General features: G+C 43.8%; 1 protein-coding gene across 2 annotated transcripts; it reads left to right on the top strand.

Moving 5' to 3' along the window:
- The first annotated feature begins 11,155 nt into the window (after positions 1 to 11,155).
- Positions 11,156 to 55,631, top strand: SHISA7 (shisa family member 7). 2 transcript variants are annotated; one of them, XM_060256340.1, is made up of 6 exons: positions 11,156 to 11,387; positions 36,449 to 37,092; positions 38,150 to 38,304; positions 48,682 to 48,747; positions 51,131 to 51,283; positions 52,394 to 55,631. In XM_060256340.1, the coding sequence occupies exons 1-6, from the start codon at positions 11,364 to 11,366 to the stop codon at positions 53,011 to 53,013; spliced, it is 1,662 nt and encodes a 553-aa protein (XP_060112323.1). In that variant the 5' UTR covers positions 11,156 to 11,363; the 3' UTR covers positions 53,014 to 55,631. The 2 variants fall into 2 exon arrangements, with proteins under 2 accessions (XP_060112323.1, XP_060112324.1); XM_060256341.1 differs by having other exon boundaries at positions 52,397 to 53,292.
- Positions 55,632 to 63,320: the final 7,689 nt, after the last annotated feature.

The following is a 63,320-nucleotide window of genomic DNA, read 5'->3' as shown; positions in this document are numbered from 1 at the left end:
TGGGGACTGTGCACTATACTGTGGTGTGCTCTCTGCTGCTGTAAGTATGCTCCTACTATGTAATTTCCGCATCGGTTAACATGTCATGTTTAAATGGGTATGCTTTGCTTCAGTTCTGTTTCAGATTTCTCCTTGTTTTCAGGCTTCTGCAGTCCAAGATAACCTATCCTGTTGATCATAGTGACTTACACCATGTAATCTGCCTTGAGTTTCAATGAGAAAAGGTGTCTGTAAATAATTTTAAATAAATAAAATTGGGACACAATGCATCGATTCTACGCATGAATACATGTGTGTGTGCGTGTGCATGCATGCGTGCAGCTCTCTCTGATCAGAAAACCTGAGGCTAGGATCCCAGCTGTGTGGAGAGAGAGCTCTGCACATATACACATCCACAAACTCCATGCATATTTTCCAGTAGGTCAGGGGAGAGCAATCCTGCCCCCTCCAGCACTCTCATTCTATCTGCTTAGTATATCTGAAATGGGCAAAGGAGAAGACCAATAATGCTGAAGAAACTTCCTCGAAAGGCAGTTTGTCCACCACTACTAATCTTCTAATACAATGTGAAGCCACAGGGGACTGTCAGTTGTGTTCTAGCATGTGCTCCATGAGGCAGCAGTGAAGCTCGATAAATCTATGACCTGGCCTTTTGTTTTGGAGCAGATTGTCAGAAAAGCTAAGTCTAAAGCCTCTCTCTCTCTCTCTCTCCCCCCCCCCCCACATTCTATCCCTTGTCTTTACAAATGTTATGCTGGGCTCCAACTTAGACCCATCAAAACCCCACAGGGCTACATCTCCAGGCACCAGATTCTTTTTTAAAATTCCAGAATTGGCATCTGTAATGTGAAGTGACTATATGCCCTAGAACATGCCCCAGAATTCTCTGCAATACACAGGGGCTTTGTGGGAAATGTGCAGAGTTTTCTCAGCAGACATGCTGCTATGGACAGAGGGGCCCTGAAGGAAAAAGTGTGTTCACTGCCTTTCAGGCCTGTTTCCTTGCTAGCGAGGTAGAAGACAGAAGTCCATATGTGTGGCCCATTCCCAAGAAAGGAAGAAATTATTAAATTGGGCTCTGACTTCAAAGCCTGGAGTGGATGAAGGTAAAATGCAAAACTTTCTGGGAAGCTAGATCTTAAAAACCTGAGTACTAAGAGGAAACAAATCATTACACCCTAAGGCAAAACAGCAACTGACTCCAGGCAGGTACAACTTGTTTCTTGAAATCTGATCCTACTATTGTTCCTTCCTGAAAGTTCCCAGAATATCCATTGTTGTGGTAGTTGTGTTTTCACTTGACTGGCTCCCTTCCATCTTGCTAGACTGTGGTCCACTCCCAGGGCACTCAAAGATGGAGATATTTTAAAGTGAATTTTTATTTCCCAGTAAGATAAAAAAACAAACAAATAGAAAATTATTAAGTTGCTTTACACTGCAGTTTTAAAAGTTGGTATCAGTGATGAATTCTGCTGTAAACAAAAGTTGGCTGGCAAAAGAAGTAAAACAACAAGACCTTAGACCTGAGCTACCTGGCAACTCAAGTTAGCAAACTTGCATTGTTCACTTGGAAAGGAGCCAGACTTGCAAGCTGCTATGCTATGCTTTGATTCAGCACAAGTCAGGCAGGACTTCAAATTGGCAGCAAGTATCTCCCTTATGAATGGGGGCCCTGCCTCTCATTGCAAAATTGGGGCATAATCTAGGGGTAGCAAATTTTGCCCCAACGATGTCTCTTCTGGATCCTAAATGCACCAACTCCTGTGGCAGGAGCAGCGCTGCCAACTCTGCGTTGGGAACTTGTTAGAAATTTGGGGGGAGAAGACTGGAGAGAGTGCAATTTGCATAGGGGAGGGAGGGTAGGATGCCATAGAGTTCACCTTCCAAAGCAGCCATTTTTCTCCAGGGGAACTGATCAGAGTCACCTGGAAATGAATTGTAATTCCAAAGATCTCTGGGGCCTGAATGGTGTTGGCAGCCCTAGGCAGGAGGGCAGCATGGAGCACCTGCTCAAAAGCATGGGGTCTGTGTATCGCTCACAGGTATCCTAAGGTGGTGAGGCTTGTTCCAAATGCCAGTCCCATAAGCAACTGAAATTGGCTTAAGCAGCAGTGTGAGGGGAGGTGAAAGGCAAAAGAGGCTGGTTCAGGATGAAGTGATAGGGTTGCCAACTCTGGATTGGAAAATTCCTGGAGATTTGGGGAGTAGAACCTGGGATGGGTGGGGTTGGGGGAGGGAAGGAACTTCTGCAGAGTAAAAGGCCAGACAGGCTACCCTCCAAAGCAGCCATTTTCTCCAGGGGATCTCTGTAATGGAGATCAGTTGTAGATCTGGGAGGTCTCCATGCCCCCCCTGGAGGTTGCCAGCCCTGGAGAGAGAAAGTGTCAGGGCTGGGCCAAAGCAGGTGGAGGCTGTGCTTTACTCTAAATTTGGATGAGGGGCAGCAAGCTCTCTTGATGAGGAAACAAATGCTTTGTTTTAGCCACCACCAGTCACCAAGGTCCGATATGGCACATCTTGCTTTCCTGCACATGACAAAGGGTTCTGAGTCTACAGCTGATTCATGTCCCAGAATTTCAGTTCAAGCCCAACCTGGACCCATCTAGATGTTACTGGAGCAGTTTGACATGGGCATCAAGGATAGCTACCAGCATACATTGCCATTGCAAATAAAATACAGGTCCACATTTGCGCAGAAGCAGTCAGTGGACCTAGGGTTGCCAGGTCTATGTTGGAAAATACCTGGAGACTTTGAGGGTGGGTCTGGGAGAGGATGGGGTTTGAGAAGGGGAGGGGCCTCAGCATGGTACAAAGTCATTGAGTCCATCCTTTAAAGCTGGCATTTTCTCCAGGGGAGTTGATCTCTGCCAGCTGGAGAACAGTTGTAAAAAGTGGGAGATCTCCAGGCCCCACCTGGAGGCTGGCAACCTTAGGTGGACCACACCTCTGGTTGAATGGCAAAAAGCATGAAGCTAGCTCTGGTTTGTAGCATACCTCATCCATTGCTTTGTACATTTACCATAGCTATCAATTACTCTGAGCTGAGGTGTCCTGCTCAAAGTGTCTCGTGGTAGGGGGAATTGGCAGGCTTAATGAAAAGAAGTCAATGGTTTGCTGGATCCACCAACCTCCTTGAGTCCTTTAATATCCTAGCAATGTGTTTTGATGCGAAACAGGAGCATTTTGTGAGGGCATGATGCAAAACGAACGTAACCAGGGGGAAAGGTTGGCTCCTTTGGGTCTGCAAAGAGTTGCTAACCGGAGGAGGAAGAGGAAGTGGAGGAAGAACTGGCACTAAATTCAGGGCAGGCGTTACCTAGGTGTCAAACGCCCACATGCCCATAAGGATGGCAAGAAAATTGTCCTTTCAATGGAACTGCCTGCTAAGCCCTGCCTAATTTACTGCTCGCTATAGGATCTGAAGACGTGTGCTGAAATTTCTTGAGATGAAAGGGAAAGGGGGAAAATTGATTTCCCCTGCAGAGGCAAAATAGCTAGGCCCAACCCCATCCCTGGGGCCTCTACCCACTCGTGTCCTTGTGTAACTCCTCATGCCATCGTGGCATGGGGAGAAGTAGGTAGCAAACAAGAAAAGGGGCCCTGTTGGTTACCGTGGCACTCCCATTGCCATGGAAACTGGATGATATTCTACACACTGGGAAACATCAGCTAACTGAGCTAAATTGCTGATTCCCTTCCTCTTCCCCCCCCTCCCCGACCCTGTTCCAGGCCTGATAAAGTCATGGTGGGAGTGAGGAATAAAATATGGAACTTGCAAAAGCAGGGATCCCTCTCCTGGCATCGCAATGTGGCTGCCTCTGGGGTGGAGGCGGCTGTTTATATGCAGGAAGAGTGTCATGAAATGCGATCTGGGGCCTTTCCTGTCTCGGAGAGATGGCTGCAGTCCAGGAGTGGCTGAGAGAGGGAGCTGACTAAAGCTGGGAGAAAGAAGAGGGATAAGAGATCAGAGGGGGAAGAGGGTGCTGAAATAGGGCAGGCATGCTCTACCAAGCTGCTGCCCCGGCACCTCAATAGATGAACCCCATGAGCCCTTGACCAGAAGCACAGCTGTTGCCCTGGAGCTGACCAGATCATCTCATCACATTTGGAAAGGTTACCCAAGTCCTGCAGGTGTGAGCTGTCTCTGTGCAAGCAGCCCCCCTGTAGCTCCCATTCAAGAGAGAAGTTTTGGGGAAGGGAGGGCTTATAGGAGGTAGGTTTCTGGGAAACCACTCTAATGTAGGGCTGCCAGCTCCAGCTTGTGAAATTCCTGGAGACTGGGGTGTGGTGCCTGAAGGGGGCAGAGTTTGGAGGAGGGGAAGCTTAGCAATGATGTGACACCAAACAGTCCACTCTCTGAAGTTGGCATTTCCTCCAGGGGAACTGAGCTTTGAAGCCTGGAAATCAGTTGTTATTACAGGAGAACTCCAGGCCCCACCTGGAGACTGGCAACCGTATGGGGTGTATTTGTAAAAACCCAGAACACAATCCTGCTAATACCCTTTTATTCAGACCACCTTAATGACACATAACAAGGTGCAAGCTTTCAAGTTCTCCAGTTCTTTTCTTCAAGCTGGATGTTACAAAAAATGTTTTTAAAAAGTCAAGGAAGATGCTAAGCCATGCTGCAAAAGCCTGTTGCCGGCAGCTTCTGCGTTGCGCTCAGAGGATAGATGCTGGTATTCAGAGACTTCCAGGTGTCCATCTAAAAATGTAAATCCAGGAGTCACTGGATACCAGCAACAGTTTTGCATCTAACACCTGTGCACAACACAGAAATGGACTGCCACAGGCCTTTACATCATTTCCTAGCATCTTCTCCCCAAAAATTTTTTTTTGTAACATCCAGTCTGACAAAGAGTTCTGGAGAACTCAAAAGCTTGCACACTGTTCTGTGTCATGTGGTTGGTTGTAATAAAAGGCGTCTTGTGGATTGTGTTCTGGGCTTTTGGATTTTGGGGGGGGTCAGCACAGCGGACAACTTTTGTGTACTTCTATGTGCCCTTAGTCCCTGGTTGAAAGGATGCTCCCCCACAGATATACGGTAAGCATTTCCTCCTCCCTCCTGGGAACAGAAACGAACCTGCAGGACCTCAAAGCAAAGAGCCAGCAATATTTTATTTATTTTTCTTTAATTTTAGTATATTTCCATTCCGCCCATTCCCTGTAGGGCTCAGGGAAGAGTACAACATATGATAAAACAATAAAATACAATAAAACATTTTTAAAACAGACAACTCAACAGCACTAAGAGAAGTTTGCTGTATCATCACATATTGCCCAGCCTGGCTGTCTCACATCATGAGATCTCATAGAGATGGCAGATGATAATCTATTTTTTAGCACAGGTGACAGTACTGATAGGGGAGGCCAACCAGATCAGGAATAGATATTTAGGAGCGTCAGAAGCCATTTTGCCCTCTGGCCTGGCATCCCTCTGCCAAGCTGGTACCATGATGTCAAATGACTTGTCCCCAATCTCCCATAGAATGGCATTAAGGGTGGGCATATAAAATCCCAGGGAGATCATTTAATGTGGAGTAGATATCCCTCATCACCTTTTGGGTTCATCATCAGGGTGGGATTATTCCCGCATACTCTAAGCGTGTGCTTATGAGTAGAAATAAGGATTCTCAGCCATGTTATAAGCTGTGGTGTCTTGTAATCAAAAATTCTACTTTGTGAGCTACTGGGCTGGAGAGCCAGTTTGGTGTAGTGGTTAAGTGTGTATACTCTTATTTGGGAGAAATGGGTTTGATTCCCCACTCCTCCACTTGCAGCTGCTGGAATGGCCTTGGGTCAGCCATCGCTCTTGTAGGAGTTGTCCTTGAAAGGGCAGCTGCTGTAAGAGCTCTCTCAGCCCCACCTACCTCACAGGGTGTCTGTTGTGGGGGGGAAGGTAAAGGAGATTGTGACCGCTCTGAGACTCGGAGATTCAGAGAATAGGGTGGGATATAAATCCAATATCATCATCATCTTCTTCTTCTTCTTCTTTCTTCTTCTTTTGTTGTGAGTTGGTGCATCAGTTAGTTTACTCTGGGGCCATTTTTCCTGAGCTAAGACAAAAATGTGTGAGCCGAAGGCTAAAAAACTGAGCTAGCTCACACTAACTCAGCTTAAAGGGAACACTGGTTATAAATCATGGTTCCCCCCCCTGGGCTCTTTAGTACCTTGTTCATGGGCTGTGCATTTGGTTTGTGTCCAAGTGTCCTTCCTCCCTTCAGCCCAGGATTGTTTTTACCCTCATCCTGGTTTCAGTTTTCTGCCAGAGGAGGGAAACAAAGATCATCTGTTTCCCCTACCAAGCTGTGTCCCAGTAACTTCCTCAGCTCAGCCTGGCATCATGCCTCTGAGTTCAGCTGTAGCTGGCCATGGTGGTGGTGGTGGGGGGCTATGCTGCAGGCTATTTCTGCTGCATCCCTCCTCCCCAAAAAGTAACCCTACTGTTCTACCTACCTGCTCTAGAGCCAAGTGTATTTTAAATCTTGAGACTACCCTCATATTTGTGAGAGTAACTAATAACACTTTCAGGGATTTTCTTTTATAGCTTATCTGTGGCATTTCCCCCATCCCCAGTCATAGTCAAGATTTCTAATCCTGTAGTTTTGGCAGCTGGCTGACTGCAAACCTAATATAATCCAGGTAATTGCTAGCACACTAGGAACGTGTTTTATATATATATATATCCTGTATAATCTTTTTTTAGGGAAATCAGTTGTGGGTAATTACTCCAATCAGCTCCTGCTCCTTGGAAAGCCATTTTAAAAGCAGAGGCCTTGCTTTTAGGAGGCACAGCATGGTATATAATTTCTTTTCACATGCTATTCTGGAAGTTGTCATAAACCCTGTGCACAAGTTGCAGTGAATGCACGTACAGTCTGTGTAGCGTACACTTGATTTTTCCTTATAGGTTGCACTGAGTAATTCTCATTTTACATTCAATGCTCATACAGCTCAATGTGTCATACAGTGTGCATATGTATGTGCAACCAAGTCACAACCTATTTATGGTGTTCCCAGGAAGGGTCTTTCAAGGCAAGTGAGAAGCAGAGGTGGTTTACCATTGTCTTCCTCTGCAGAGCCTGCCTTGGTTGGTCTCCCGTCCAAGTACTTTCCAGAGTCGACCCTGGTTAGCTTCCAAGATCTGATGAGACTGGGCCTCCTCCCCTCCCCATTTGATACAAACCCCATATTTATCCAGGTACTGGTCGCCAGTTTTATTTGTAAAGTGAATGCATGTTGCGTCTTTGCAGGGCTGGCCCTAGACCGTCAGGCACCCTAGGCAAGGCTAACTTCTGGTGCCCCCCTCCGCACTGATTACATCACTGAGCCACATGGAGGTGGCCAATTTGGCGCCCCCAGAAGGCCGACCCCCTAGGCAATCATCTAGTTTGCCTTGTGGCAGGGCCAGCCCTGCCTCTTTGTTACAAACGAATGTATTCACTTACATTCAAGATGTCTGTGCGTTCACTGCACCAGTCCCATGCAGTGACATCTTTTCCTTTTCCAGCTAGCGATGCTACCATTTTTCTGACAGTGCACCTTTGCTTTTTTACAACTAAATAATTGGCAGAAACACTGTCCAAAGCTTCCCCCGTTATCGCAGCAGCTCATGTTGCACCTGGCACTAGGAGTGTCCCCGGGGCTCAGTCTCTTAACCTGTTTTTCAGTGCCCAGAGAAGTAATCTTAAAGGCAGAATGCCTCTGAGTACATATAGCATTCCTTTCCTTCAGCAGTGGGTACTCCATCCAACAACTTCCATACATTTAGGGGTGGGACTTGCGTGGAAGGCGTAAACCCCAGCCCCTCTCTAAAACCATTGGCTGAGAAAAATAAACCATTGGTTGACCCCTGCATTCTGTAGCATTTTGATTCTCGCTCTAGGGAGCTCTGGTGCCCTCCTGCCAGATTTCCCTAATTACAAAAAAAGCCAACATCAAATGGCAGATCTACTGATTTGGTGCCAACCGGGAAATGGAGGGAGCCAAGAGATATTTCTGCCAGGCATGGAACTGGCATGAAGATGTAGAAAAAGACACACAGAGAGTGCACATATACAAGGAGCACATGGGGACAACGAAGAACTGGGATCTACCAAAGTTCTCTCCCCAACTGTATATGAGACAGCCTCCATTGACAGGGACTCCATGGGCAGTATGAACGTGTATAATGTCCTGCAGATTCCACAGAGACAAATCCCCTCTGTGCCATTGGATCCCTGCAATATGCAGGTCCTCGTTCCACACATACACCTGTTGTAGTAATAGGAATCTCACTGGTATTACTTTATAGAGCACTGTTAACTCACAATTAGAGTTAACTCACTTAGCTCACATTTAGAGAGATACTGTGGTATAATAGAGTATCAGAGTAGGATTTGGCAGACCTGGGTTCGAATCCCCATACTGCCATGGGAGCATGCTTGGTGACTTTGATTAGTCATACACTCTCAGCCTAATCCGTCTCAGAGGGTTGTCATGAAGCTAAAACGGAGGAGAGGAGAAGGATGTAAGCTGCTTCAGGTCCATGTTTGTGAGAAAGGTGGGATATGAATAAAGTAAATGTGATGTAGTGATTAAGAGTGTCAGGGCAGAATCTGGAAACTCAGGTTCAAATCCCCACTCATGCCATCAAAGTTCATTGGGGACCTTGGGCCAGCCTCAGTCTTTCAGCCTGACCTACATCACAGGGTTGTTAGGATAAAATGGAGGAGAGGAGAATGACGTAAGCTGCTTTGGATTCCCATAGGTGAGCAAGGTGGGATATACATGAAATTAAATAAATAATAGTGTTGAATTAGATCATTACCCAATGTTCTCTACTTTTTCCTTTACAGTTAATAATTATTGGGTTACTATAAAAAAAATCCCAAACAGAGGCATCTAATTCTTTTTGCTTCCAACCTCTGAATATATAGGATGGCTTAAAGGTGTTCCCTAGACTGAAAGAAATTGTTCTTTTGCGTCTGGAGCAATAGAGACCATCTCACATGTGCTGTTATACTGTCCTTCCTTTATTGAAGCTAGGCGTGATAGATTGGGATCTCTTGTCAACTCTGATGTTCAGTGCTCTACTAATTGTGAAGCTGTTGTTTTCAAATGATGTGGGCTGGCTGGAAACTGTTGGTAGATTTCTTGCATACATTTTTAAATGACCGTAGTATTTTTTTTAAAAATGATTTGCTCTATTTTTGTTTTTGGTTGAAGGGATCGAAAATGAAATAAAGATTGTGTGGCATTACCCAATGCTTCTGTGACTGAGCTGGGTAGGAATTTGAAGCACACCTCTTGGATCTAAGACCTAACCAAACAGCCTTTAAAGCACTGAGAGGGACTGCTTCTTGGGGCTCAAACTAGGTGTGAGAGCGTCCTGATGTCAGCCACGGGGATACTGCTGCCATTTTAAAGTGATTTAAAAATGTGTTGCAGTGTGGTAGGCTGAGGCACTCTTCTCTCTTGTGCTAAATAGCTGTTTTGGCACAGGGACACCAGGCACTGGAGATTTGTGGGGGAGGCCTCATGGCATTTTAAAATATCTTTAAAATGGCAGCAGTATCCCCGTGGCTGACATCAGGACGCTCTCACACCTAGTTTGAGCCCCAAGAAGCAGTCCCTCTCAGTAGTCTCCCTGTGGTGAACAAGCAGATGCCACCACATCTCATTGGGCCCTTCCAGCAGGCATGGTTGAGGGCTCATCTACAAAGTAGCTTTTTTTTAAAAAAAGTAGTGTGTGTGTGTACCTGGAAGTCATGGTGACCCCTTCTGGTGACTCCTAGTGGAGCTTGGACATTCAGAGAAGTGGCTTGATATTACCTGGCTCTGTGTCCCATCCCTGGAGGTCTCCCATCCAAGAACTTGCCAGGGTTGGCCCTGCTTAGCTTCTGAGATCTGATGAGGTCAGGCTTGCCTAGGCTATCCAGGTCAGGGCTACAAAGTAGTTTTTTTAATTCACAGAATTATCCCCCAGAAAAGGTAGTATCTTTCCCCTGCCTCAACATACCAATCTCCATCACTTTCAGCTTTTCACGGAGGTAATGAGAAACTGACTATTGATACTCCCCCTTTATGGGGGTGGGGGGTGGGGAGGCAAGGAAATCTCCATGTTCTCATCTTCTGCAATAAAGCAGCTCATTCTCCAGGACAAGGTCTTTTCAGTGGTGTCTCCTTGCTTGTAAACTTCACCATCCACAGAAGATCATACAACCTCTTTTCTATCCTCCTTGAGAAACGATTGTTCTTTCTGAAAAGCTGGCAAGCGCTCTGTTTTGTGCTATATTGCTAGCTGGGTAGTAATTGCTTAAACCTATAACCTACTGACATCCTTCAGGATAGGGTGACCTATTCTTCCACCTGTGAATAAAGCTGAGTGCCTCTCAATACGTTACTGAATTGGGGGCCACCCACAGACAAGGGGTTTCTGCATATTTAGAGGAACTCAAAAATCCTATTTTGGGAAGTAAAATGAAAAAAATTGTTTAGCTCCCCAGGATTCCTTGAGGGCCGTCAACATTTAAATTAATTGTTAAAGGATGAAGCCATTGTGCACACTGAGTCAGCTGCCGAAGTTCTGGTAGCAGCCAGTGTGAATTAGTAGAAGCCCCTGTCTGTGTGCATAGGGATAAGATACCATGCAAATATCCTATTCAGTCTTCCACATCGGATCAGGGTAAATGGACCCTTCCTAAGAGGAAGAATTCTTGAAATTGCAGAAGGCTGGGACAATGAGTTCTGTCAGCTGGGAGCCCTCAGTTTTCCGGAAAAGATTGTTTAGGATCTACCAGACAGCACTGGGTAATTAACAGAGTTTGCTGTTTCCCCTCCCTTCTCAAATCAGAAAGGAGGGGAGAGAGGGGAAGGTGCATTATCCTCTTTGATTGACAGCCTTCCCTGTCCAATCACATGCCCCTGCATCCCACTTTCTTTGCCCCGTCTTGTGCTGGATGCTCACTCCTTTTTTTTTTCTTAATGAAAGCTCTTCCCACCCACCTTCTCCACTCCTTTGGGTCTTGAAGGCAGTTTGAAGGGAGGGATCCAGGTTTTGGTAAGGGACATAGTTATCTGCTGAGTGCATTTTCTCCACCAATCAGAGCAGCCTTTTGCTGGCCAACCAACCAATGGAATTCCTCAAGCATCATGTCTAATTCATTCGTTGTCTTGTCTTTACCAGAGTGGAATTCCATTTTTTAATAGAAAGTACCCACTTTTGGTGTGGGATTTTTTTTCTATTAAGGAAAATTAAAATATTTCCTTACTGAGGGTGGAACATCTGGAATTTCAGGTGCTCCTATTTTTTTTTTTTAAGTAAATGTTGCTGCTGATGGGCTGCAGCAAAAAAATCTACACCGACAGGGGAAGTGTTTTGTATGGGATTTTTTAAACAGATCAAGGTAAGCAGTGAATTTTTGTACATGTTCCTGTTGGTAATCTTGGATGGGTGGGACAGGGCAGGCTAAAGGGGTTGCAGTTTTCTACTCAGAGCATAAGAACTGGCAGGTGACAGAAGGAAGAGAAATTTAAAAAGGGAAGACCTCTTAAAGGATTTGGTTATGTCTGTGTGCCTACTGCATACATGTGCACACATCTAAGTTATGACTGCATGGTTTTTCCCCTCACAGACTTATGAGAATGTGTGTGCATGTGTTTGGGAATGTGTATTTTTGCCTCAGAGTCTACTACGTTTGAAGATCTGTGCCACTTACACAAAAATCTGAACATTTCTGTTGTTAATTTTACAAACAGTTTCTCAAGGAGGGTGGGATGGCACTTAGTGCTGCCCAATTGCTGGCTGTTGCTTTGTAGATAGTATTCTGGCTCAAATGTACCCCAGTCTGAGTCTCCCAGGAACAGAATTGTCTTGACATTCAAAGGAGATGTGGCATCACTCTCAGGATGGTTTGGCAGAATGCAGGTCCCTACTGTAGTGTGAGTGGTGACAATTTTGTAATTGATTTTAGTGGTGCAGACAATTGTGCTTGTGTAGGTGGCTGGTGAAAAGAGTGGCTAGTTTCCCTTGGCTCATTTGTAAGGCTGTACTTGAGAGTGTGTTTGTATGTGTCTGTGCTTCTGACAGCTTTGATGCTGTCACTTGGTCTGGGTAGTTGTCTGCTAGCTGGACTATGTGTGAGCATGAGATGGAGGCTTTTGTGTGTTTCTGTCAAATGCTGGAGATGGTGCGCTTTTGCTAGGTGTGAGTGTGTGTATCAGTGCTGTGGGTCTGAACATGTGACATTTCCTTTGTGTATATGTGCGTGCCCCATCATGAGTTGTCCTTTATAGTTCTTGCTGCTTTGTGTGTGTGTGTATGAGGGTCTGAGTATGCTACTTTGGGGGCTGTTTTGTCTCTGTGTGTATCTCTGTGGAGGCTGAGATTATATTTTAGCAGCTTCGACATGAGCCCGTGGCATTTACACATGAGGGTTACTTGCTTCTTCTACCCTTTCTCCTTAAGCATACGCTCGCAGATGCACACGCACACACACACATTGAATGAAGATGACAAAACTGACTCTTCTGAGATTTCACCGGCTGGTGGAGCCTGCACGAATTAACCATAACACACCCCCTCTCACCCATCCCCTGGGGCAGCCTTACTGCTCTTCTGCCTGAATGTGACAAAGGGACAGATCCGTAGAAAACCGGTGCTGGCAATAAGTGTGTGTGATACGCCTGTGACAGAATCCATGTCAGCATGCCCTTGTGTGTCTGCATTTCTGTTTCCCTGTGTGGAAGTGAATGGTTTTGTGTATCCCTTGGGGCATTCAGAACATATGCTTCAGGCCAGGTACACCCAATTGAGTCCCTGTATGTGAATGAGCATAGACAGGAATTAATGTCTGCGCGTGTGAATAGGGACTGATTGCACAGGATATGTGTCATCCTAGAGTGTCGTTGAGAGAAGTTTATGCATGTCATTGCAGATTGTGCGTGAAGCACTTGCATATGCATACCTAGGTGTATAACTCAGCAAAGGAATGCACACCCTTGAGAGTGCATGCTAAGACAGGTTTGGTGCACTTGTGAGGGAGGGAGGTGGTTGTGTGAATGCAAGAGGCAAAACCTAAAGAAATGACACCTTTCTCACCAGGTGCCAAGGTACACTATCAGTGAGAGTGTTCAGGCCATGCAAACCCACAGGTGCCTTGCTGGTGGAATCTCCTACTGTCAAAGGAAAGGATTGGAACAGAAGAGACATGAATGGGGGCATCTCAGGTAGTCAGGGATGGGAGGGTGGAGATCAGGATAGATGGAAGGAAAGAGACAGGGAGAATTGCACAAAATGGTTATGTGAAAAGGAAAAGGTGGGGGATGGAAAATTTATAAAATAAGAGAGATTAAGAAAGAAACAGGGAGCTTGGCCAAACCAAATAAATGGTGAAAGGGAGAAAGCTGACAGAGCGTTAGCTGAATCTTAGATGTATGTCTGCCTTCTCTGCCCTTAAACATGGGTGCCAGCAGAGCTATAGAGTCATCTCCACCCTGCCCCCCCCCCCCAAAAAAAATCTTTTTAAGCCTTTCTGGCACTATTGCCCCCAGGGCTTCTTTTTTCCAGGCAGGCTGAACCAGTGAATCCCAGTTATGGTTCTCTTTGAAGGAAGAGAGAAGTAAGGATAGAAGGGAAGGGTGGTGATAAGGGGGAGGAGATAATGGGTTCTGCAGTTTCCATGGCAATGTTGTCATGGAAACAGCAAGGCTGCATGGATCTGTCAGATGAATGGAGACCAGTCATTGGGGGGAAGAAGGGAAGAAAAGGGATGGGGGGATTCATTTGGGACCTGGACTTGGAGCTGGGTCACCATATGCTGCCATGGGTGTTAGGATTACCTGTCACAAATATGTGTTCTCTATTTAGGATTAAACAGGAATTACTGAGGGAATTTCTGGGAAGAAAGGATCTTGGGGTCTTCTGGGTTTGCATGACTGCTAGCCTAGGACTCATGGGTATGGACTGGGGGGAGCACTTTGACTGTTTGGATAGACAGACATGAGTACAACATTGGCCAGAGTTGGAAGCAGGGAGGTGTCATCATGTTAGTGCCTTATGAGCTACTGGTCAGTTTTTCATGCATTCCACATCAGCCATCTCCCTATCAGCTGTGTCAGCAGTGAAGAAATGCAGCTTTGCATTGGCAGTCCTGAGAGAACACATTCCCTCCAGGTCAGCCATTTTGGGAACAGATATTTTGTGGGTCGTATGGCCAATATGATATGTGGTGTTATATTTTTAAAACAGACAATGTCATAACACTTATTTGATTTGAAACACTCCCTCTTCTCCTCAGGTAATACGATCAGTACACACCAAGTTCAGACTTGTGGGTAAATTCCTGACAAGCAATTCCCAGTCTTTTCAAACCCCCATCCATTTCAGAGGCGCATGCCTTTGTGTGATTGGCTGCTGTTCACCACTGGCCATGCTAGAGCAGAGCGTTGTACATTTGTGCGGCATATGTGCAATGTCAGCCATGATGGGAGAAAAGACTTCTGGGTAGCTAGTTGAGCTGACAATAAGTGGCTTCCCTCCAGTGGCCACACTGGAAGTAATTTATAGGTCCTTTCTTCTTTTTTGACAGTCACTGCAAAATCGTGAACAAAAGCTGCAGAGCAGGACTGCAGGATATTGCTCAGCTAAGTTTTATTTGAGTAATTAACAGGAGCCTATTTTTGATTGGCAAACTAAAGGCATGCTTTTTGATTTTGCTTTTTGAATTTTACCATAACCGGGGACAACAAAGGAAATACTCAAGCTGGCCTCCAGTGAATGTTCAGCTTTATTGTTAATTCACTGGGTTGGTCCAGACCACTTTTCTGCTTATGCAAGGCACTTATGTCACTGGAATACAAATTTCTTGCTTACTCCCTTTCTACTGCAGCTCACTGATTCCCCACAAATGTTGCTCTTGGTTGATAAGGACCCTCAGGAACTGCATAAATGGAAACTTTGAGGTCTGTAGCAGGAAGGAGGAATTGGTGGACATAAGCTAAGCAGGGCTGGCCCTGGCTAGTACTTGGATGGGAGAACACAAGAAAGTCCAGCGTTGCTATACAAAGGCTAGGGTTGCCAGGTCTGTGCTGGAAAACACCTGGAGACTTTTGGGGTGGATCTGGGAGAGGGTGGGGTTTGGGGAGGGGAGGGGAGGGGCCTCAGCATGGTACAGTTCCATACAGCACCGTAGCCAGGGGGCCACGGGGGAGGGGTCATGAGGAGCCATGGGGGAGGGGGCCCTTTAAATCATGCAGGAGACTGGTGACTGCTCCTGCCGCCCCTCCTGTGTGATTTGTTCCCCACCAATCAGCTGATTTGTGGACCCTTTGGATGGCATGGGAGGGGCAGCGGCTGCTTCTGGGTGCCCCTCCCATGTGATAAAAATCATGCAGGAGGGAGAGGGGCAGTCGGGGGGTGAGGGGCCCCTGGTTAGCTACGGGCCTGGTTCCGTAGAGTCCACCTTTCAATGCAGCCATTTTCTCCAGGGAAGCTGATCTCTCTTCCAGCAGGAGATCAGATGTAAAAGTGGGAGATCTCCAGACCCCACCTAGGGACTGGCACCCCTACCAAAGGCAGGCAATGGTAAGCTACCTCTGAACATCTCTTATCTTGAAAACTCTACAGGGGTTGCCATAAAACAGCTGCATCTTGAAAGCACTTTCCATCATCTCCACCCTCCCCTTCCATTAGTGGAAAATTCAATTTGAATCCAACCTACCATCTCTTCCTTCCTCATAAAAAAAAGTCAACTATGCCAAAATGTTCATAGTACACATATGTATTTAAATTAATTAAGAATTGCTTGTGAGGCAGATAAAATTTTGAGTCTTGCAACATTCTTGAATACTGGTGGTAATTAGTCATTTTTAATTTACGTGTCAAATGTCATCCCCTAATCCCCAAAAGTGTAACACTTCATTGGGGCACTACTGGAAGGGTTGCCAATCTCCGGCTGGGGGCAGGGGATCCCCTGATTTGGAGACCCTCCCCCTTCTTCAGGGTCATCAAAAAGCAGGGGGGTGACTGGGGAGAGAAGTGTCTGCTGAGCACTCCATGATACTCTATGGAGCCTGATTCCCATAATGATGGAGAATTGATCCATGGGTATCTGGGTCTCGGAGGGCCTGTTTTTTGAGGCAGAGGCACCAAATTTTCAGCATAGCATCCAGTGCCTCACCTCAAAACACCCCCTGAGTTTCAAAAAGATTGGACCAGGGGGTCCAATTCTGTGAGCCCCCAAAGAAGATGCCCCTATCCTTCATTATTTCCAAATAGAGAGAAGGCATTCAAAAGGCTTATGGTCCCTTTAAATGTAATTGCCAGAACTCCCTTTGGAGTTCTTTCATGCTTGTCACACCCTTGCTCCTGGCTTCACCCCCAAAGTCTCCTGATATTTCTTGAGTCAGACCTGGCAACCCTAACTACTGGCCTCATGGTGGACGTATTAGTAGTGGCAGCTGAGGCACCCTGTCATTCTAGGTCAGGGGTTCTCAACCTTTTTTGAGCCTGTGGGTCTGTTGGTATTCCAATACAGGTTGCTGAGCACAACTACAAAATGGCTGCCACAGGAGGTGCGCTAACCACAAAATGGCTGCTGCGGGAGGCGGATTCACATACATAGATGAAGTCCAAGTGCAGTAGAGAAGGGGGATAATTTAAAAAACACACACTGGGAAAGAGGAATAAAATAATAAAAGCAATACTGTGGTGGCAGCTGTCTCTGAAACTATTGGGATAGTTGGTTAATATAGCAGAGTTTGCCTAGTCATAGAAGTGTGATACTGAGTGCAGTAAATAAACCTCCCAAGAAGTACCGTATATTGCAAAAAAGGTAACCTTACATTTATTCATGTAGATCCAGTTCACATTCAGGTTGCAGTCAAAAGAAGAGAAAAGAAGCCTAATGTAATCTACTTTCCCTATCACAAATGGACAGCTGGGGGGCAAGGGATCCCCTGGTTTGGAGGCCCTTGCCCTGCTTCAGGGTTATCAGAAAGCGGGGGATGGGGTGTTGAATGTCCATTGGGCACTCCGTTATACCCCATGGAGACTGGTCTCCATAGGGTATAATGGAGAATCGATCCATGGTATCTGGGGCTATGGGGGGGCTGGTTTTTGTTTTAAAGTAGAGGCACCAAATTTTCAGCATAGCATCTGGAGCCCGTCCTAAAAAAAAACAACAACCCAAATTTTAAAAAGATTGGACCAGGGAGTTCAATTCTATGAGCCCCAAAAGAAAGTGTCCCCACCCTCCTTTATTTCCAGTGAAGGGAAGGCAATTAAAAGGAGCACAGCCCCTTTAAATGTGATGGCCAGAACTCCCTTCAGAGTTCAATCCTGAGCTGGACCTGGCAACTCTATATATGGGGGAGTATCTACAGGAGAGACCTGCAGAGGAATGTGTCTCCATGGAAGGCCATGTAAAGAGAGTGAGAGGACAAAGCAAGAGACAGGGGAGGAGTCAGAATACAGCTCACAGGTTAAAACAAAGGGAGGCATTCTATTCAAGGAGATAATGCCTATATGCCAGGGGTGGCTAACAGTAGCTCTCCAGATGTTTTTGCCTACAACTCACATCAGCCCCAGCCAGCATGGCCAATGGCTGGGACTGATGGGAGTTGTAGGCAACAAACATCTGGAGAGCTACCGTTGGCCACCCCTTCTATATGTACTTAGAGTGATGTAGTGCCCCCCAATGTCCATACTGAGTTGCTCCAACAGAAATAATGTTACTTTAACTTGTGCAGCCAATCAGATCTCCAGTGGCCAATCAGAAATCCTGCTGGGCAAGTGCCACACCTGGCCTCACCTCGCAGGCACTGTGGCACCCGTGGGCACCATGCTGAGGGCCTGAGTGATTCTGGTCAGCCTCTTGTCTGAGTAACTTCTTGCCATGGTACCTTGGTGTAAGGGGCATCTCAGAATGATCTTATTAACCTTGCTTCTTCTGAAAGTTGGCCTAATAATTCACACACAGTGGCATACTGAGAATGCAAGTCCACTCCCTTTTGTACATGTCTAGTGAGCTTTGCTACATCCCTACGACTTCTCTTTCCCCTCTGTTTTTCATCTTCTTTTGTGGCTCAGCTGTAAAGCAGGCATCACAACATTGTTTGCATGTGTAATTCAGATCTAAATCCACCACAGGGGGTGAATGGGTGTAGAGATTGGCCACTATGTGAAAACCAAGAACCAAGCGTCAATTTTTGCAGGGGTTTGCATGTATAAATAGTGCAGGTGTGAGGATTTCATTTAGAAATTGAGATATTCTAAACATCATCTCAGGTTACATAATACAGGTTAGAAACCTTTTACTGCCTTTAAGCATCCTCCTGTGTTAAAGGTGGTTCAAGGATAGATATATTAGCATAGGTTTTCAGCCTCATTTTTCAAAGACCACTTCTGTGAGGAACAGGGTAAAGCTGCAGTACTGCAGTCTGAGCTCTCTGCTCATAACTGAGTTCAATCCTGGCGGAAGCTGGGTTTCAGGTAACCAGCTCAAGGTTGACTCAGCCTTCCATCCTTCCGAGGTCAGTAAAATGAGTACCCAGCTTGCTGGGGGCAAATGTAGATGACTGGGGAAGGCAATGGTAAACCACCCCGTTAAGTCTGCTGTAAAAATGTTGTGATGCGACGTCACCCCAGAGTTGGAAACAACTGGTGCTTGCACAGGGGGGTCTACCTTTACCTTTACTAAAACTAGAGCCCTGACTTGGATAGCCCAGGCTAGCCTGATCTTATCAGATCTTGAAAGCTAAGGGTAAGTCCTGGTTAGTATTTGGAAGGGAGACCACCAAGGAAGTCCAGGGTCTGTCAATGGCAAATTTCCTTGGAACATTTCTTGCCTTGAAAACTCCATCCGGTTGTCATAAGTCAGCTGTGACTTGAGGGCACAACAAAGACAGACAACAAAATACAACTAGTTTTGGTAATTAACCTGGTTGTTCACATGGCATGGAAGATGAGTATGAATCTGCATACATATCCCCTGTCTAAGCTAGGCCAGTTACAGAACAATCTTCGGTGGGTCTACTCAGACTCTTACTCGGGTTTATTCAGTAGGGCTTACTCCCAGGAAAGTCTTCTTAGGATTGCAGTGTCAATCACTTTCATTCCTCATCAGATTTACCCTGTGCAAAATTCTTGCTAAAGTGGCTCTTTTCAACCAGGAAGTTATAGTTAAACTAGCCTGGTTAATAAACCCACCAAAGTATCTCACCCATACATTTGTTCACTGGCCTGCCTTTTAGCATGCATACATTTTTCTATAAGAAAAATAAATCTTTTGTAACTCCCCCCAAAAAACACCCAAACAAACAAACTAAAACCTCCACCTCCACTGGTTAAGATCTTCTCTGCCTCAATCCTCGGTCCTCAGAACACTGCCTGCAGAGATGAGGAGGGTGGCCACTGGAGAGGTGGTTTTTTAGTGGTGGTGCTTCACATTTGGAATGCCTTCCCCTTTGACAGTGGTTAAGTGCATGGACTCTAATCTGGGAGAACTGGGTTTGCTTTCCCGCTCCTCCACATGCAGCTGCTGGAGTGACTTTGGGTCAGTCATAACTCTGTCAGAGCTGTTCTCTCAAGAGCAGTTTCTGTCAGAGATCTCTCAGCCCCACCTACCTCATAGGGCGTCTGTTGTGAGGGGAGAGGAAGGGAAGGAGATTGTAAGCCTCACTGATATTCTGAGTGAACATTGGGATATAAATCCAATTATTTCTTCTTCTTCTTCTTCTTCTTCTTCTTCTTCTTCTTCTTCTTCTTCTTCTTCTTCTTCTTCTTCTTCTTCTTCTTCTTCTTCTTCTTCTTCTTCTTCTTCTTCTTCTTCTTCTTCTTTGTGGCACCTGCCTTACTCTCCTTTAGGTGCCAGCCCAAAACATTTGTTGTTATCCAGGCTTTTTAAACAAAGGGCTTCCATCTTTTTTAACTGTACTATGAGCTGCTCTTGACCCAACGCCTGTTTTATTTATTTCGTTCCATTTATGTCCCGCCCTTCCCGCTGAAGCAGGCTCAGGGCGGCTTACATGCTCATGCATATGCATAGGTTGACAATAGGACATAAAAACCATAAAACAATTTAAAAACATAGAAGATTAACATTTCGATGCTATGATCTTACATTCAGATTTATGTTCTCTATAGGCAAATCTTTTATTCTATGTTTTTTTTTGGCAAAAAGAAAAATAAGAAGTTGCCAGTACTGATATAGAAGCTTGTGCTGATTTCCACCATTTCTCCCCTCAGGACATGAGAGAGAGTTGAAAAAAGGTGCCGGTACTCAGTACCGGTGAGTACAATCACAACAATATAATGTTAGATAGTATGGTTTGTTTTATGGGCTTTTAAGCCATGGCTTATTTTAATTGGCATAACCTATTTTTATTGACCTTTATTTATTCATTCATTGCCTTAGCTTGTTTCATTGATTTGGTTGCATTGACTTGTTTTTCCTGTCTTGGTGGGCTTTCTTTTAGTTGGGAGCTGCCTCAAACAGGCCAGGAGAAGCATTGTGCAAATGCACTACATGAATTAAAAACAAATTAAAAGTAAATAAATAAAACTGACTGGTTATCTTCAGGCAATCCACCGAACAGCTAAGCTACCTCTTCACACACACATAACCCAGTAGTTCCTTATATAAAAATAAAAGGTTGTATGGGCAGGTCTATCTTTTTTTCCTATTTGAATAACTCTGACTTTCAACCAGATGGAGAGGAAAAGATAGGCACCTGCTCTGTTGAGGCAAAGGCACACAGTGAACCACACAAAGGCTGACACATGTTCCTGTGGACACACACACAGAGCTTAAGTGTACAGGCAGCGTGGCGGGGGAGAATGAAAGATGGGAACAGGGTGGGTGACCAAAGTGTGTGGCTGATGGAAAGGCAGGAAAGAATGAAAACTAAGATCACCTGTTGGGATGGATGAGAAATTAGTGTGTTATTATGGATGGAAATCTTAGGAACGGAATAGAACCTTTGCACGCTTGCAAAATGCACTGAGGAAAAATTTTTGTTTGTGTGTCGCATGCTCATAGGAATCTGCAGAGCCAGCATGTTATGCAATACTCATTTCACTCCTTTATACATATATATGCATAAAATGTCTGGGATCATTCATAGATATGCAAAGCGATCTCCTTGCTTTGCTTGCATACACACGCAGACTTTTATCCTCACAGGCACTGAACAGACTGTTACAAACATGAGCTACTCTCCCCCCGCCACACACACAGTCTAGCTCAGTGGGCTTAGAAATCTGCATGGCTGTCATCACACTGCAGGCTGCAAAATGTGAGTGGTTGGAAGGGGAGAAAAAACACAAGTAATCGTTTATGTAGAATCCTGCAAAAAGAATGTGGCTTTTATGTCTTCTCCCCACTTTTAAAAAAAGGTTTAAACTTCATAATTGTTGTGGGGAGAGGTCTTAAAAATATAGATAATTTTCTGTTAAAGAAACTGGAGTAAGGCTGGGGAAAGAGTAGACAGGAGCAGAGTGGCCTCTCGGATTGTTTTGTGGTTGCCCCGCTCTCACCACCTGAACGGGGACCCCAGGGTCTTCTTGGGTTTGGGGAGCCAGCCTTCCTACTCAGCACATTTTATCTTCATTCCTCTATCCTTTCCTTCAGTCCTCTGCAGGACAGACTGGATTTTGACACATTTTAGTCCAACTACACAAGGAGGCAAGAAGCAGTGAGATTGTGCGGTTTTCTCCCAGATAAGAAAATCTGGACTTTCTTGGTATCATATTAGAACAGTTTTTCTGCACACACCAATGCACACACAGAGATTTTGTTGTATTGTATCCAAACTGCATTAGCAAACCCTTGGTTGCACACAAAATACTCTTAAGCACACGATTTTGGAACACGTCTGACCTGTGGAATTCACACCCTCATCAGTTACAAACTCCCCCCCACACAAACACACTTGTGTATTTTTATTTATTTATCTGAGATTTATATCCCGCCCTTCCCACTAGGTGGCTCAGGGCGGCTTACAACATGTAAAACTAACATAAAATATAAAATTAAGCATTAAAATTAACATTTCATAATTTATAGTTAAAAATCTAAGCAATTATTATATACTTAAACATTGTGTAGACAAAAGATGAAAGGTTAGATCCTCTGATTCCATTTTGCTAATGTTAGAGCTTTGCACCATCAGAACACACTTCTTGCGCTAAATAGTGCAAGACTCTTTGCACTAGGGTTGCCAACCTGCAATTGGGGATGCCAGAATAGATGTGATTCTCATCTATTTCATAACCTGCAATTAGGGTCTGGTGATCTCCCAGAATTGCAACTGACCTCCAGGCTATAAAGGTCAGTTCCCCTAGAGGAAAGGACTGCTTCGGAAAGTGGAATCTATGGCATTATACCCTCCTGAAGTCTCTCCGCTGCATAAACCCCTCCCTCCCCAGCCTTCATCCCCAAATCTACAGGAATTTCCCAACCCAGAGCCCACAATATTATAATCATGGCTATGCATAACCAGAAGGAAATGTGGGATTCAACTCAACGCAAAGAAGTAGCTCCGGACTCTAATTGCTTGCATGCATGTACACAGAGAGACACAGCTTAATTTATTTACAGAACAACCACACACATATTTAGGCAGTCATTTATGCCCCCTAAACTAAAAAATGTGGCACCCTTCCACACACATGCTGCTATGAGAAATTCCAGCCAGAGCTCGAGAAATAATAATTTGGGCTGTTACATGAATCAAAACATTTTAGTTGATTATTGTATTCGATTAATTGATCTGCATTCATGTGCATATAAAATTGATTGGACCCTGTTAACCTCATCCACGAAGTCTTCCTCCAGTAGAGAAAGTCTTTCTGTTAACAGAAGTCTTTCTCCAACAAATAAGAGAGTAATTAGATTCTAGTTGAACAGAGGGGAGGCATTAGATCTAACCTACTACTACTAAATAAAAATGTCTTTGCTTTAGTTTTAGGTGCTGTTTGTCCAGACCCAAATAGCTCAAACTATCCTGATCTTGTCAGAAGCAGGGTTGTCCCTAGTAAATATTTGAGTGGGGAATACCCAAGGAATATCAGGGCTACTGTGCAGAATGAGGCAATGGTAAACCACCTCTGAATGTCTCTTGCTTTAAAAACCCATGGAGTTGCCATGTGACCTTTGACAGTAAAAAATAAATAAACAGAAAGCTTCTGGCACAGCCAGCAGCTTCTTAGAAGATGCATTCCCTGTGATCTCTTACCCAGGAGGCAATAGAACAAAGCTGGAGTCCAGTAGCACCTTTAAGATCAACAAAGTTTTATTCAGAATGTAAGCTTTCATATGCATGCATCAGATGAGGGAATGGGGTACAGTGAGCAGAGCTACTCATAGCTGGTGGACAGTGGTTAAGAATGCAAAGTGGTACAAAGTTAGAATCCAATGGCAAAATAGTGGAATTAACAAATTGAAAGAACATTTGGTCTGGCTAGCATTTGCATGGGAAACCAATACAACAGTAACATGTCAGCATGGGAGAATGATGGTGAGAGTGTCGTAAGGCAATAAATGCTGTCTGTTAATTGCTCTATTGCTTACAAGTCTGGGTTAAACTGATTCTTTTTGAGGTGGCATTACAAAGATGTAAAGCTGAAGCCCTTTCACATGGCACTGTGTATAGAATAGCCAGGAGATCCTAAGATTGTCTGACAGCCTGAAGCTCTAGCTCTTTTAAAGTTACACAGCACTAGGTGGCGAGCTAGACTTGTTTTTAAGACCAGAGACATTTCAGAGGGGGTTTGCCATTGTGTGCCTTTGCATCATGACCCTGGTAGTTCTTGGAGGTCGCCCTTCCAGATACTAGCCAAGGCCAATCTAGCTTAGTTTCTAAGATATGATGAGATTGGGCTAGCCTGGGCTATGCAAGTCAGGTCCTCTTTCATATGTAAAAACAGGACAGAGGAAACACAAGAAGCAGACAATAACATAAAACACAGATTTGACCAGCTGGGAAGCAGGAGTTCAATTTTGTTTTTTAGAATTGTACAAACATGACTTCATGACTTGATCTAATTGACACACTGCACCTTCTTTGTCTCATCTTTCTTTCCTTAATTCTTTCGTCTTCTTTCTCTTGTGATTGTCGGAATGATGGGAAGTAGCCTTGAAGGGCATGGGGCAACTTTGTTTTGCATTTTAAAATAAGATGGCACTTTCCAGGTTTTTATAAGTATCTGTGTCAAAAATTAGTTTACAAATTAAAAACTGTAGACTGATTAATCAGAAGAAGAGATTTTATACCCTGCTTTTCTCTACCTTAAGGAGTCTCAGAGCAGCTTATGATCATCTTCCCTTCCTCTCCCCACAACTGGCATCTTGTGAGGCGGTTAGGGCTGAGAGAGTTTTGAGAGAACTGTGACTGACCCAAGTTCACCAGCTGGCTTCATGTGGAAGAGGGGGAAATCAAACCCAGTTTTCCAGCTTAGAGTCTACTGCTTTTAACCACTACACCAGGCTGGCTCAAGAACAACTTTTTCGTCTATCAAAAGGGTTAATCAGTTAGTCAACTGAATGTCAAGGCCATGTTGATAAATAGGCACAATCCATTGTTTCCCCAAAGAGACATTTGTTGTGAACCCTCAGCTGGTAGGAACGGAATTAAATTACAGGGAAATGAACAGGTATTTTATCTGTTTCCTTTACATATTTTGTTACTGTTTTTCAGTCATACACTTAAAGCAGTTTCCATATATGCAGCATATGATAGACATTGTGATATGTTTGTGTGCAAGGTGCCTTCAAGTCACAGCCACCTTCTGGTGACCCCTCCTGAGGTTTTCAAGACAAGAGATGGACAGAGGTGATGCCATTGCTTGCCTCTGTGCAGCAGCCCAGGACTTCCTGGGCCTTGGGGCGGGGGTCTCCTATCCCAGTACTAACCACAGTCAGCCCTGCTTAGCTTCTGAGATCTGATGAGACTGACCAGTCTCCCTCTGCATAGTAACCCTGGACTTCCTTAGGGGTCTCCCTAGCTTAGCTTCCAAGATATGATGAAATTGTTCAGCCTGGGCTACCATAAAGATTAGAACTAGGGGTGCCAGCCTCCAGATGGGGCCTAGAGATCTCTCACTTTCCAGCTGGCAAAGATCAGCTCCCCTGGAGAAAATGGCTGCTTCGAAGGGTGGACTCTATGGCATTGTACTCTCCCCTCCCCAAACCCACCCTCTCCCAGATCCACCCCCAAAGTCTCCAGGGATTTTCCAACACAGACCTGGCAACCCTCATTAGAGCATTAAACTGTCAGTAACAGACTAGCAAACGAATTGGCACAAAAAAGAGTTCATTTCCGAAGGTCCTTTTAAACAGTTTGGCTTTACATCTCCCCCCTACCCCAGTCTCCAAAGATGACATTTCCTGCACTTTTCGGCGCAGCACATTTCCAAGGACTGGGGCTGCCACTGAAAAAGCCCACGTACAAGCTGAAACCCTCCTAACTTCTCTTGGCACTGGCACTTGTAAGCAGCCTCTGTTGTGACAAGCGTAGCGTTCTCAGTGGCTCGTAACAGGAATTATGCAAATGCTCTTAATTTAATTAAGAATTCAGTTTTTCTCACTCCAGACTGTGTGTTTCACATGATCCCATGAAGCTGCCTCATACTGAGTCAGACCCTTGGTCTAGCAAGGTCAGTCTTGTCTACTCTGACTGGCAGCAGCTCTCCCAAGTCTCAAGCAGAGGTCTTTCCTATCACCTGTTGCCTGATCCTTTTAAGAGGAGATTCTGGGGGTTGAACCTCGGACCACTGAGCCACAGCTTCTTCCAGTTTCATTAGATCACTTAAAAATTAAAAAAAAAGTCCCAATCAAGTCATAAGAACATAAGAGAAGCCATGTTGGATCAGACCAATGGCCCATCCATTCCAACACTCTGTGTCACTAGGGTTGCCAATCCCCAGGTGGGGGCAGGGGATCGCCTGATTTGGAGGCCCTCCCCCCGCTTCAGGGTCATCAGAGGGGAGGGAAATGTCTTCTGGGAACTCTATTATTCCCTATGGAGATTTATTCCCATAGAAAATCATGGAGAATTGATCCGTGGGTATCTGGGGCTCTGGGGGGGCTGTTTTTCGGAGTAGAGGAACCAATTTTTCAGTATAGCATCTAGTGCCTCTCCCCAAAATACCCCCTGAAGACCCCTTCCAACCCTCCCAGCAATTAACACAGAACAATGGTCACATTCAACAGCCAGTTTCCTTATCACTACCCTTCCAGGAAGCCCCACCAAACAATGGGCACATCCACAAACCTATTGCCCTTTCACCACACCCCCTCCAGCCTAGAAATAGCAGCTCTCCAGCAGCCCTGGCCTCACTCAATGCACAGCAGCCAAGAAGGTCAGAGCGCCTGCTCCGGCTGCAACGCCACTGAGGATGTTCTCCACAGCCGAGAACGAAACGTCTGGAAGAAAAACTTTCTCCAGTAGAAAACGGCACTTGAGCCCAAAAGATTCTACAAACCCTAACGATGTTACCAGCCGTGAAAACCTGAAATCTTTGATATTTCATAACCCAGAGCTGGCAACACGACCTGCCCTGCAAAATTGTTCTGCAGCTAAATACATATTTAGATACTTAGTTGCAATATTTATAACACAGATATTCAAGGCAAAGTATCAGAAGTTTGCCAAGAACCAAAATACAAGCTAAGCAATGACAAACACCACAAGAAAGCCCAATAGGGAGGGCAGGATATAAACAAACAAATAAATAAATAAGAAAGCAGCAGACAGTCAAGGCAGCACTGTCTTTGAGGAGGGGAAAGTCTTTGAGGAGGGGAAAACATCTAAATGCTAGGAGGGCAGGGACAAGTGGCACTCCTTTGGGAGGACATTCCCCAGTTTCAGCACCACTGCAGAAAAGGCCCTGGCTTGGATCCTATGACCTCATTCCGCACGCACTTTGCTTTGGCCAAAACCCATTCACTTCCTCTTCAGCTAGCACTGCTGTTTGCACAAAGTTTCGTTGAAGGAGGCAACTAGCTCTTCAGTTAGTGCAGGGGTGGCCAAACTGTGGCTCAGGAACCACATGTGGTTCTTTCGCACATATTGTGCGGTTCCCAGAGGTCAAGGAGGAACTTAATGTAGGCTTACTGTCAAGTAAGCGTGCTTAGCATTGGGACCTCAGTCATCCTTTGAGTGCTGATCCATAAGTAGGTGACTATTTCCACCGTGTGTGAAGTGGTGAAGGAGGGGGAAATAGGCAGGCTTGCAAGTTCTTTTCCTCCACCACAAAGGTCACCCAGAGACCTAAAGAAGGGAAAGAGAGTGCAAAAGCTGACGGAGCCACTGGACGGAGGGGCAGAAAGGTTCCCCCTTTGTTTCATAGTTCTTGTAGGAGCTGTATTTACTAATCTTGTTGTCAACGCAAAGAGAGATGCATAATGACGCAAATGGTGGTCATTGATTTATATAATACATGTGTGTTTCCTACTTCAACTATATATAATACATGTGTGTTTCCTACTTCAACTAGTGCTAAAAAAAGTTCCCTATGCTTTCCCTATGCTGGTCTTATGGGAACTGTTATTCCCAGCTTTTGTTTTTAAAAAAGTCTCCTTCTAGCATGGTCGTGTTGTAAAGTGCATACATCTGCATTTTATATTTCTTTGCGAAGAAAGTATTCAGAGTTTTAATAAAAACTTGTGTGTAATATTTGCTCATGTCTTGTGGCTCTCAAACATCTGAAGTTTATTCTATGTGGCTCTTATGTTAAGCAACTCTGGCCACTCCTGAGTTAGAGCAATGTGCATGCAAGCAAGATTATAGGATTGAAGCCATTGTCCTAAGTAGCCACCTACTCAGATAGTGGGGCTACAGACAGCAAAGGCCTCTGACTAGGGTTGCCAGCCTCCAGCCCCATATGTTCCCCAGAGAGCACTGAGATCTAGCTCTCAAAATCTTTTACAAATCCCTGGGCCAAGAGAGGCTAGACTGAAGACAACCAGGGAGCAAGCCTTTTCAGCAATGGCCCCTCGATGGTGGAACCAACTTCCAGAGATGGTGCGAACCCTGCGGGACCTGAATCAGTTCCGCAGGGCTTGCAAAACCTTTCTCTTTCAGCTTGCCTTTAAGACAGAACCTGGCTAAACTGACCTGTAGCCATCTAGCCATCTTATGCATGATTGTGTACCTTATAGCACCTGTTTTATCTATTTTAAATAATTTATGTAACTGAATTGTATTTTAAAATTGTTTGCTTACATTGTATTTTATTCAAATCATGGTATTCCATGTCTGTGAGCCGCCCTGAGCCCGCCTTTGGCGGGGGAGGGCGGGATATAAAAATAAATTTACTTTACTTTACTTTACAGGTGGTACCTAAAGATTTCCTGCTATTACAGTTGATTTCCAGATGACCAAGATCAGTTCATCTCGAGAAAATGGCTGCTTTGTAGGGTGGATCTTGTGACATTATATCTTGCTGAGATCCCTCTCCAAACCTTGTCCTCCCCAGACTCCACTCCCAAAATGTCCAGGTTTTTTCCAACCTGGAGCTTTAACCCTACCTCAGACAGAGATGGAAAGGCCCCAGGGGGGAAAAACGGGAACATTTTTTTCCATCTCCAAGATCTTTTTTTTTCCCAATGAAAAAACTGGAAAATTTGAGAATCACTGAAATATTTCCTCTTTTGGGATGATTGAAATGCTTTTAAAGACAAGGTTTTACTCATTCAAAATACGTAGCACAAAAAATTTTATATAAGAAAATCTGCAGTCTTAGATAGTGGTAATTCCTGCATATAATATAGGCATATAACAGTATTTTAAATAACTTATTTATTGTTTAAATGGGTCTGATTTTGTCCACACTCAGTATGCTGTAATGCGTATGATGATAATACCCTGTTGTTTCAATGGTTTTAATATTATAAAGTACAACTCGGTAGCCAGATATGCTGCTTAGTCCTACCATGGCTTTTTGAGACTGTTTCTGTTCAAATTGTATACTTTCATTTCTTTACTATAACATAAATGTTTTATACTTTCAATATTTATTTTTGTTCCTAACACTCAGATGGCAAAAATGAAGGTACATGTATGAAGGTAGCATATGGTGCCACAGGTGTCTCTCACACTAGGAATATTTGTAATTGTAGAAAATGAAAGCATGTGTGCTTTTAAATATGTAAGAGAATACAATTTATATGCTAACTAAATTACAAATTATGCATGTTATTAGCAGTAAAATAACTTTAATCAGAAGCAAGTATTTTGCATTTATTTCAATCTTTCAAAAAAACCCCAACACTATTTTCCACTCTCCCCACCCGTGTTTTTCTTTACCCATATTCCCAGGTAAACATGAACAGATATATGGTACTTCAAATGGGAATGAAATTTCAGTAGATTTTATTTTATTTTACTTTTCAACTGTTTTGGCATGTTTCAAAGTACAGGCGTGCTCAGCTGAGCTCAAAGCTGAGATGGATCAAATATGAATAAAATATCAGGATTCCTGTGGGGCACTAAAAAGCCAAACTGAAAATGGACAAAATATCCCTGGTGACATGTGCTATGTGACAGCAGGCAACATCAGGTTGTGTTTCAGTCTCAGTTCTTCCGCTTTCGCCTTGCTATTTGCGCTGATAGGTACTTGGCAGCTGAGACAAATTCTCTTGAACCATGTCATATCATGTTGGCTTCAGGAAGTGAGATAGCAAGCTCCATTTTCCTCCTCTCCATACACACAACGCACACTCCTTGCCGCAGGCCCTTCACGGGCCTGTTACCTTGATGAATTCAGTACATCCACATGTTCTAACCACCCCACAGTATGTCACTGCCCTTGGGGAGATTCCTCATGCTCTGATGGGGAGGTGGACAGGTCATAAGGTTGCCAGTCTCCAGATGGGGCCTGGAGATCTCCCGCTTTTATAACTGATCTTCAGCTGGCAGAGATCAGCTCCCCTGGAGAAAACAGATGCTTTGCCGGGTGGATTTTATGGCATTGTACCATGCCGAGGCCCCTCCCCTCTCCAAACCCCACCCTCTCGTGGATCTACCACCAAAGTCTCCAGGTATTTTCCAAGTTTCCAACACAGACCTGACAACCCTAGGATAGGAAAGCAGAAAGCAACAGCACAAGGAAGGCCCCCAGGATCAAGAGAAATCGAGATGTTCCAAAGCACAAAGCAGTTATGTACACAGGAATGGCTGTATAAGGAGTTCTCTGTCTAGGGCCTGTCAAACATTAGGAAGGGGAACTGGACTTATACCTCGTGAATGCTCTAATTTGGCACAGAATTCCTCTCAGCAAACCAGCATATTCTGGGAGTATCTCTGCAAAAACAGGCTGATAAAGTACCATCCCATCACAAGCTCTTTCATATCCTTCCTCAAAATCTGCCTTTCCCCTCAGAGTTTTTGGCACAACCATTTAATTCCCACCTTCTGCAAAAACTAAGCCTTCCTCTACCACTCCTCCAACAGCATTGCTTCACCTGTGTCAATGGTTAGTTTGTAATGAGGATGAGACCAAATTTCAAAAACAGTGCTATTCGGTCCAGATATCTCCTTTTCAGTCCCCCCCCCCTTCCTACAAGCCTTTATTTCCCCCGCCAGCTTCTCATTCCTCATGTAGAATTTTCCTGTTAAAATTCACACTTTTCCCCTGATATTTGTTCACCCTAGGCATCTAAATGATGTCTAAAAGTGGCATGAAATGATCTAAATAAACAAAATAATCACATATGGTAGCAACAAAAATGAGATAATGTAAAACCAATGACACCATATGAAAAAGAAAAAAAATACCAACATTGACTTGGTTTCAATGTGTAAACTTCTCAGGGCAGGGAGTTCTTATCTTCTTGTTATTCATGGTGTTATATAACCCCAAAGACTGGTTGACAGTTCATCTGAAGTACCCTTCTATAACCCGGTTTAGTGATATTTAATTTCTGTTGTCACTTTTAACAACTATAACCTTTTAGGATCATCATTTTACTTAGCAAGATCCCTGTCAATACAGCAAGTGATGTCTGTGTAAAGGATGCCTCCATATTGTGAGTAACATCATGAGGAGGGTCAATTTGTCCGTTTTCTTAGCCCAAACACACAATATTCCTGTCAGTGGAGGCTGGAGCATTACAGTGTGTGAGGTGGTAGACAAGTTTTGCTTTCTCTACACTGGTCTCCTTAACCATAGCATTTCATTTTTCACTGCGAGAGTGAACAGCAACTGTTTATTTATGTGGGAGACTGTCAAGAAAGGACAGAGCCACCACTAGATGAAGAATGTTCCCTGTTCCTGCTGATAGTAGTCTAGTGTCTGGGGACTTATCTTCTCAGTTCTGTCACACAGTTTTGTTCCCTGGTTAGAGTGCGACAGTGACACAGGAGTGAATAATCTGGCTTTTCTATACAGAAGACAAGCAGGGGAGAGGAAATCCAGCTCTTCTTACTGCCAACCGCTAGGCCTGTGCTTTGAAATTCTAGACAGCCATGGCCAGTCAGAGGAGAAGATGGAGAAAACCTTGATGGACTAATGGCATGACTTGATGTCAGGTGGATTTGTATACAGATTCTAAGATGCTGTGTTTAACGTATCCAAGCATCCCTTAAAAGCAAAGAATTCCCTTCTTTTAGAACAATTTATCCCTCCTTTGCAAATCTGTGAAGATTTAATTAACTAATTACTTGACTGGCAGCAGTCCTCAACAAAGTTGTACTTTTCTAAGCCAATTGAAATCAATGAGCTTAAAAGGGTGTAACTCTATTTGGCACTGCACTTTTAAACTTATACGTTTCATAGACTAAGATTTTTTGTATCAAGTGACAATTCTAGTGAAATCCTTTGTTGGGGGGAAAAACTGAGCCCCTTCTTGCTCTCTCTCTGCCTTTTTCATGACGTCTTTTCAAAGGATGGCAAATCCGTAAGTTTTCCCTTTGTCTTCCTTAGATTTCTTCCCACATGGGGATAGAACTTTTCTTTCTCTCCTGTAGCACCCACCAGTTGTAACTCGTTTTCTACTGGGCTCTTTAAGAACCGAATATTGATTTCAGCTATATTTGTAGCATAAGAGGTATTTGGAGTTGCAGGAACTGAATTTCACTATAAAGAAAACGTTCTTAGCTGAGACGCTATAAGAAAAGGTTATTCTGCTTATTGCTAGAGGGATGTGGTACTTCTTGTTCTCAGCTGATATGAGAAAACAGATTCTTGTGTAGGAGAACAGAAGCTGAACTGAATAGGGGAGAATTGAATGGGGGGAAAGAGGAAATGGCTGTACATTCGCTGGATTATGAAGAAAGCACGGGAGTATCAGAAAAACGTCTATTTCTGCTTCATTGACTATGCTAAAGCCTTTGATTGTGTGGATCACAGCAAACTGTGGCAAGTCCTTAAACAGATGGGAGTACCAGACCACCTCACATGTCTCCTGAGAAACCTGTATAAGGGTCAAGAAGCAACTGTCCGAATGGAATATGGAACAACTGATTGGTTTAGAATAGGAAAAGGAGTTCGACAAGGATGTATATTGTCACCCTGCTTATTTAATTTATATGCAGAGTACATCATGCGGAATGCTGGCCTGGATGAAGTAGAAGCCGAAATTAAGATTGCCGGGAAAAACATCAACAACCTCAGATATGCAGATGACACTACTCTAATGGCAGAAAGTGAGGAGGACCTTAAGAACCTCTTGTTGAGGATGAAAGAGGAGAGAACAAAAGTAGGCTTGAAACTCAGCATAAAAAAAACTAAGATCATGGCATCCGGCCCCATCACACCTTGGCAAATAGAAGGGGAAGACATGGCAGTAGTGACAGACTTCACATTTCTGGTATCCAAGATCACTGCAGATGGTGACTGTAGCCATAAAATTAAAAGACGTTTGCTCCTTGGGAGGACAGCTATGGCGAACCTGGGCAGTATAATAAAAAGTAGAGACATCACCCTGCCAACAAAAGTCCGTATTGTCAAAGTGATGGTATTCCCAGTAGTAATGTATGGCTATGAGAGCTGGACTATAAGGAAGGCTGAGCGCAGAAGAATAGATGCTTTTGAGATGTGGTGCTGGAGAAGACTCTTGAGAGTCCCTTGGACTGCGAGAAGATCAAATCAGTCAGTTCTAAGGGAAATCAACCCAGACTGTTCCCTGGAAGGTCAGATGCTGAAGCTGAAGCTCAAATACTTTGGCCACCAAATGAGAACAGAGCACTCACTGGAGAAGATCCTGATGCTAGGAAAGACAGAAGGCAGAAGAAGGGGACGGCAAAAGATGAGATGGCTGGAATGTGTTACTGATGTAACAAACTCGAATTTGAGCAGACTTTGGAGGATGGTGGAAGACAGGAGGCCTGGCGTGACTTTGTCCATGAGGTCGCAAAGAGTCAGACTTGACTGTGCAACAACAACTTGTGCCTTATGAATTGATTTATATGGTGTCCTCAGTTGGTCATAAGCACTCAAGAGGCTTCCAGTTTTATGTGACACTTGGAAAGGAAGGAAGTTGGAGATAAACCCAGGGAAGAAGGTATGTTAATTCTTGTTAAACATGCTTTGTAAGAGTGGAGGGGCCAAGAGGTGCTCTCTAAGCCTTCCTGCAAAGGTGGGGGGGGGGAGGGCTGAAGGAAGATTTGAATAAAGTGAGTGAGGCATCATCACAAGGGTGTTCTCTAAGGTAGTTCCACTCATGAAAGAAGGTGGGGGAGGACCGTTTTGAAGTAGGGAGCATGTGAATGGCTAAGGGAGGTGGACTTAGAAGATCAAAAGCCACAGGTATCACTTATTGGGGAGGGAGAGGAAAGGCTATAGCAGTCTTTGAAGGTGAGAGGTATTGCGATAATGTGTGAGTGGGGGGGGGGGGGAGGCTGAAGCACTTTCTCCCCAGGCATGCCCACATTCACTTAGGAATTCCCCAATAGAAAACTGCTGGCACACATCTGATTGAAAGCCCATGAGGACTTTGTGACATGTGAGTCCATAGTTGTGGGGCGACTGAATGGACTCTAGCCTTCACACTCTGCTTCTGAGCTTCCCTGGGATATCTCTTTGACCACTGTAGGAAGCATGATGGACTTTCAGATTGATTCATCAGTGTTCTTTTATATGTTTACATTCTTATTGGAGCATCAGAGATTGCAGTAGAGGAGTTGAGTCTCAGTGGAAGAGTATCTGCTTGGCATGCAGAGGCATCCAGTTCAGGAGGTGATGTGAAAGACCTCTGCCTGAAACTCTGGAGAGCCACTGCCAATCTGAACACACAATACTGATTTTGGTGGACCAAGGGTCTGCTTGAGTATAGGGCAGCTTCATGTGTTCACTCCTACCAGTGATAAGTATTTGGAGAAAGGGGGGATTTGGCCAGCCAATGTCATGTTTTACATTTCCCCAGGGCTTTTTCTTTTGTAGAAAAATCCCAGCAGGAACTCACTGGCATATTAGGCCATATCCCCTGATGTCACCATTGATTCACATAGGGCTTTTTGTAGAAAAAGCCCAGGAGGAACATATTGGCATATTAGGCCACACCCCTAACACCAAGCCAGCTGGAACTGCATTCCTGTGTTTCTGCTCAAAAAAAGCCCTGCATTTTCCATTCCCATTAAAGTTCCAAGCAGCACTTGCCTATGCATGAGAGGGAAGCAGAGAGCACAGTAAGGGCACATAATATGAATCTGTTTGTTTATGAATGATCAGCTATTACTACAATGCAGGCAGTTAACAGGGTTACCAACCTCAAGGTGGGTTGTCCTGGAATTACAGCCAATCTCCAGATTACAGAGATCTGCTCCCTTGGAGGAAATGGCAGTTTTGAAAAGTGGACTCTATTGTATACCACAGAGTCTAGAAGAAACAGTAGTTCTATAGTGACATGATATCCCTACTGTGCTACCCCTGTGCTCCACAAACCTTGCCCTCCCCAGGCACTGACCCCAGATCTCCAGGAATTTCCCAGATGGAGTTGGCAACACTAAAGCAGTGTCAGTTCCAAAGGAACATCAGCAGTCTGAAGACCTTATCCTATTTGCTGTTTCACATCCTAGTCCTAAGCATCAGCAGCATGGTTCCATTACAGTTCATGTGGAGTCCATCTCTTTTGTACAGGCTTGACTTACTCCAATCAAATCCTCCTTTCTGGCATTGCAGTCTCAGTCATGCATTGAGATTCTGCAATGCTGCACATATATATTCTTGTGAAACTGACAGCATTTCTCAAAACGGAAGCCCTGACTTCTTATTTAAAAGCCCAAGTTTTACCTTAAGAGTGCATTAGTATTGTTATTAGTAGAATTAGTGCTAGTACTGTTAGTATTAGTACTGTCATTATTGTTGGTGCTGAATCTGATGCATACGACAACCCAGCTAATTGAGGGCTTACAATTTCTTCCAGGTTTTCTTTAAATGACTTTTGCAAATGCAACCCTTAGGACTGCATTATCAAGGAGCAGAACGTTGTGGCGAGAAAGGGAAACTTTAGCTTCTTCCTTCTCTACGGTCTTCTTGCTGGAAAAGCTTCCCACAAACTGCTTTTACCTTGCCTCCCCCCAAAATCATACACTCACTTGTAAATTTTCCTTACCAAGAATAACAGCAGCGTAACAGAGGGGCTTTTTCTAATAAGAAAACAGCAGGGAAGAGAAGTTTCCCTCTCTCTCTCTCTCCACTCCATTCTCCTCCTTGATAAAGGAATCCTAAAGGAGTCTACATCTGAGGGGTTTTAAATATGAATTTTATTGACATTTTTGAAAAGAAAATATAAAAAAGAAATAAAAATAAATAACAACTGAAAGCAATGTATTACAACTTTATTGAGATCAAATTAAAGGAATTGTACCTCCTTTCCCTGTAACTTTATTTTTGCCTCTTAATCTTCAAAATCACAAATCATCAATTCATTTTTTTTGTTTCATGCAAGAAATCCATAAGAGGTTTCCATAAAAGCATAAATTTAGATAATGTCTTTTCCTTTATCAAGGAAGCGAGTTTGGCTATCTCACAAGCTCCATCATCTTTACCAACCATTCCTCTATTGTAGGTAATGCTGGTGTTTTCCATTTTTGAGCATATATAGTATTGCTGCTGTTGTAATATACAAAAACAAAGTCTGGAGACTACATTTGCATGGGGGAGGGAGTCTTTAAGCACAGAGGAAACCATAGCATATAGTTGAGTTTAACTGCCTTTGTAATATGGTTCATGATGTCTGCAAAATAATCTGCCTGGAACCATCACAGGGGATTTTGAAAAACATGGGATTAGAAGAATATTACATTTTATTCCCCACTCCTTGCAAATGAAAGGTAGGTGGATTTGCCTGGGATATTTTCTTTTTCTGCTCCAAATTAGTTTACTCTTGGCTGGCTCAGGCAAATACACTCTCCATTAGAGCCAAGTCAACTGTAACTTTTTAAAGCTGGACTTCAGAGTTACGGATTTTTTTTCCAAAGACATCATCACCTGTGACTTTAATCTTTCACTCTTTTCTCTTGGCAGAGTTTCTCCTGGGTCTCTTTTGTAAACTTTTTAAAATACGTTAAACACACCCTGGGCAAACCGTGCTCGATCTTCTCAGCTCCATCTCGCTTCACCATGCACCATTTACTGCCCGTACTGATTTATGCAGCTCTTGAGTCCCTGGCTGGACATACGGCATTGGCTGTCTTTCAAGCACCACCTCACACAAACCAGAGCTGGGCACTGCCCACCTTCTTGGCCCACCTCAAGCGCTTGGCATCCTCAAACATCACCACCACTGTGATCAGCAGCAAGGTCCCGGCCTCTGAGACATGCCAAGGGTATTATGATGTCATTGGCCAGTATGATGCTGCGTTCAACTGCACCACAGGGGGTTACCGGTTCTGCTGCGGCACCTGCCACTACCGTTTCTGCTGCGAGGATCGGTCCAGGAGGCTGGAGCAAGGGAAGTGTCCCAAGAGTCCACCATGGATCACCACCCCAGCCACCGGCACATCCACAAAGGGACCTGAAGCACCAAATGGAAGCAAGCAAACTGGCAATAGCACCGTGTATGTGATCTGTGGTGTCATTAGCTTTACCTTAGCAGTGGGAGTTGGGATGAAATTCTTCTTCAGCAAAGCTTCAAGGAGGCCACATGGAAGAGAGCTCAACGTGCCCAGGTAAATATGAATGGAAAAGTGGGGCCAAATGTGGATCTTGGATCCTCTGGCATTAATCTTGATGGGAGCTTGCATTAGAGCTTAACTTTATCCTGTTCTTGGGGCTTATGAATGTGGTGCACAGTTCTCATGGCCACCATGAAGTTTCTGTATGATGTGAATCGGTCCTCCGTTTTCCCTTCAGAGAGTAAATCTGGAGTGATTCGAGATGGGGTCTTCCTATGTGGTCTGCTAAATCCAAATGCGCATGGAAAACGTGTGCTTGGTTGACATATTCCTGGTTGACACATTAGATTTGCCAGGTTGTGATAGGGCCAGGGGTGTTATTTGGGAAGGCAAGGAGGGAAGCAATGGATACCTTCTGAAAAAGAGGTTGTTATGGTGCTCAGGTATATTTGGAAGTTAATTGCCCTACCCACCATTCTCAGACATATGGAAGGACCGGGTATAATACAGTAGCAATGGAGGTGCACTCTGCACATTCCCAGAGACACTGTCATTATCTAATATATTCTAGAGCAGTATATGTCAAAATTGCATTCCAGGGAAGATTGGATTTCCTTGAAAGTGTGTTAGAAATGTCTCAATGCAAAGACAGGTAATGAGTGGGGGGGATAGCTTTCCTGCAGAACAATTGTATACTGGTCAGTCCTTCCCTGCAATGCATAAATTGCATGGGAACACTAGATGTGTTCTCTCTTGTTTTCTACTAGTGCAGGGACCCTCAACATGGTGCCTGAGGGTGCCGTGGTGCCTGCTGGTGCCCACCGGCAACCATTTTATGCAAGGCTCTACCCACAACACTGTGTCAGAATTCTAAAGGTGTTCACAGGCTCAAAAAAGTTGAGGACCCTTGCATTAGTGGACTAGGAATCTTACAAGGAGTGTAGCCTGAGCAGAGTTTTCACCTAGCACTGTCATATAATACTGTTTCCAGTAATCATTAAACTGGTTAAATGCATGCCCCAGGTATCCCTGCTCAGCCACAACAATCGCTATACATGAGTGCCTTGCTAGCCATTTAACTGACTCTTGTTTGGTTGCTTTTCTGGGACAGGGCTCTGGTCGACATTCTCAGGCATCAAGCAGGGAGCAGTTCGTGCTCCGAACGCAACAACAGCCTTGTTATTAACTCGAACTTCCAAGACAATGGTTCTGCTCGACCCCCCAAGAACCTGTACAGCACAGTGAAACCTTCCAAAAGCAGCCACGGTAAGGGAAGGCAGGGATGGGAGAGGAGCTAAAGTGGACAATTTTTGCAGAATATACTGCTTGCACAGGGGACTACCTTTACCTTTTATGTATTTTTTAAAAATTAAGTTGGATTTTTAAAATTTATTTAAAAAAAATTAAATTGTATTTTTAATAGAATGCTTTTTGAGGAAACATCTCTCTGAAGACAGTTTTCTATATAAATCACATTATAGTCCAAAACTAATTCATCATGAAATATGGATTAGTTTTGAATTATGTAGCATGAGGCTGTATATTCATGCAATGTTTACATTTTTTTGAAAATTAGTCCCATTAATCCATTTCCAATGTCATGCTCTCCCAGAAGTTTCTGTAAGATTATTTTGGACAATTTTTCTATCTAGAAGATATTATCACAGATGCTTGGTTTTGCAGTTCTCAAAAGTGTTAATTTGTGTCTTCAAATTAACATGCCTCTTTTTCACAGCAAAAATGTTATAAAATAAACATACAGAGCTGAAAAAAATATCATAATCTCATTGTTCCTCTGCAAATCTATGTACACAGAATCAACCCCTTACCTAAATGCTAAGTTTACAAGAAGTTCAATGGATATTTGTTTGTATAGCCTGTGGTTTATCATATTATATTCTCCCCGGAGGAGAAAAACTATAATGGCAGCAGGCCGTAAAAGAGTCCTTGTTTGGGAAAATGAGTATGGCAGGTATGTGTGCAAAATGCAAACATGTGTGCAAAATTGCAACAAAGAAATGCAAAGCCTAGCAGCCGGAATGAAGCAACATCACAAGAAATGCTGTGTGAAGATGAAAAAGGAACATTTTTGAACGGGCAGGACCTTCAGGTTGGTAAATTCTTTTTTTCATCATATTTGTTAAAGACTGTCTTGAGGAACTGTCATGTTTGTGCAAAAATATATTTGTTATTGTTACTGTGTGTTACTATCATTTTGATAGAGTTATGAAGAAATAAACAACTGAGCCAAGCAAATATTTCTTTTTTGGGTACTACTGAGTGGCAGTGAATACAATGGAGTAATATTAAATAGGCAGAAATGGTATAAATAATAAAATAACAGTATTGACTTTTCTGTTTAGGGAAATCCATCATCAACATAAAGGATTCTGGAAACTAACCACCTTTCAAGATCACCTGTTCTACAATCCCTCCTGTTCTACTGTTTCAGAGTTATCAGTCCAGGATAGTGTTTCAGTCACATCACATACATCACATATCTGCAGTATATCACCTACAAGAAAGAAAAATATCTGACCATTCTGGAAACGCCATAGATATGCTTGTGATAAAAACTAACAGATTAGAAAAAGTTAATTGATGAGAAGTTGCCCAGTTTGTTTATGCGACAAACTTCTTTGTCTGATTGAAAACTCATACTTTATTAATATGATTCAGTCATTAGAGACCAGGGTACAGACCACCCAGCAGAACAGATGTTGCAAGAATACTGCTGGATGAAGTGTATGACAGAGAAATGGAGCAATGTGCAACAAATCTAGAGGATAAAATCGTTAATCTAGGTTTTGATGAGTGGAGTAATGTCCATAATGATTCCATTGAATGTGCTTGTATGACAGAAGAAGGGAATGTCTTCCTTTCAGAAACAATTGATATGCCAGGAAATGCACATACAGATGTAGCAGCAAAAGCTAAAATAAAATGTGAACAAAAATACAAAGCTAATAACATATGGCTGCAGTGCTCTTTGATGTACCTCCTAGCCAAAGACTTCAGTGTTCCAGAAATAAAGACTAATGTCATTGAAATTGCTAAACAATTGCTAACAATCATTTTGTTGCAGCAGCTCTGAAAAGAATGGGTGGAACCAAGTTAATGCTCCCGCAAGATGTTACATGGAACTCTGTAGTGGACTGTTTTGAGTAGTATATTAAGAACTGGCCTATTCTGATGACAGTTCAGATGATGAACAAAGCTGAAAGAAAATAGATGGAACTGTCATTACCAAAATCCTCAACATTGGGCTTAAGAGAAATGCTGGACATAAACTGAGCATCCAGAAATCCATTTCTGAAGCTTTCAACAAAATACAGAAAAATAGCTGTCTTATTGCTGGTGCTGTTGAAATTTGGAAGCAACTGGGTTAGCACTTAAAAACAGAACCTCACAATGAAAGAATTAAATTACAAGCATTAAAAAACTGAATGGAACAAGCACTGTTCAGCTAATTTTCTCGCAAATATTGTCAATATCTGGTACCAGGGTCAAATCTTAAATGCTGAAGAAGAGGAGTTAGCTACGACGTAGGTATCTAGCAATCATCCATCATTAATGCCAACTATAATAAACTTCAGAGCTAAGGGGGAACCATTCAGGAATTATATGTTTGCTGCTGATGTTTTAATGAAAGTTATACCAGTTAACTAGTGTAAGTCACTTATTAGCACTTGGATTTAGAGATTGTTGAAGCAATGATCTCACTTTTAACAGCAGTAGTTTGTTCTGCTGGCATAGAAAGAATATTCTCTTCCTTTGAACTCATTCATTCTAAATTGAGAAATCATTTGGGACCTGATAAAGCAGGAAAGCTTACGAACAAACAAGAAAATGAAGACGAGTGAGCTGCAGAAGACAGTATTAAGGTTTTCATGTGGATCTGGCTGGAAGTTGTAAGTTTTTTGGTAGATGACAGACAGACAGATAGATAGATTATAGACAGACAGACATTGAAAGAACATTTGGAATGAGTCTGACATCCAGTGCAGGTGCACACAAATCACTGGAAACTGGAACATGTACAAACAGCCAGCCAGAATCAGAGACAGATCCATTGGTCCCTATTCTTTCCCATCTGTCTCCTCAGCTCCCAAAATAAGTGGGTGGATGCCCTTTCCTGGAAACTGGAATATACCTCTCCATCAGAAGAACAACCTATAGCCACAATCCTGCTTCCTGAAACCTTTGCTGCCACTCAACATGCACTGCCACTCCAAGACCAGATACAAATTCAGTAACAGCAAGATCCCTTTGCCCAAAAGCACCTCCAAAGCCTCTGGGACCCAAACCAGGTTTGCTGAAAACCAAGTCTTTCTCATCCATCAAGGTCGAGTATATGTACCATCTGGACCACTGAGAGCGAAGGTGCTACAGCTTGTCCATGACGCCAAACCTGCTAGACACTTTGGATGCCATAAAATGATGTATCTGTTGACTTGTGAATTCTGGTGGCCTGGGTCTAGACTGATATGGCACTGTATGTGGATTCCTGTGAAACCTGTAGGCATGCAAAGGCTCTACAACCTCTACCACTCCTGCAGGACCCCGGCGGTCAGTCTCTGTGGACTTCATCACAGACTTGTATTCAAAGGGGTACATGAGTATCCTGGTAATGGTGGACTTCCTCACCAAGATAGCTCATTTCATCCCCTTTCCAGGACTCCCCACAGCTCAAGAAACCACTCACCTTTATTTGCAACATGTCTTTAGATTCCATGGGATACCTGATCTCAGATTGTGGGGTCCAGTTCACATTCTGGCTCTGGCGAGCCTTACAGTCTCTTTTGGGCACTCAAGTCTGCTGATCATCAACACATCATCCCCAATCCAATGGCCAGACAAAGTGTACCAGAGCTACCCTTGAACAGTACCTACGGTGTTTTACAAATCACCAACAGGATGACTGGGTAGTGTTACTCCCAATGGGCAAGTTTGCCTACAACAAGACTGTTCATCAGCTGCCCACCAGGAATGCTGTTCATGGCTACCTATGGTTACCAGCCCCAGTTCTTCCTGCAGACTGCACCCTCTTTGAATGTCCCTGCACCCTCTTTGAATGTCCAAGAACTCCAAGCTTTCTAGAAAGTGCTTCAAGAACAACTACTGCAGACCAGACAAGCCTATAAAGAGGTAGCTGATCACAGCCGTTAAACTGGAAAACCCTTGAATGTGGGAGTTCTGGTATGGCTTTTAACTCAGAATATCCAATGGCTGTCTCAAAAACATAATGCCAGATTTATTGGACCATTTGCCAAAATGGTACAGATTTAACCCGTGGTGTATTGCCTGCAATTATCATCCACATTGAGCGTCCACCCTGTGTTTCACTATTCCCTCCTGGTTCCTTTGCACCCCCACATCTGCTAAAACCTAAAGTACCTTCCCCACTACTGCTGATGATTGAAGGGCATGAAGAATATGAAGTAGCTCAAATTCTAGACTCCTGATGGAGGCAAGGCCAACTCCAATATCTGGTTGACTAGGAAGGATACTGTCTGAAAGACCATTCCTGGGAACCTGCCAGCAATCTTAATGCCTCGACTTAGTCTAGTACCAGTTCCATCATTCGTACCCACAGAAACCTAGTCCATTGGATGGGGGGTCTGGGGGGATGATGTCATAGCTCAGCCAGACACAGCCAGCCCTGAAGAGGCAGAGGTCTCTGAGGAAGAACAGACAAGCAAAGAAGGTCCCAGACAAGCAAAGAAGGCCAAGCAGTAACAATCAGTCTGACAGTAGCTTCCCAGCTGCTTGGATCCATGGCCCAGAGCTAGAGAGCACCTCACCTTCCACCTTGCCTCCCTCGTCCCCAGAGCCATTACAGCATAGACGAGAGAGGGTCCATTAGAAAATGGAGGAGAGGAGATGGAGTACGCAATTAGCAGCCCAGAGATACCTGTGTCTAGATAGTGAGAAGAGCACAGACATCTGTATAATGCAACCCAGCTGCAAGATGGGTGTCTCTCCTATAAAGGGTGGATAGAGGGAGAAAATGCATCTAATTACTCCAGACCTTGCCACCACTGACTCTGCCTCTGGACCATGATTCTGACCCGGATTGCAACTGGATCTTGACTTTATTGCTTCTGTTGCTGACTCCAGGTATGACCTAGGGACTGGACTCTGACCATGTTGCACTGGATTGTGCCCGCACCTTGGCTAGCTTGCATCTTGGCTTTGCAACTCCAACCTGCACCCCATCTGCTCCAGGAGAGATCCTGTGTTATATCGAGCCACATTACACTGGGTCTGCAGTGTATAACCAAATCAGTAATTTTTGATATAACTGTAAACCTACTCTGAAAAGTTATTATTCTAAAAACAAAACCTTCATCTGGTTGTAAATATTAAAATTATACCAGCAAGAATAAGTATTTATAACCATGATTTAAATCTAGTTTCACTGACTAGTGATTTAAATCAATTTGATTTGAACCATAGAATCATGGAAGGGACCCCCAGGGTCATCTAGTCCAACCCCTGCAGAAAAAAGTTTGTGCTGCAAGGACCACTACAACTGAGCCTTACTGACTTCTGTGACCAGCAAATCATATCCAAAGCCTTGTTCTGTTGTGACTACAACCTCCTGGCCTAAAGAATTGTACAAAGGTGCTTGATTTTAATTCCCTCTCTAAAGCTGTACTAGACTGGCTAACATTTTAGGAAGAAATCATCTAGGAACTCCAGTGGATGCTGTTCTGAGACCTTTGGAAAGTAGGAGTATCATATCAATGAACTGAAAGTCCATCTCTTCCCCTCCCCAACTCCCCAGTGCTAATTGATCCAGCAGAACTGAGACCAAAGATGGTGCTGTCTAGAGATGGGGGCACACTCCACATCTTACTTCCCTGATAGGTGCTCACCTGCCTCTGAGACGGCAATTTCAGGAGAAAAACCGCCCCCAGTAGGAGTATGGGAACCCTACTTGGCAGGCACCAGAAATACTGTCAGTGGGTACCATGTCAGTGGGCACCATGGCAGAACAATGCCTTCTATTCTGCAGGCCCACCTTAGCTTCAGCCCTTCCCTCATCCCATTTATCTCTTGCTAACTCCCGCTCTTTGAAGGTATGCAGCTTTATATATATATAATCAGCAGACATTAAGCTGCAAAGTGTGTGGAGAAACAGGCTGTTTCCCATGACAACCGGTTCTAACTGTCTGGCTGTCTTTGTGTCGACTTGAACATTAATATTGGGGTTGTGTGTGCATTTGGAGGGGGAATTAGTCATGAACTCTTTCCCTTCCAGGGGGAAGAAAAAGCTTTAGAGAGACCAAGAAGAACAGCATAGATATGCTGTTTCCCTTTCTCCAATCCCCACCCACTAACTTCCCTTTCCTCTTCAACACCCTCAATGCACAGCAGCCAAGAAGGTCTGAGCGCCTGCTCCGGCTGCAACGCCACTGAGGATGTTCTCCGCAGCTGAGAACGAAACGTCTGGAAGGAAAACTTTCTCCAGTAGAACACGGCACTTGATCCCGAAAGATTCTACAAACCCTAATGATGTTACCAGCCGTGAAAACCTGAAATCTTTGATACCCTATGCACTCTTCACACACACACATCAACAGTACCTCTATATATTTTAAGATTACCCATATTTTAAGATAATACCCATAAGAATATGCAGCATGTGGCTTGGCCCTCTTTCTCTCCCAAAGTAATGGCAGAAAATTTGGTGTCACCCTGCCCTCCCTCATGCCAGTGTGGCATTTTGGCTAGAGTGTTGGATTAGGATTCTGGGAGGCCTGGGTTCAGATTCCCACCTCTACCATGAAAGCTTGCTGAGTGATAACCTTCGGCCCACCACACACTCTCATCCCAGCCTACCTCACAGGGATGTTGCTGTGAGGGAATGGAGATAGGGGTGAATCATGTTCTAAACTGGGGAGGAAAGCCAGATATAAATTGATAAATTAAAAATAAATGTGAATACATGCTGGGTGGTACTGTAAGGGGGAGTTATTGGCAAGTTCAGAGCTTATACTTCTCTCCCAAAGTTCCCAGCTCCAGGTTGGGAAATTCCTAGAAATGTAGGGGCTGAGCCCAAAGAAAGCTCACTTTGGAGAGGGGAGGAACCTCAGCGGGGTAGTGTCATGGACTCCACCCTCCAAAGCAGCCATTTTCTCCAGGGGAACATATCTGACATCTGGACATCAGTTGTAACTCTGTAGGATCTCTGGGACCCACTTGGAGGTTGGCAACCCCTATCTCCTCCCATTGTCTTTGTTGAACACAGTGGGGAAATTAACAATTTTCTTTTTATCTTTAACAGGCTTTCAAAAATTGTTTCGAACATTCTGTTCTTACAGAAGGCTTTACTGTCTTGCAAACCCACGTTGGTACATTTCTCTCAGACTCTCTTCACCCTTTCTAGATAGAATGCTGTGATGGAGAGAAGAATGATTTGTTGGGAAATATCTGGAGACTTTGGGGGTGGATACGGGAAAGCGCAGGGTTTGGGGAGGAGAAGAGCCTCAGCATGGTAAAAGGCCATAGAGTCCCCCCTTCAAAGCAGCCCTTTTCTCCAGGGGAGCGGATCTCTGCCAGCTGGAGATCAGTTGTCAAAGCGGGAGATCGCCACCTGGAGGCTGGTAACCCTAGCTGAGTGGCAAACTCAAAGTCTGCCCCCTGCTGCTGAACACCAAACAAATGTCAAGACAGACTGAGCACAGAGCAGATATTACATTAAGTGGGTTTGCTGTTGAAAACAGGAGCCATGTGCTCCATTTTTTGTCTTTGTAAAATCTAGAGCAGTTTACAAGATGTTACAGATTTGTGGATTTCCCCACTCTGCTCATGAAAGGAAAGAAGAGGGGTAAAGAGGGAGATCATGGGGAAGGGGACAAGACTGAACTATCACCAGGAACAGGGATCCCCCAACCGTTTTGAGCCTCCAAGCACCCTTGAAATTGCTCTGTCATTTGGGGGAAAACGATGATGACCACAAGATCACAAAGAAGAGGACGAGACTCGCCTGCCAGCAGATCAAAGTGTTGGGGAGGGATGGTGGCTCAGTGATAGAGCATCTGCTTGGTAATCAGAAGGTCCCAGGTTCAATCCCTGGCATCTCCAACTAAAAAGAGTCCAGGCAAATAGGTGTGAAAAACCTCAGCTTGAGAGAGAGCTTGGAGAGCCGCTGCCAGTCTGAGTGGACAATACTGACTTTGATAGACTGAGGGTCTGATTCAGTATAAGACAGCTTCATATGTTCAAAAGGCACTTTTGGCCATTCCCCCCACCTGCAACCCCAGGATGATCATTTGCAGGCCCTTCCTATAGCCAGAACTGTCAAGAGTGCTCTTGCCATAATAACTATGCTAACCTGTAACCTTTACAATGTGGTTTGATTTGCATTGCCCTGTAGTAACCCCTGCTCTCTTCCAGCTTAGCTGTTATCTATTGCGCTCTTTTTGAACCCATCATGTATCTACTATCACCCTGTGCTCAGACACCTCAAGGTCATGGCGTCTTGTTCACAGCGAACTGCTTGCACCTGCAATGAAGGGGGTGTTTTGGGAAAAGAACTTTGGAGGGAGGGAATGCTTTTGGCGCCTAATGTTTGAATGTATAACGGTTCTGAGTGGGATATATGTAGGGGCCAGGTGCCCGCCAAAACTAGTTTTAGCAATGCTTGTCTAGCCTGTCATTCTCAACAAACTGATCTCTTGAACTCACTCCAGTTGTTTAATGGGGAAGAACCTACAGGAGTTGACAAGGATTCCTTGAATCAAGCTTATGCTCCACTGTCTCTCTTGCTTGAAAAGCACCCTAATGGGGCAGACTAAACCCACAGACTTCCAGTAGCAGACCTCTAAGCCTGAAATTTCAATCTAGGCTGGTGTCCCATTATGTCCTTTCCCCACATTATTGCGAATGTTATTTTACATTGTTGTGTATTGTGTTTATATTTGGTAATGCATTCTGTCTCATGCAACGGAAAGTATGTAAATAAAAAAGCTGTTTAAATAAATAAATTCTTCCTCCAAGGCCACACAGCCTGCAGCTTGGTGGAAAGCAGCAGGGCAGTGTTCATGACCAAGGGCAAAGATTTTTTTCCTGGGTTGTAACATTTCAGTCTGCAGCTGGAGGACTGTATGTTGAAAGAATACATGAAAAAAACAATAGTGTCCCTGCATATAGAATAAATAAAATGTCAGGGATATTCTAGGTTTCTTCATTCAGGGATGATTAAAAAAAGGCCCAGTAGTTAAACATACAATCCCATAGAACAAAGTTTGAGTCCAGTGGCACCTTTTAAGGCCAACAAAGTTTTATTTATTGAATTGTATCTGAGGAAGTGTCTTTGCACAAGAAAGTTCATACCATGAATAAAATTTTGTTGGTCTTTAAGCCAATGGACTCAGACTTTGTTCTGCTGCTTCATATCAACCTGGCTTCCCACTTGATGCAATCCCATGCTTGCTCTTGTGATATATTCAAGGTAAAGGCTTGCCTCTTGGTTCTGCTGAAACTATACACTAGCACAGCCTTGACATTTCCAGTGGAAGATAGTTATCACACATTGCCTTCCAGATTTAGAGTTACCGGTAGATCAAATCAGGTGACCCCTAGTGGCAGAAAGAGGAAAATTGTGTGTATCTAGCAGAGAAAAGTTAACATTCCCCACCACATCTAATGTGAGGACCAGACCAAACCAGACAGGGCGGTGGGAGATCTGTGATTGGCTCTTCCCAATGTTCTATTAAAACAGAAATAGTAGCCCCTCTGCTTAGAACAGTGTCACAGCATAAAAGAGGAGGGATTTCAACCTTTCCACCCATGCTGTTGTCAGTGGAGCCTCCTCTCCTGGGCCACTTTTCACTCTAAAAGAGATCAAAATCAGAGCCTGCTCTTTCCATTTTTTAAAAAAAATATTATGAAGGTCCAGTCACAGATCTTCCAGCATTTCTAAGGATCACCCTTTTGGGTCAGACCATGGGCCTATCTAAGTCCAGAACTCTGCTTTCCACAGTGCTGAACAGATTCCTCTGGGAAGCCCAGAAGGCAAAAGCTATCCCCTGCTGTTGCTTCCCACCAACAGCTGTTCAGGTACACTGCCCCTAAATCTGGAGGTTCTTTTTGCCATTATGGCTAATAGATAGACATTTACCTTCCATGAATTTGTCTGATCCCTATTTGCAGTCATTTCTGGCAATGGCTACACATTTGGTGGGAGTTAATTCCCTGTGTTAATGACACAATGTTTTGAAGGAGTGATTTGTTGATGTTGATGTCTGGGTCAAAAAATTCCTGGAGATTTGGGAGGGGGGGTGTAGCTTGGGGAAGGAGAGACTTGGGAAGAGAGTCGTTTCAATGGGGTACATGCCATAGAGTCTACCCTGGAAAGCTGCCATTTCCTCCAGGGGAGCTGTCCTCTGTAGTTTGGAGAACAGTTGTAATTCTGGGAGATTTCCAGACCTCACTTGGAGGTTAGCAACCCTATGATGCAGTTCCCTTTAGTGAAAAATCTCCCCTCCCCAGTGCTAGACTATGGAAAGAGGTTGGGAGGAAATCCCCCTTTATTCACTAGCTCCATTTTGATTCACTTTCTTTATTTGCTTTGATACTCTCTATTGTTGCGGTTTTGATAAGTGAGAAAGCCTCTCTTCTTTTGCCTTGCAGATAACATGCATCACAATTACATGCACTTGAATGCCAGCAGCCCCAAGCATCATACTGCCACTTTGGGTAAGTGTAGAGAGTTGCTTATTACCTCTGAAGGAGTATGTAGGGATGGTTTTGGATTTCTTATTCCTATTGTTTCAACCTGAAAACTGCTTCCACTTTGCTTCACTGGGGTGCATGGTGGGGTGTGTTGCAGAATTGAATCTGTGATTCTTGATTTTGGTGTCATTTTCTGTTTCTCTGTGCAAGATTTCCCCCGTGAAATGTATGCATTTGTCAACACTATTCCTACTTCAGTAAATCAGCATTCTACATATACTAAAACTGATAAAAAGAAAATGACATAAGCTACTTCAGGACCCCATTGAGGAGAAATTAGTGAAGCCAATAAATAAATATTTATGTTAGGTGCAGGAGGGATGTTGATGGTGTGTATAAACTATGTTTAAAAATTGTTCAGCTTGCATTCACAATTCATATAGACCTACAAATAGATCCAGAGGGGTAACCATGTTGGTTTGAAGCAATAGAACAAAGTGAGAGTCCAATGGCACCTTTAAGACCAACAAAGTTTTATGCAATGTGTGTGTTGCACATGAAAGCTTATACCCTGAATAAAACTTTGTTGGTCTTAAAGGTGCCATTGGGCTTTCACTTTGTTTTATAGACCTACAAAATCCTTGATGTAACTAATATGTATTAATCAGTATAAACAGTAAAAATAAAATAGCTTATCCCTATTAATATGTTGGCCTTGACCTGGTTGGCCCAGGCTAGTCCCATCTCATCAGATCTCAGAAGCTAAGGAAGGTTGGCTCTGCATAGTACTTGGATGGGAGACAACCAAGGATGTCCAGAGTTGTGATGAGGAGGCAAGCAATGGCAAGCCACCTCTGACCTTCTCTTGCCATAAGTCAACTGTGACTTGATGGCAAAAGTGGGGGGAAGTAATATGTTGGCATGACAGATTTATACTTTAGAAGTGTAACTATATCTGTCAAGTAACAGACAAAAAACAAAATGAATGTGGCACCTTAGAAATAAGTTAATTTACTACCGGGGCTACCCAGATCATGTCAGATCTTGGAAGCTAAGCAAGGTTGCAAGGCAGAGGCAAGCCATGGCAAACCACCTCTGAATGTCTCTTGCCTTGAAAACCCTACAGGGTCGCTGTAAGTCAACTGCCACTTGTCAGCACTTTCCATCACCACTGTGGTGTGAACTTTTGTGGGTAAGTGTGTTGTTCAGAGCAGCTCCACACCTTACAAAACAAATGTGTCTTCTGCAAGTATTTACTGCCACAGGTGTATAAAATGTGGCAGCATATTTATGATATCTGTGTATCTGGGATCCTTATAATATCTGTGCATCCTCATGCTGTATATCATTGTTGTGGGAAATGCATTTGGTGTAAGAAGCGTGGAGTTGCCCTAACAAAGGGAACAGGAGTAATTATACAAAGGGTGAAGCCATAGTCCTTAAGGGAAAGTTATCACCCACTGAATCATCTGCGGATATCGTACCTTCCAACTCTCTTTCCTAGTAAATGCTGCTTTGAGGCAGAAGTCGGCCTTCATTTGCAACAGAGTGAGGTGGTAATGTTGCTGAGGTAGCAGAATGAATGGTACCATTTCAAACTACAGGTGCAGGATCCTGTTTTTGAAAATTAGCACAATATGCAAAGGATTGATCTAGAGCCTTTGCCCCTGGTGTGCTAGAATTCTAGTTGCAAGGAATTGTTACGTGGATGAGGCATTCAAAATGTGATTTCTCTTCCTGCAGTCTGAAGTGCTACAGCCCCCTCTACCACTTCATTCTGCTGCTTGCTTAGGGCCAGGTTAGGCTGCATATAGCAGGAATGGATGTGGGGCATTATTTATTTATTAAATTTGATTAATAAATTTATTTATTTATTAAATTTGATTAATTGTCCCATCCTGACTAGTGCTGGGTTCTGGCTGATTTACGTCAGTAATAAAGCATACTACAAAGTTAAAAACCTTAAAACAGCATAATTAAAATATTTTATGAACCCCCAATGGCAGCCTGCTATTTCTATAATTCCAGACTATAGGCTGTCATGTTCCTCCCTTTAATGCTGGTGTCTTAATTCTCTCTCTCTCTTTTTAAAGTGTATATGCTTATTTTGCATGTTATTGAGATTTTTTTTTACACATTTAAAATTATCTGAGGGGGTGGGAAGATTTTTCATGATGGCTACAAAAGCTAACTGATCAATCCTGTGTATGTGCCACTCTGAGAAGGTGGGAAAATGGCTTCATGGCTGAGACAAGGCTCACTACAGTAGCCAACTCCACCCTTGGATATTTGGGGGTGGAGCCTGGGGAGGGTGGTGTTAGGGGAGGGGGAAGAAGCTCAGCAGGGATGTAATGCAGTTATGCAATGGAATGATACAATTCTCTCTCTCCCTGTTCTTCCCCCAAAGACTGGCATATGAACCACACCCCCAGCCACTCCACTGGGAAGTACAACACCCTCAGCTGCTCTCGCTCCTTCCACAACCTCTCCCACCTGCCACCGTCTTACGAAACAGCTGTCAAGTCAGAACTGAATCGCTATTCCTCACTCAAACGCTTGGGTAAGTCATGGGCTTTAAGAATAGTACACAAAGAAGATGAGGGGGGGCTGATCTATCTCAAGGCCATTCTCTGGGGCTGAGGAGACAAGAGCAGACGAACTGGGTAAGGGCATCCCATCCTCCAGCTGACAGAAGTTCCAATCCTTTTCTTTACGTCTCTCCATCACTGCTTTAGCTGTGCATTCATTCCTTTCCCCTTCAGAGCATTTTCACCCGTGAGGCTTAAATTGCTTTGAGACTCTGTTGGGCTATTTATGTTGTAGACGTCTCTAGAATGTTCATGCTATGAACACACAAAGCTGCCTTATGCTGAATCAGACTACTGGTCCATCAAAGTCAGTATTGTCTGCTCAGACTGGCAATGGCTCTCTGGGGCCTCAGGCAGAGCTCTTTCACATCTCCAACTACCCAACAACCCCTTTAACTGGAGATGCAGGGGACAGGACCTGGGACTTCTGCATGCAAATCATAGGCTGTGCCACTGAGCCACAGCCCCTCCCCATTTACTACCTGGTCTGGGCCACCTGGCCTTGTTAACCACCTAGTTATTAATGCAGAAGAGAAGGAAGAACATGTGCAGTCAGGCTGCCAGCCTCCAAGTGGGGCCTGGAGATCTCCCAGAATTACATCTGATCTCCAGAGACCAGTTCCCCAGGAGAAAAACAGCTATGTTGGAGGGTGGACTGTACCCTGCTGAGCTCCCTCCCAACTCCAAACCATGTTCTCTCCAGCCCCTGCCCCTTAAATCTCCAGAAATTTTCCAATGAGGAGTCTAGGCATTATCTTATAATAGTTATGGTTGGCTTGGTCTTTATAGCTGATAGAAAATAATAGTAGTGGTTTTGACTGTTGAGCCCCAGCCATACTTTGAGCCCCTGGTCATAGTTCAACTAGGTGATCCGGCCACTGTCCATACTACCAACTGAAGCAAGATTGGCTTGAAGCCCCACACACGCAAATGCTCTCTGTCTCTCTCAGTATCAGTCCCTCTACTTATGTATGTCCAAGCATCTGTCTCCCTAAAATTTCTTTCTGTTCCTCTGTCTCTTACATCCACCAGGCTGTCCATCCACCATGAAATGACGTTTCACTTATTTCCCTATCTCTCAGCAGCTGAGAAGGACTTGGATGAGTTCTATGTCAAGCGGAGGCATCTTGCTGAACTGACACGAGGGACCCTGCCCTTACAAGCCATGAAGATGAACTACGAGAGGGATGGCTACTCAGAGAAATCACACAATCCACGACGGGTCATGTCCCAGGAGCACATCCTTTCTGATGGTGGCAGTGGAGGGGGAAGCTACCGCCCATCACACTATGACTACACTATCCCGCGAGAGCGTGTGGTATCTCATGAACGCCTCCTCTCCCGCGAAAACTTGCATTCACAGGAGCGCTTGCTTTCACCTGAGCGTCTCCATCAAGGCACAGGTCCCTTCCAGGATATGCATATGGGCCATCAGAAGGCCCACTCTCAAAGCAACGTCTGTGCCAGTAGTACCCCCATGCTTGATCACCATCACATGATGCAGATGAACTCTCAGCCCCCCTCCAACAACTCCCCCAAGACAACTGCTCCTTGGGAGGCCAGTAGTAACCAGGGTGCTGCAAGCCGGCGCCAGGGCTTTGCAACCAAGCGACAAGCCACCATTGAGCAACTCCAATACATCCCTGGGCACCACCCAGGCCAGCACATCCATACTGGCAGCAAGAATGAGGTCACCGTGTGAGACGCCCTATTCCCCAGCTCAGGTTAATTCGATTTTCCAAGGCCATATTTCTTAGCTCTTTTCTGCTCCACCCCACCCTTTCTTTGGTGCTCACCATCTTTTTGGGGGAATCCCCTTTTCCCTTAAAGCTCTGTGGCCTCCATCTTGATTGATGTCAAGTCCTAGCCTGGTCTTTGATAATATTACCATCACATCTCTGACTTCCGATGATGTCCATCTGACCAATCAGGTCTTGACAATATATGATGATGAAATTTGCCCTAGGTGTTGTGATGACATCCATGCTGTCAACATGTGATGTCAAGGCCCATATGGTATCTTACAGGGCATCTACCGCACAATCTTGGTCAGCTTCTGAAGATAGTAAGAAGTCTCATAAATACATGATGCTGCTGTTTTCCATGTCTGCTGAAACTACTGCTGTTGAAATCTGATGATGTTGAAGCTGATTGTCAAAGACCAGGGTGGATCTTCCATGGCATCAATAATGTAGCCTTGATGATAGCTTTGGATAATATCACACTTGCCAGGCCTCATCATAGCTATGGGCCTTGTCTCAGACTTTTGAATATTGATGACAATACCTGTGGATTTATTATGAAGCCGGCACCCTCTGCTTCTGATACTAAAAGCGCTGTGAGCATCGCCAATCCTTCTGGAGGCTCCATTGACCAACAGACACCATCGGCACCATCAGTGGTGTCAACACTGTGGACTCTGTCGGCTGCTGCTGCTGATGTAAGCGCTGTGGGTCTTGTTGACCTCTGATGTCCTCACCATCAAGATCTGATGATGCAACACTGTGGACATTCAATGACATCAACATTGTGTGACTTGTCACTGATGAATGATGTCAGTGGAGATAAAGGTTTGTCAGTATATTGATTGTGATACAACCCTGCAGGCCGTCATGTTGGATTGGTGTATTGGTCAACATTTTATGATGTTGGGGCGAATCATGTTGATATTTGTAGAGGCCTTGTCAACATTTAATCATATGACCAATCTTGATGATTAAGGATGAAGTCTAGGTTCCTGTGCCTGTCAACTTTTGATGATGTCAGCACAATGGACTCAGCCAGTAGCTACAGATGTCAAAGTAGCCAGGCTTGGCAATGATGTTGACTTTTGGTGACTTCATCACTGTGGGCCTCATTCAGCACTGCTTACATCATTGACTGCTGTGAGCTCATCCACTTTGGATGAAGTCACCCCTTTGGGGCTTCATCTGCTTTTATGACTAGGATCACTACCTGGGACCTGGTTCACACCAGCACCTTAGTAGGAGGTCAAGGCACCTGACCCTACTGGTGCACGAGGTCATGATGACCTTCTGATTACATGATCATGTACTTTGCCTGCGCAGAGAGCCACCTTCCCTGCTCCTTCCTTACAAATGCTCCAGGACAAGAATGATCGGAAACAGTGGCCATCTTGTCTTGTTGCATCCAGAATTGAGTTTGGCCAGAGCAGAAAATGCAGCACGTGGTGTTTCACCCCACTCTGCCTTCTGCCATTCTCATAGCATTGTTATCTTACAACCATGCCGTGTCTCTGCCCATAATGGATATATATGGCAGGGCCGGGGCCACCCCCTGTACATATCTTTATATATCAATAGCATTCTCTTTCACTTTTTTCCTAGTGCTTTTTATTAGTTCCTCAGTACTGGGGGTGACCTTCCAGCCCTAATCCCTCCTCGTTCACATGAGTGTAGTTTAAGTAAGACTGAATTGTTTCAAACTCTGTTGTCACAAACAACCCCCCCTGCACTGCAATGACACTCAGGACTCTCAAAAATGTCATCCCAATTTTTCTTCCTTAGTAAAGTTGTGCTGTTTTAGAACTACAAAAGAGAAAGGGCGATGACGTGTATAGTACTCCCAACATTCAATAAATCAGGATAAAAAACAAAATTTGAAGTGAGAATATAAGAAATTAATGAAATTTAAGGGTTTTTTCTTAAAAACCAGTGACATACTATTTACAGTTTTCCTTTGCATATTCCTAAATATACTGAGATCTTGATTTGAATCACTACTGCAGTTTTCTTATCAAAGAGACGGGGAAATTCACAGCAATTCATGGGTTTAGCAAATTTTCATTGCCATGAATGACAAATTTCACCCATCTCCCTGCAAACGTATTTAATCACTTTGTTTGTCCTATTTCCTCCAATGGATGATCCTTTGCACAGGAAACATTATTTTGTTTTCTTTGAAAATCTACTGGAAAATATTTTTAAAATAACAAGTTTAGAGGGAAATTTGTTTGCTTTCTGTTTTTTGCTCTTACAAGGGAGAGACAATTTGTACAAACTATATTTGAAATACGGAATTTGTATTTGAAAATTTGTATACCTCAAGTTTCACAAATGCTGAAGTTTGTTGGTGGAATTCTAGTGGAAAGATTCAAAAGATAACTGTCTTCAGGATGGTAAGTCTTCAAACATTGCTGTCAAAATCTGAAATTAATGAGATATTGAAAATTTTAGAAATTGCTATGTGGCCATTTCCAGTTTCATTATGCGCTTTTGTTTGAGCACTTAGATTTGCCTGCTTCATTTTCCACACCAAAATGCTCACATTTGTGCAATGAATTGCTTCTGGATCACTTTTAGGGATTTGAGGTTGTCATCCAGTTTGGGAGAAAGCTTCAGCTATTCTTCCTCCTTCATCCTGAAGTGACCCAATGTGACCTGCCTCATTCATCCAGATAGCAGAGTTAGGCTGTTCAGGTCTCTGCCATTTATCCCAATAGCACCCATTAAAAGGAGGCAAATACTGAACTTCTTGCAGTCTCATATCCATCCCTATGTTTCCTTCCCCTCCACCCACCCCAGCAAACTCATATCAAGGGCTAATGACCTTTCTTTTTCAGGGGCAGACGGATTGTTTTTCCTTCCTGAACTTCTCAATGCAAAACCTTGAGGAAGGCAATGGTAGAACCGCTCTCCCCTAAAGACAGAGAAAAGTACCTTAAGGGTAGATTTTGGAAAAGGTACTTGTGATGGGAAAATATCTGAGGATTTGTACTCCAAATTGGTTCTGAGGTCAGGATCTGGGCCAGAACAGAACACATTTAGCTGTCTGTTAATATAGGTGGGCAGTTTTCAAACTTTTCTGCCTCCTACCTTGGGCACAATTCAACATCACATCAACTTTAGTTTATGTTAACTTGAGATAACATTTGATCCACATGTGGGTAGCATGGCATAAACAGGGTTGCCAGCTGCATGTTGAGAAATACCTGGTGATTTTGGGGGTGGAGCCTGAGCTTGGGATTTGGAGAAGGAAGGAACTTCAGTGGTGTATAATGCCATAAAGTCCACTTTCAAATGCAGCCATTTTCTTCCAGTGAATTTATCTCTGTTACCTGGAGACCAGTTGTAATTCCAGGAGGTCTCTAGCCACTACCTGGAGGTTGGCAACCCTACCAGGGGTCTACTACCTTTTGGAGCTTTTGAAATTCTGACATAGCATGGTGGGCACAGCAATACAATGACTGCCACAAGATGGCTTCCATAGAAGGCAGAGCCAGCCAAAAGAATGGCTGCCGCCACTTACTTTCAGTCCTGCAGTTGAAGATCCTCGTGCTGTTGTGGCACCTACTGCCAAAGCAACATTTTAAAAAATCTGTACAGCTAATCAAATCTCCAAAGGTCAGTCAGAAGCCCAGTTCAGCAAAACCCTCCCCCAGCCTGGCCCACTTTCTAAAAACAGTTGCCAGGCACCAGGAAAGGTGTTAACAGATGCCATGGTGTCCACAGGTACCACGTTGGTGACCCCTGCCCTAAACTGTGGTCTGCCAATCCACTTCAGACAATAGTTTCTAATTCTGGTTTGTTGACTGATCACAATTCAGCCACCATGCTATTCAATTTGTCACTTCATATCATACCAAAATATATTTTGAACTGAGCTCGCTCATTGTGTTTGTTGAGTGAGGACATGGAGAGTTTGAAAAAGACTTCATGGGGGGTTTTGTGCATCCCAGATTTTCTCCAAGCAGGGAGGCTGGGCAGAAGTGACAGCAGCTTTCCCCTCCAACACTCTTTTCTCCTCCTTGAAGGCCTTATGAAGCTGTTATTGACTCTACTGAAAAACTTACATGCAGACAGATAAGTCATGCAGTTTCACAAATGAATCCAATAGTGGTTCCCAGGGTTCTTTAAAAAGGGGAGGGGACAGTGCTGAAGGGAAGGATATAGCTGCTTCTGCCCACACATCCTAGTCATGAAGAAAACATGGCATATGTGAATTTTGGAAGGGTTTACCAACCACAAGGCAGGCCCGGCATTCTCCAAGAATTAAAACTGATCCACAGAGTACCGAGATCAATTCTTCTGGAGGAAATGGCAGTTTTGGGGGGCAGACTGCATGGCATCCCATCTCCACTGAGCTCCATCTTCTCCCCAGACTCTGCCCTCTTCAGTCACCACTCTCAAATCTCCAGGAGTTTCCCAAGTTGGCATTGGCAACCCCTAAGTCTGGGAGACACAAAACTCCCAATGACCGTCTGCTTCAAAATCCCATCACTCGGCAAATGCAAAGATTTTGTACCATGAAGAAAAAGCCCTGCTGTGGAATCCCTGTACATTCCAGAGGATTCTGGGATATGTTTTACCTTCCCTTGCATTCCCGGGTAGGCATGCTGGGCCTTCCCATTACTCTGTCATGCAACCTAAAACACATTCACTGCTTCTAGTTCATGATGTGATGGACAAGCAAGCTGTCTTGAAGGTCCTCTTACATGTGTCCAAGCAGTCCCTGGAACACCAATTCAAAGGCACTGATCTTCACTTTACAACAGCCTTGGTATCCAGCCAAAGAGCCTGAGGAACTATAGTTCTACAAAGAGCTTAGGGATTTCTGACAAAGACTTTTAGGCATCCTCCAAAAACTGCAGTTCCTAGCATACTTTGGAGGAAGCAATAGTACTTAAATTGGGTTTCAATCCCATTTGTAGTGTAGTTGTGCCCTATGCTGTTATCATGGTAGTTAGATAGCGATATTTGGGCCTGTGTTTATACAGACAGGCAGACCATAGCATTGATCAAGAACACAGGCAGACGGCAGAGTTCTTTAGGTCAGATTGAGCCCGGGTGTTGGACAAGTAGAGGTGATGGTGAAGTAGCCAGGTAATCATACCCATATACTCATCTGACACAAGGACTTTTATTTAATGTTTGTAGCCAAGCAGAAGGCCAGTGAGAACATGAGGAAACTCATTTGGCACTTGGGAAAGGCAGGAAGGGCCTCAGTCTTTGCTGATCTCCTGGGTGAGTTCAGAGAAAATTCCGGGGGCACAAATGTCTGCAATAAGCACCCAGCTTCCACTATTATGTTAGAAACACACACATGTTGTTGGAACTTGCACCATGAAAACATAATGTGACAAGTATTTTTCTATTTCCCTTCTAGAAAAAATAAATCTATTATGAAGTGCAGAGAGATTCTCAGAGACCATTTCCTGAGGTTCAAAGCCATTTTGGAAGTCTGTGCCCTTGTGATGTTAACATTCTTACAATCTTCTGGGCACAGCTGAGATGTCCAAAAGTTGCACACCTGCAAGAGGAATATGAATGTCAATAGTGCGGCATCCTGCTGGGTAGTTAAAGCCAAGGACTACAGCAAATAATATGATGGGGAAATAAGGGAAAGGTAGACTTTCTGGAGGGAACAATGCCCATTTAAGTAGCTAAACCTTTGCTTAACCTCACCTGGGAGGCTTGCAACATGGACATTTGCTTTTTTATCAGTTTATAAGTATATAGAGAGGGAGTATAATGGCCATCCATCCCTCAGTTTTATACTATCAAAGCCATATTCCACACCTCCCTAAATGATGCTGAAGCTTCTGTAGGAGTTAGTAAATGTGGTCCTTCAAAAACTAGGGAGAATTGAGGGAAGGGTCAATGATAGGGTTTATGTGTGTGTGAGAGAGAGAGAGGGGGGGGATATCTGATTAAATATTCTGGATATTCTTATCTAACTTTCCCTTAGAAGTTTTCAGACTATGTCACCCAGACCAGAGCTTACTGAAACCATATTTAAAATAGCTTGTCATGGCCTCCTGTAACAGCATCCTGTGAATTCTAGTTTTGTGAAGCTGCATAAAAGTCTTTGAAAGGACTCTTCACGCAGCTACATGTCTCAGAAATGCATGGGAGGAAGTCATGATCAGTAGGGCTTTTTTTGTAGAAAAAGCCCAGGAGAACTCATTTGCATATTATGCCACGCCCCCATGCATCACCATTGTTTCACACGGCTTTTTTGTAGGAAAAAGCCCAGCAGGAACTCATTTGCCCATTAGGCCACATTCCTGACACCAAGCCAGCTGGAACTGCATTCCTGCTCAAAAAAAGCCCTGATGATCAGGGAGAATGTTGGGCCTGCTGTAGCAAGTGCTCAGGCCACCTTGAGGGAGATAAGGATTTAGAAGGATGTGCCATGTGATGGGAGGCCATGTTGTGTTTGACTTGTAGGTGCATGTACGAGATCAGTGGCCATAGTTTTGGCTGCAACATTTAAGTAAACACTTATTAGAGGAATATATATGTGAAGGAGATGTTGACTGTTCAAGGTGTGTGCCTTGGGTGCAACTCTTTGTTATGGGAATGTATGGGAAGCAGTTAATACAAGCATTTTTGTTACAAGAATTGCAAATATGTGTAAGCAAGAATAGTGATTATGTATATAATAATGATTATGTATATTTTTGTTGCTGAATATTAACAAAATTGCTTCCTATTTTACTGCTTGTTCCAGCTAGCACTTATTACTACATTCTCCAAAAAAGCTGGTCAAACAGGACTTTTCCTCCACCATCTTCTGCTCTACTGTAGTGTTCTATTTTTTCAATGCTCCTTTTGTGATGTGGTGAAAACCTGGAGAATGTCCAGTATTTTTTTGGGAAGACTCCTTTTCTAGAACCTATCTCCTTTTCAAGATTGCTCCTTAAAGGGCAATCCTTTCTTCTAGAGTTCACTGAAATTTATGTCTCCATTTATGAGGTATAATTTCTGTTTGCTCTAAAGCCAGTTTTATCCTTTGGAGTTGTGTTGGAGATTCCATACTTCTAATGAGTTGGTTCTTCACTTTTGTACCACTGAAGCGAGCCTCATCAAATTGTTAGGTAATTATTTCTCCTAGAAATGACTCCCTCATTGTAGAACAGGGAATGGCATCTTCGGTCTTCTAGAGATGGGTAGTGTCTCTCTCTAAAATGGAACTAGATAGCTTCTCCTAATGGGCCACTTCCTTTTAGAAATTGATTGCAATATTTCTTCTATACATTGATTTGTTATATTCTTCCTTCTCAAGTTGGGTTGATTCTCCTCCATTTGGGGTTGTAGTTCACACTCTTATTGCTACTTCCACTGGCAGGTTGAGAGATTTTTCATTTTGTGATAAAGTTCTGGAGAACTTCCATTTCCTGTTGGCATGCATATTCTTCAACAGCTGTGATTTTGGTTAGGCATTCTGTTTTGTTAAGGTTTTTTTACAAATAAAAGAGAAGAAGAAATAGGTATTATATGTATATTTTGAACAGAGACTGTTTGGGGGGGTCCCGGATGTCTCTTTCACTCTTATACCACATAACAAAAGATTATACAAGCCATAAACATTGTCATACCTGCAAACCCAGACCTGGGTGCATCAGACACTCCTCCCACCCCATCTGTGGGATGAGACAGATGTAATCATTGGTTGGCTGAAAAGTATGTTTCTGAACCCAAAAAAGTTGTGTGCAATTCCATACATGAACGTTTGTGTGCTGGATCTTTCTATAGCACACTTCTCAAGTCACAAATATAAAAATGTGGGAGAAGGATCTTCTCAATCAATTATTTTTCCCTTCATGATGTATATATGTGTCTACATAGGTAAGCTAAAGTTTACAGCCACAGTTTTCTGGTGCAGTCCTCAACTGGCATACATGGTATACAAAAAAAATCGTGCTATACTTCTGATAATGCAGTACAGAGATTACTTGAGGACAGGAAAATAGTAATATGTGAAGCTCATGTGACCCTCAGAATACAAGGCAATTAAGTGAAAGCAAATCCCAGAAACACCTGACAAAGAGAGATAAGTGCCACGGAGGACTGGCAAGAGGCATTATAAACTGATGTCCCATATTGGATGTTTTGTACATGAGGCACTTGGGAGTTAACATGAAAACTTTGGCCTAGAAAGTCTGCCCCTATCTATGTGGCTTGGATCTGTGAGAGGTCTCTCACAGCATGAACCAATTACAGCGCAAATGGAGCTGAGGTAGCTTAGTGGCAAAGAAATGAGCTCTGATCCTGGAGCTACAAACTCAGCAGCACAGACATGCAACTCTCTCACCCTCAGCCACTCCCCTAGTAATACTGGCCTGCTTCTCTGGGTTGTTGTGAAGGTGACACAACAAGATAATGTCTGTGAACACTGAATGCCAAGTATTGTTATTATGTAGCAGACTTACATTCCAGTCTGTTCTCTCATTCAGTTTGTTCTTCCAGTTGCTATCTCAGTAGTCTGAAATTTCGGAAAATCCCATTTGAAATCAGTACTTTGCTTTTGACGTTTACAAATATTTTCTCCAGCCCCTAATATGCAAAGTCTGCTTCTTTCTCTCTCTTTTTTTTAATTGCTGGAAACTGCTCCCCGTTATACAATTTGCTGCCTTTTGGATTGGGGCCCCCAAATCCTGGCTGGGGAAGCTTTGGATTGCAGCCATGGCCTTCAGCATCCTAACTTTGATGACGAAAGTAATATTATCACAAGCAGAACAAGCTATCATGCGAGAAACTACACATAACAGGGAGTCTTTACTTACACATACACCCTTTTTAAAATAAGAAACAGACTTGGAGGCAGAAATCAGGAACAGAGGACCAGGAGTTGGAAGGACTTCTTTGCTCCTTGTCACCCTGCCTTTTATTGGCTCAATTTTGCCTCCATCTGCTTTGCTTCCAACAAAGAAATTGTAATCTTTTTTTTCTAGAGTGGGAAAGCAACTGTAAGAGGCAACTTTGATGCAGCAAAAGAGCAGAAAAGGGAGAGCTGATCAGGAGCCCCTCTGCTGTCTTGCACAAAGGTAGCTTCACATTAAACAACAGAATCATGGACCTACCCATCATGTGAGGTTTGACAGACCGCATTGACTTATTGCAAGGCTGTGATCATGCACACCTAATAATGTACTCTCAATCCACTTTCAATGCACTTTCCTAGGTTGCCAGCCTCCAGGTGGGGCCTGGAAATCTCCCGCTTTTATGACTGATTCCCAATTGGCAGAGATCAGCTCCCCTGGAGAACATGGCTGCTTTGAAGGATGCACTCTATGAGTCTATGGCATTGTATCCTGCTGAGGCCCCTCCCCTCCCCAAACCCCACCCTCTTCTGGATCCACCCGCACAGTCTCCAGGTATTTTTCAACACAGACCTGGTAACCCTAAAAATTTTTGCCAGTTCACACAGTAAAACCCAGTTGGAAATTGCATTGAAAGTGGATTGAAAGTGCATTATTTAGCGTGTGTGATCACAGCCTGAGTCATCTGCCTCGAGTCCCTGTAAGAAAGATGGACTGCAGATTACACAAACAAATATCTTGTCTCTCTCCCCCCTACACTTTTCAATCAAATTGCACATGACTTTCTGGGTGCTGATTTAAATCAGGTAAAAATTGCACACTTAAGGCAAAAAAAAAAATCTTGACAAATTCATACAAAATTAAATTGAATCAGGTTTCATTTGGAATGAGTTGCAAACTACATTCCACAGTATATGGGCTTATTTCCCCAGCCCCAAGCATTGATGTTGTTTAAGGGATATATCCATTTGTTATGAAGTTTCTCTAGAATTGCTGTAAGTCCCCCTCCCCCAATAAAATGTTTCCAGCTACTCCTGGTGTTTATTTGTTTTGTTTAATTGACAGGCATCAGTGCTCAAAGAACAATGGGATCTTCTTAGAACAGCACAGGCTGATTAAACAGGGATTACTTGGAAGGGCGAAATATCTATATAAGGATTCCTCAAATGATTTCTGTGCCATTTACCTGGTCCTACCATGAAGTACAGCAAGGTAGCAGCTGTATGGCATCTTTAAAGGCCAGAATAATGGTAGCTATTTTCTTTTTAAAAATGTATGTATGTGTGTGCAGCAATATACATTTGTACAACTGACTTGGGAGTGTTGAAGGGAAAGAAGGGAAGTTATATTAGTGGTGTGCTTTCTCACAGCAAAATAAACTGAAACAAATTTGTGTAGGATTGTCAGGTTCTCCCAGGACACTGGCAGAGGCAGGGGTGAAGTTG

The sequence above is a fragment of the Heteronotia binoei genome, chromosome 15, assembly GCF_032191835.1.
Source record: "Heteronotia binoei isolate CCM8104 ecotype False Entrance Well chromosome 15, APGP_CSIRO_Hbin_v1, whole genome shotgun sequence".
Taxonomy (NCBI): Eukaryota; Metazoa; Chordata; class Lepidosauria; order Squamata; family Gekkonidae; genus Heteronotia; species Heteronotia binoei.
Note: the sequence above shows the minus strand (reverse complement) of the source record. Positions and strands in the feature narration are given on the sequence as shown.

Bases quoted from the DNA above. Each gene is read 5' to 3' on its own strand.
- SHISA7 (XM_060256340.1), top strand. From the start codon at position 11,364: ATGGGATTTTTTAAACAGATCAAG. The intron at 37,093-38,149 runs GTAAATATGAAT...TTTCTGGGACAG, and splicing joins AGAGAGCTCAACGTGCCCAG to GGCTCTGGTCGACATTCTCA. The intron at 51,284-52,393 runs GTAAGTCATGGG...CCTATCTCTCAG, and splicing joins TTCCTCACTCAAACGCTTGG to CAGCTGAGAAGGACTTGGAT.